This window comes from Eschrichtius robustus, chromosome 13 (assembly GCF_028021215.1).
Source record: "Eschrichtius robustus isolate mEscRob2 chromosome 13, mEscRob2.pri, whole genome shotgun sequence".
Taxonomy (NCBI): domain Eukaryota; kingdom Metazoa; phylum Chordata; class Mammalia; order Artiodactyla; family Eschrichtiidae; genus Eschrichtius; species Eschrichtius robustus.
In genome coordinates this window covers 58,114,307-58,186,395 of record NC_090836.1, presented here as the reverse complement: position 1 = coordinate 58,186,395, position 72,089 = coordinate 58,114,307, and the positions used below count along the sequence as shown (strand labels likewise).

Below are 72,089 nucleotides of genomic sequence, written 5' to 3'. Positions count from 1 at the left end.
ATTTAGGGAGAGCTATGTAACTAATTCTGGCCAATGAGCTATGGGTAGAAATGATGTGAGTCACTTCTAAACTGAAACATTTAAGTGCTAGTGCAAAACACTCCAGTACTTTTCTATCTGCCTTGGCAGCTGGTGAAGTTGTATGTGTCAGAAGGTGTAGCTACCTGTTGGTAAAACCTCTGTCAGCCCGGGTGCCTGAGTGACTGTGTGGAACAGAACCACTTGCTGAACTATGATAGACATTGTGGCATGAACAAGAAATAAACTGTGTGTTTAGCCATGGAAATTCTGGGAGTGTTTTGTTATTTCATCATTTCAGATGGAGGTAAAACAATTTTAAAAACAAAGGAAAGGGAGGGAGCTGCTGTCACCATGTTGTTGGTCGCCGCCCGCTCGGGCCCTTTCGCGCCCGTCCTGTCGGCCACTAGTGCAGGCCTCGGTGCCCGCCACCTCGGAGTCGCCAGTGCTGGATGTGAAGTAGTCCTTCTTGTGCTGGGAGTCCCGAGTGGCCAGGCTGCGCAGGCAGGCCTTTGGTCACCTCCGTGGGCCTCAATGTCCCTGCTTCTGTTCGTTATTCCCATATGAACATCAAAGTGCCTGACTTCTCTATCATTGCGCTCAAGTGTTAGATAGTACAAAGTCTTCAAAAGAGAGCAGCGAGGCTAGAAAAGGTTTCTCCTATTTGTTAACTGCAACAACTACTGTGGGTGTCGCGTATGCTGCCAAGAATGTCGTTTCTCAGTTCGTTTCCAGCATGAGTGCTTCTGCTGATGTGTTGGCCATGTCCAAAACCAGAATCAAGTTATCCGATCTTCCAGAGGGCAAGAACATGGCTTTCAAATGGAGAGGCCAACCCCTGTTTGTGCGCCATAGAACCAAGAAGGAAATTGACCAGAAAGCTGCAGTTGAAGTACTCCAGTTGAGGGACTCACAGCATGATTTAGAACGAGTAAAGAAACCTGAATGGTTTGTCCTGATAGGTGTGTGCACTCATCTTGGTTGTGTACCCGTTGCAAATGCAGGAGATTTTGGTGGTTATTATTGCCCTTGCCGTGGGTCACACTATGATGCATCTGGCAGGATCAGGAAGGGGTCTGCACCTCTCAACCTTGAAGTTCCCTCATATGAGTTCACCAGTGATGATATAGTGATTGTTGGTTAGAGACCTGGACTCAAGTCATAAGTTTCTTTCAGTCTTCGTGTCACCTCAGAAGAGTTACTTGAGAACAAGCCTTCTGTACTTCGAATTAGTTGATTTGAAATATTTAAGAATTGCTAATAATGTGTTTGCAAACATGTGAAGTAAACTGAATTTCATGTTGAATACTTTCAAGCATTCACCTAATAAAGCCACTGTTAAACACTGTTATGCTCAAAGACTTCAAAGGTGCAGTGTCTTTGAGAGTTAATTCTAATTAAAAATTACAGACTGGTGTACGGAGAGAAAAAAAAGAAAATAACAAAGGAAAGGGAGAATAGACAAATCTCCCATGCCAAAGTATTCCAAAAAATTTACGTAGATACTCTGCCCTCAAGGAAGTGGTGTGTAACTAACCACTCCTTAAGTGTGGGCTGTGCATAGTGACTTTCTTCCCAAGAATATAGCATGGAAAGGAGCAAAAAGAGTAATTTTACTGCAGAGAAACCTGACAAATGCTACTTCAGCCAGTGGATCAAGGTTAATATCAACAGTAATAAGTTATGTTGATAGTATGTATCCTAGATACCAAGTGATGAAAATGGTATCTGTGGTCTCCCTCCCCAAGACACATGATCCTTGCCTAGCCATGAGAAAAACATCAAGACAAATCCCAGTTAAGCATTGTTCTACAAAATACCCCATCAGTGCCCCTCAAAACTGTCAAGGTCATCAAAAACAAGCAAAGTCTGAGAAACTATTAGAGCTAAGAGGAGCCAAAAGAACCTAGCAACTAAATGTAACGTGGTACTCTAGATAGGATCCTAGAACAGAAAAAGGACATTTGGTAAAAACTAAGGAAATCTGAATAAAGTATGAACTTTATTTACTAATAACTTTTCGATATTGGTTCATTAATTGTAACAAATGTACTACGCTGAGGTAAGATGTTAAAAATAGGGGAAAGTGGGTTTGGGGAATACAGAAACTATATGTACTATCTTAGCAATTTTTATGTAAATCTCAAACTATTCTAAAATTAAAAGTTTATTTTAAAAAAAGAGGTATAAGAGAGAACATAGTATGTTCTGGAAATTCCTTTTGAAGTGGGGAGTGGAAGTAAAGAGTTTGGCTAGGTAGGCAAAAGATCTTTTATGCTATTCAAAGGAGATTCAATTTGTAAATTGTATAGGCTGGGTGAGGAATTCCTAGAAGATCTGTGGATGGGCTTCAGGGGTGTTGCAAAACCTCTGAAGTTGTATAAGATTTTATTGTGTGTATGTGTATACGTACGTTTTTCTCAGAAGACTGTCAAAAGCTTTAATTATTATTTACTTATTCTTAAAGGGAAAAACACCTAAATGTGTTAATAATCATTGCTGAAGGTAATGTTGAAACTGAAATATTCTGAGCAAGAGATATGAAACAATTATATTTTGGTTTTTTGTTTGCTTGTTTGTTTGTTTTGGCAGTGCCATGTGGCATGCGGGATCTTAGTTCCCTAACCAGGATTCAAACCCATGCCCCCTGCATTGGGAACATGGAGTCTTAACCACTGGACCACCAGGGAAGTCCAAAACAATTATACTTTGTGTGCAAAAGAGATCCCTTCTTGGTAGTACAGACTAAAGTGATAATGTGTGTGTGTTTGGAGGAGGAAGGCAGGAGTTAAAAGCCAAGATAGTAATAAAGACCATGATCTTCAAACTCTTTTGATTGTGGTCTACTTTGCAGGGGGAAGAAATGATCCCATAAGATACCTTACCCTACTGTTGCCGCTTTCCTGAGAAACAAGTACTGAGTCTTTAGGATGAAGTATCATTTTTTTTAAACCAAAGTTTGATGGGATTATATATACATCTACTTTATCATTAGGGTTGTGAATGATTAATATTTGAATCAAAATGAATATATGTCTTTAAGGGTAGCTATAAACCTAAAGCACTATGATATGAATCTACATTTATGGGAAATTATAGTTAAAAAGCCAAAAAGCAGGAACTGAAAACCATGACACTGGTAACAAGGCATCCTTTCTGAAAATTAGGGTAATTCCAACTATTGATGTACAATAACATTGCATTCAGCCAGACTTCTTTATAGGGTATAGTTTAATCGGTAAATCCTATTCGTGTGCTAATTTTAGCTTATTAATACAAAATTTCAGTAATCCTTAGTAACTCATGTAAGTGGTTATTAATAATTAATCCTTTGTTGTATATATAAATGAAAATATATGGAGTTATGCATCATTAGCCCATAAAAATGGGGGAAAAATTTTAATGTGTTTTTTTTTTTTCAATTCATGGTCTCTTAGGAGGACCGTGGACTGCAAATAATTCTTTGAGAAATTGCTGTTACAATCTACAAGAGAAATAATGAAAGACCAAGACAGAAGCAGTCAGGAGGTACAGAGAACAGGAGACAGATAAGACAGATATCAAAGGATCAGAACCAGGGGAATTTTTGGATTGCTTGGATGGGGAGATACAAGGTAGAGGGGGAAAGCTAGCTTGATTTTTTGGTTTCTGGCAGGCCAATTAAGGGGAATACAGGACAGTGAATAAACTTAGAGGAGGACAGGGTGGGTAGGAGATAAGTCCAATTTTTAGTATGTTGTGTTTGAAATCCCAAGTCGATGTGTCTGGTAGGCAGCTGGGTCCTGTGATCTTTCAGCTTTAGAAAAAAGGGTCTGGGCTGGAGCTGTAAATTCTTAACTTAGAAAAGTGAAGCATTCATATCATAGTGTGACTTCTCTAACATTTACAACAATAAATAGGAGTTCCAATTTTTAAAAAGAATTCCATTATATATCTAGAAATAAATATGGGGGGGGGGAGTCAGCAATTAAGAATTCCTGAGATACAGCAAGAGTAACTACTTTTTAATGATTAGAAATTCTTGGTGGGGGAATTCCCTGGAGGACCAGTGGTTAGGACTCTGCACTTCCACTGCTGGGGGGCCGGGTTTGATCCCTGGTCGGGGAACTATGATCCTGCAAGACGCATGGTGCAGCCAAAAAAAAAAAAAAAGAAATTCTTGGTGAATGAAGTTTCTATTGCCTCATTTCTTGAAATTATGTTCCATTCATCTTTGTTTCTCCTTACCAATTTCTCTCCTCTTTAAATCATGGAATTCAGGTGTCCATTTATTTGTTGCTGTTGTTGTTGCTGCTGTTTTTCCTTCTTTTTTAAAAAAATTTTATTATTTTAAATTTTATATTGGAGTATGGTTGATTTATAATGTGTTAGTTTCAGGTGTACAGCAAATTGATTCAGTTATACATATATCTATTTTTTTCCCATTTAGGTTACGACAGAATATTGAGTTTCCTGTGCTATATAGTAGGTCCTTGTTATCTATTTTATATATAGTAGTGTGTACATGTTAATCCCAACCTCCTAATATATTCCTCTCCCCCGCCTTTTCCCTTTGGTAACCATAAGTTTGTTTCCTGTGTCTGTGAGCCCGTTTCTGTTTCCTAGATAAGTTCATTTGTATCATTTTTTAGATTCCACATATAAATGAATCATATATTTGTGTTTTGCTGACTTACTTGGCTTAGTATGATAATCTCTAGGTCCATCCATGTTGCTGCAAATGGCATTATTTCATTCTTTTTAATGGCTAATATTCCATTGTGTGTGTGTGTGTGATATATATATATCACATGTTCTTTATCTATTCATCTGTCAATGGACATTTAGGTTCCTTCCATGTCTTGGCTATTTTAAATAGTGCTATTTACATAGAGGTGCATGTATCTTTTTGAATTATAGTTTTGTCTTGGTATATCCCCAGGAGTAGGATTGCTGGATCATATGGCAACTCTATTTTTAGTTTTTTGAGGAACCTCCATACTGTTTTCCATAGTGGCTGCACCAATTTACATTCCCACCAAGAGTGCAAGAGGGTTCCCTTTTCTCCACGCCCTCTCCAGCATTTATTATTTGTAGACTTTTTAATTATAGCCATTCTGACTGGCGTGAGGTGGTATTTCACTGTAGTTTTGATTTGCATTTCTCTCATAGTTAGTGATGATGAGCATCTTTCCATGTGCCCATCGGCCATCTGTATGTCTTCTTTGGAGAAATGTCTGTTTAGGTCTTCTGTCCATTTTTCGACTGGGTTGTTTGTTTTTTTGTTACTGAATTGTAACTGAGCTGTTTGTATATTTTGGAAATTAAGCCCTTGTTGGTTCCATCATTTGCAAATATTTTCTCCCAGTCCGTAGGTTGTCATTTCGTTTTGTTTATGGTTTCCTTTGCTGTGCTAAAGCTTATTAAGTTTGATTAGGTCCCATTTGTTTATCTTTGCTTTTATTTCTATTGCCTTGGGAGACTGACCTAAGAAAACATTGGTATGATTTATGTCTGAGAATGTTTTGCCTATGTTAGTTTGAATAATTTCAGTGGGCTCTGGGCTATAGGAGTGGTCTCTAGTTGTTTGGTCCCTGGACCTGGGGTGATTTAGGGCAGGAGAAATATTGGCTCAATGTGTGAGAGTTAGATAAAAGAGGTAGTCAGAAGTATGGGCTCTCAACTGGTCGGTTTGCATATGAAAGGTATGTTCAGGCAAATTATTTACTATCTCTAGGAATTAGCTAGTCCTGGGAGGGGCAGTCTCTCCCCAGCCAACAAGGTCCCCAAGATGCTAACTGTCATAAAATACAAAGAATAAAAACATGATTAATATGATAAAACAGAATAATACATATTATTTTTGGCATATTAATACAGGCTTTATGAGTGTTTGTTTCTTTCGTAGTCCCTCTTGTCTTTGTCAACCCCATTCTCACCTCAGCAGCTTCTGAAAGATGCTTCAGTTTTTTTTTCTCTCTGGGTGATCCAGGCCTTGCCTTCTCTCTATCATAGCCAGATTTTAATGCAGCCTGCCTGGATAAGGCTGAGAGCTCCACTAAGAGGAAGACCTTCTAGACTGTTGGAGGTCAGGGGTGGGCAAGACTAGGGAATAAGAGTACTTTGGAAGGAGCTTTCTTCGTTGGAAGACCGACATCCAAGTTCTGGGGCTGGAAGAGAGGGAGTCCCAGTATAAAACCCAATGAGAGGTCAATCATGGGTCACCAAGCAATCAGTATCCTGCAACAGAGAATAAAATCTATTCTCCCTGACAGGGCTTCCCACATGCTTCAGCAACAACTGTCTCCAGGCTGGTGAAAGGTACAGTATATTGGCCTCTCCCTGAGAAGGGCTGAGGCTTAGCAATAGTGGTAACAGCTATGATGAACAGGTCATTTTCTTGAGTTGTCTGGGCTGTCCAGTTTCAGGATGAAGTGAGAGTAAATAGGATAGATACTCTGGACTGAGTAAGTATCCTTGGATTCTTTGAACTTCAAAGGAAGAGGTGTTTAAAGAAGATAGAACACACTTTTCTGTTAATGTGGCCAAGTGGGATCTTAATTGGGAAAACACCTCTGAATGGTGAAGTAGGACACTAAGGCAGGGCACCTTGCAGGATATAGAATTATGCAACTCAGGTACTAGATAAATATCCTTTCTTTCCAACCATCCTACCATGAAGAGGTTATCCATGGCTGAATTAGCACCATCAGAATCTACATTTCCTATAAGTGATATAAACTTGGCTCCAGGTGCCTCATACATATTTGCCCAAGTAACTGCTCTCTCTTCAAAAAAAAAAAAAAAAAAGATTAAAAAGCTGCACTAATCTCTATGATCCTAACCAGGATCATCCTCATGAAGTCATACTCTATGAAGTATATGCTCATACTCATTATTCATACTCTATGAAGCTCAATTTCTTCCTCTATAAAATGAGAGTACTAATGTTTACTCTGTAGCTTAGTTGAAATCATACCATGAAGATTATGGCAAATTTTAAACAATCAAGAAATGACAGCTCCTCTTCTTCCCCTCTCAGTTCTTTCTCTCTAAACAATAAAAACAACTTATTATTTTAATACATCACATGCCATAGCATTTACATATAATACTCTTCTGACTGTCTGAATAAACCACAAATCCAGAGAGACAAGAATAAAATGAGAAGATTTCATCATAGCTGATACAATATAAGAGTATAGTTGATACTAGAATAAGAATGAGAGAAAACAGAGAAAGTATATTACCTTCATGGCATCTATTTATTAGTTAATTTTAGAAATTTTTGAGGAAAAATAAACAATAAAAAGATACCATCTGGAAAGACAGCTATTAAAAATCGATCATAGTAATCAAGAAAGTATGATGTGGAAGAAAAGATAGACACATAGGTCAATGGAACAGAATAGAAAGCCCAGAAATAGACTTATACAAATATGCCCAGTTAATTTTTGACAAAAGAGCAAAAGCAACTTAATGGAGAAGGGATAGTCTTTTCAATAAATGGTGCTGGAATAATTGAATATCCATTGGCAAAAAGAAAAAAAAAGAACCTTGACCTAAACCTCACACTTTATGCAAAATTATGCTCAAAACAAAATTTGAACTTAAATGTAAAACTATAAAACTTAAAACTATAAAACTATAAAACTATAAAACTACAAAACTATAAAACTTAAATGTAAAACTATAAAACTTAAAACTATAAAACTATAAAACTACAAAACTATAAAACTTAAATGTAAAACTATAAAACTTAAAACTATAAAACTACAAAAGAACACAGGAGAAAATCTTGAGACCTAGAACAAGGTAAAGAATTCTTAGACTTGACACCAAAAGCATAATTCATAAGAGGAAAAATAGATAAATTGGACCTCATCAAAATAAACTTTTGCTCTGCAAAAGACCCTATTCAAAGGATGAAAAGACAAATTAGAGACCAGGGGAAAAATTTGCAAATCACTTATCAGACAAAATCCCTTTATCTAGAATACATAAAGGACCTTCAAATTTCAACATTAAAAAAATAATAATCTAATTAGAAAACTGGGCATTGACACGGAAAAGACATTCACAGACATTTCTCCAAAAAGGATAGATACACAGGTGGCAAATAAACAAATGAAAATATTTTTAACGTTATTATCCATTAGAGAAATGCAAATTAAAACTACAATAAGATATCATTATACACATGAGAATGAAAAAATTAAAAATAGCAAGAGCACCAAAAGCTGGCAAGGATGCAGAGAAACTGGATCACTCATACATTGCTCGTGGTAATGTAAAATATTACAGCCCTTCTAGAAAATATCTTGGCAATCCCTGTCAAAATTAAAAATGGACTTATTATACAGCCCAGCAACCCACTCTTGGGTATTTATTCCAGAGAAATGTCTTCTTTCCACATAAGAACTTGTATATGAATGTTCAAAGCAACTTTATTCTTAATAGCCAAAAACTGTAAACTATCCAAATTCCCTTGAATGGGTGAATGGTTAAACAATCTGTTGTGTCCACACCATGGAATACTACTCAGTGATTAAAAAAAAAAAAAAAAGGAACAAACTGTTGATACACACAACATCTTGGAGGAACCTCAAGGAAATTATACTAAATGAAAAAAGCTAATCTCGAAAGGATACATACTGGAAGATTCCACTTATTTAACATTCATGAAATAACATAATAAAAGAGATGGAGAATAGAATAGCAGTTACCAAGGGTTAGGGATGCGAGGAAGGAGATGGGTATGGCTATAAAGTTGTGAAAGAAAGGAGTCTTGTGGTAATGGGTACAGTTGAATATCTTGATTGTGGCAGTAATTATCTAAGGCTGCACATGTGATAAAACAGCATAAGGCCACACATAACATACTCACAAATACGTACATGTATAACTGGTGAAATTTAAATAAGCTCTCTAGATTGTATCAATGTCAGTTTTCTGACTTTGATGCTGTTCTATAGTTGTGCAAAATGTTAACATTGGAGGAGGCTGGAGGGAGAGTGCACAGGATTCTTCTGTACATTTCTTTGCAAACTTCTATGAATTTATAATTATTTCAAAATAAAGAAGTTTTTAAAGCTGCTATGAACATTTGAAAAATATAATTTATGATAAATAATTTTGTCAGATACACTGAAAAGATTTTCATATTTGTTCAACTTTACTGAATCTAAAACCTATTTTCTTCTCTTACCTTTTATTGAAAACCTTTTGACAGAATTATTTTGACACTTAGAAGCTGGTATGGACAAAACAGGCCAGTGAGAAATGTGTAACTGCCAGGTGTCCATAAATGATCTGGGCATTCTGTCATTTTAGGAAAGAGAAAATAAGCTGGGCATGAAAGTGTACCCTTTATCTTTAAATTTTTTCCTGTATCTGTTTCAGGTCGCTTGAACCTCAACATTGTTTTTATTTTTGTTTTATTTATTTTATTTTTATTTTGTTTTATGACTGTAAAAAGGACATAGATGTTGCAAAATTATATACAATATAGAATTGTTTTTAAAAAGAAAGTGAATTCCCCTGCCTACAAATCAAAATAGATCCTAATAAAGAGACCAAGAGGAATAGTTTTATTTTTTGGTGGTATAAATCTGAAGCTTATTTTGATAACTTAAGATAAAGATGGTAAAAACTAGAGCAACTACTAAACAAAACCCCTAAAAATAGTGAAAAATCATTAAACACATTAAAATGCTATATTAGAAAAATTCGTTTAATGCAAAAAAATGCAGTAAAGGACAAACAGTGGGACAAAAAAGACATGAGACATAAAAAACAAAAAGTAAAATGGCAGATGTAAATCCAGCTATATCAACAATAACATTAAATGTGAATGGATAAGAAAATTAATACCCATTCTTCACAAACTCTACCAAAAAATAGAAGAGGAAGAAACAGTACCTGACCCCTTTTATGAGGCAAATATTACCCTGACACCAAAACTAGAGAAAGACATCACAAGAACAGAAAACTACAGACCAATATTTCTTATGAATATCGATGTAAAAATCCTCGACAAAATACTAGCAAATTGAATGCAGCAACACATAAAAAGAATATACACCATGACCTAATGGATTTTATCCCAGGAATACTAGTTGGTTTAACATCTGAAAATCAGTGTAGCACATCACATCAACAGGATAAAAAATAAAAATCACACGATCATCTCAGTAGACAGAAAAAAATCACTGAAAAAATCCCACACCCTTTCATGATGAAACTACTCAACAAACTAGGAATAGAAGGGAACATATTCAATCTGATAAAGGACATCTATAAAAAACCCACAGATAACATTATACTTAATGATGAAAGACTGGATACTTTCCCCCTAAGATCAGGAACAAAACAAAGAAGACCACTCTCACCACTTCTATTCAACACTATACTGAAGGCCCTAGCCAGGCCAATTAGTTATGAGGAAGAAATAAAAGGCATCCAGATTAGAAAGGAAGAAGTAAAACTACCTCTATTCACAGATGACATGATCTTGTATATATTAGGTTGGCCAAAAAGTTTGTTTGGGTTTTTCTGTTATAGCTTACTGAAAAACGTGAACAAACTTTTTGGACAGCCCAATAGAATATCCTAAGGAATCCATTTTTAAAAAAAAACCTATTAGAACTAATAAACAAATTCAACAAGGTTGCAGGATACAAGATCAATATACAAAATCAACTTCATTTCTATACACTTTCAATGAACAATCCAAAGATGAAATTAAGAAAAGAATTCCTTTTACAAAAGCATAAAAAAGAATAAGATACTTAGGAATCACTTCAGCAAAAAAAAAGTGCAAAACGTATACACTGAAAACAACAAACCATTGTTGAAAGAAGTTAAAGATCTAAATAACTGGTAAAATACCACATGTTCGTGGACCAGAAGACTTACCATTGTTAGGACAGCAATATTCTCCAAACTGTACAATAGTCAGGACATGGAAGCAACCTAAGTGTCCATCGACAGATGAATGGATAAAGATGTGGCACATATATACAATGGAATATTACTCAGCCATAAAAACAGATGAAATTGAGTGGTTTGTAGTGAGGTGGACGGACCTAGAGTCTGTCATACAGAGTGAAGTTAGTCAGAAAGAGAAAAACAAATACCGTATGCTAACACATATATATGGAATCTAAAAAAAAAAAAAAAAAAAGTTCTGAAGAGCCTAGGGGCAGGACAGGAATAAAGACCCAGACGTAGAGAATGGACTTGAGGACACGGGGAGGGGGAAGGGTAAACTGGGACGAAGTGAGAGAGTGGCATGGGCTTATATATACTACCAAATGTAAAACAGATAGCTAGTGGGAAGCAGCCACATAGCACAGGGAGATCAGCTCGGTGCTTTGTGACCACCTAGAGGGGTGGGACACGGAGGGTGGGAGGGAGATGCAAGAGGGAGGAGATATGGGGATATATGATATATGTATAGCTGATTCACTTTGTTATAAAGCAGAAACTAACACACCATTGTAAAGCAATTATACTCCAATAAAGATGTTAAAAAAAAAACAAAAAAAAACAGTGGTACATCCCCCCTGCAAAAATCTCCAAACTGATCCACCTATCAGAATTCCAGGAACTTCTTTGTAGAAACTGACAAGCTGATTCTAAAATTCGTATGGAATTCAAGGAACCCAGAATAGACAAAACAATCTTGAAAAAGAAGAACAAAGTAGGAGGACTCACTCTCCCCAATTTCAAAACTTACTACAAAACAATAGTAATCAAGACAGTGTGGTACTGGTTAGGAGGGCTAGATTCAAAAAGACAGATAATAACCGGCATTGGTTAGGATGTGAAGAAACTGGAACCATCATACACTCCTGGCAGGAATGTAAAATGGGGCAATCATTTTGGAAAATAGTCTAGCAGTTTCTTAAAAGGTTAAACACAGAGGTACCTTATGACCCAGAAATTCAACTTCTAGGTTTCATTTCAAAAGAAATGAAAACACACGTTCATGTAAAACTTGCAAACAAATGTTCATAGCAGCATTATTCATAACAGCCAAAAAATGGAAACAACTCAAATGCCCATCAACTGATAAACAGATAAATAAAATGTGGTACATATATTTAACAGAATGCATATAATGGAATATTATTTGGCCATAAAAAGAAATGAAGTACTGATATAAGCTACAACGTGATGAATTTTGATAACATTATGCTAAGTGAAAAATGACAATCATAGAAGACCACACATTATATGCTGCTATTTGTATGTTGTATAGAGTTGTCCGGACAGGCAATCTTATAGAGACAGAAAGTAGATTAGTGACTGCCTAGTGCTAGGAGCATTGGGAAGAAATGAGAGGTGACTATTAATGGGTGATGAAAATAATTTTATCTCAATAAAGCTGTTATTTTTTTTTAAGGAGCCAAAGAACAAAGACTTGTTACATATGGAGAAACAAAGGGTGACATGAGAATTCTTGTCAGAAATAATACAATGAAGTCATTGGAGTAACATCTTTAAAGTACTGAAAGGCAAAAACTGTCAACCTAGTATTCTATACACAGAAAAATATCTTTCAAAAATAAAGTTGAAGCATCACACTTCTAAATAATACTTGGGTCAAAGAAGAAGTCTCAAGAGAAATGAAAAAATTGTTTAAACTAAATGAAAATTAAAATACAGCTTATCAAAGTGTATGGGATGCGGTGAAAACAGTGCTTACAGAGGAATTTATAGCATTAAATACATATATCGGTAGAGAAGAAGATGTAAAATAAAAAACCCTAAGCTTCTACCTTAGGAAACTAGAAAAAGAAGAACAATTCAAACCTAAAGCAGAGGAAAATAATACAAATTAGAGCAGAAATCAATGAAATTGAAAACAGGAAAATAGAGAATATTAACAAAGCCAAAATCTAGTTCTTTGAAAAAATGATTAAATTGATAAACCTCTACTAGGCTAACCAAATAAAAGAGAAAGAAGACACAAATTACTAAATTCTGATACATGTGCTGATTAGTACAAGTACTGATACAGGACGAACTTTGAAAAATTATGCTAAGTGAAAGAAGCCAGCCACAAAGGACCACATATTATGTGATTCCATTCATATAAAATGCCCAGACCAGGAAAATAGAGACAGAAGGTAGATTAGTGGTTGCCTTATGCTGGGGTTAAGGGCCAGGTGGGTGATAGCTGAAGGGGTACCTGGTTTCTTTTTGAGGTGATGAAAATGTTCTGAAATCAACATTGGTGATGATATACATTTCTGTGAATATATTAAAAACCATTGAATTGTACACTTTAAATGCATGAGTTGTATGGTATGTGAACTATATCTCAATAAAGGTGTCTAAGAGAAAAAGCAGGGTACAGAACATTGTATATAACAGGCTAATTGTGTCAGAAAAGAGGGAGGGAGGTTACCAAATATTTCAGCACAAAATGCTTATCTATGCTTAATATTTCAGGCAGGATATAGAAGACAGAATATATTTATTGTCTCCAGGGAAGAGAACTGGTGGCTGAAGGACATGTTTGGAGGAAACTTCACCTTACATTATCTTCTTGTACTTTTTGAATTTATACCTTGTGCTACATTATTAGGCAGATGTACCCTGAAGCTAATGAAGCTTAAGTTTTAGGGCCCCTCACTTGCATGGGCTCTTCATAAGGCCCCAAGAGGGGCCCTAATAACATATTTACGTGGTCATATGTGTTTGTAAAAATTCCAAAAATGAGATGTGTTAACTTCAACAACTAACCTTGCTGTTTCTTTCCACTCCAAATTCCCCTCCTTTACTTCTCCTTTTGTGTGATGTGTGGGGAAGGGAAAAGAGGGAATCTGGCTGTAAACATTTTGGGGAAATGGTTAAGGGAAAGTAGACTAAAGAGACACTTTTAGTTTCGGTTATGTGGATGGCAGTCACTTTCACATACAGCAAAATTATTGCTAGTTGACCTGGTGTAGAAATGACTTCCAGAAATATTATCTTATTATCCACTATGCCAACTCATCTGGCATTGCAGTAAGAAGGTGCAGGGATGGACCTTGAATTTAGACATAGGTAGGCAGAATGATGGGTCCCCAAAGATGTCCCGTGTCTTAATTCCCAGAACATGTAAATACGTTATGATTCATGGTGAGGGAGAATTAAGGTTGCACAGGGAATTAAAGTTGCTAATAAGATGATCTTAAAATAAGGAGATTATTGTGGATGATCTGGATGGGCCTAATGTAAGTTAAAGGGTCCTTAAATATGGAAGAGGGAGGCAAAAGAGTCAGTGTCAGAGTGATGCAACGTCAGAAAGACTCAACTGGCCATTACTGCCTCTGAAGATAAAAAGGGACCATCAGCCAAGGAATAAGGTGGAGCCTGTGGAAGCTGGAAAAGGAAAAACAACAACAACAATAAATCAAAAGCAAACTCTCCCCTGGAACTTCCAGAAGAGATGCAGCCCTACTGACACCTTGATTTTAGCTAAGTGAGACCCATCTTGGACTTCTGACCTCTAGAACTGGAGATAATAAAAGTGTGTTGTTCTAGGCCGGGGTGGGTAAATTTGTGGTGACTTGTTACAGCAGCAATAGGAAACTAATATACCATGTAACTTACTTTAATGAAACATGAGAGTGACATTTAATTGCCAGTGTGAGACACCACCACACTCCCTTTGACTTGCCACCATTGTAAATTTTTGTAGATGATAGAGATTGAGTGTTCATTCAGCTTGAGTTCCTGAAAGAGGATGAGTGATCAAGCATGGACACGTAATATGAATAAGGAAAAAAATCTTTGTTTTTAAGCCACTGAGATTTCAGGACTTTGTTGTTGTTGTTGTTACTGTAGCATAACCTAACCTATCCTAACTGACTGGCCCTCGAAGGAAGGAATCATACGACCAAGTGGTTATTTTCACTATATAAGGGTGGTTGTTTCAGCTTCTGGTAAATACTGCATCCTCATTAAAAGGAAGTTATATAATAAATGAGGCAATGAAAAATGTTGTCCTAGTGAATTATTTCACAATTAAAGTGGGAGAGAAAGCCCCTCAAAATCCTTAAGGCTTATGCAAACATGCTTGATGCATTTCACTTTATTTTTGAATAGGTAATACTTGGGGATAGGTACATGTTGGCTGAAAATTTTCATAATACTTCCTTCCTTAGAATTTCATAGTGTATATTATGTGACTACCTCTTTATATGACAGCGATTTTGTAATATATCCTATGGGAAATGGAAAGAGAATTCAGTCTTTTGTTCTAGAGTGGTTGGTCAAAATTTACTTTTTGCTATTGAAGATATTTTAAAAAGTTCCAGCATCACAAAGTAAAGGTATTTTCAAGTAAATGTTTAGGGTGGCGGTCAAATTTGACACAACTTCTATGAAGTTTTTATTCATAAATGAGCTGTTAGATTTCAGGGCATTTCAAAATTTTCTTGTGCAATGACTAATTTTAAATACTCAACAACCAGTGTTTCACCAATATCCTTGTCATAGTGACATGAATTTTGTGTTATCTTTGTAGATGTCACTATTTTGTGTCAAATCAGCGAGAAATTTTAAAATTTCCTATTGTGTTCTTATAATTCACTCCTCTTCTTTAATTGTATTATCAGACAGTCCATAAGTCTATTACTTTTATTAAAATTTTCTCTTATGAATTACTGCTTTTGTATGATCTGAAAATATTTGTTACAATTTGCTACTCAATGTCAGGATAACTTTTATTCATTTATATGCTCATTTAAAAAATAATTCTTGTTTCATATTCTATTAGTTTTTATCTGAATTTCCCCTTGGTTCCTTTTCTTTAAGAAAAAACCCAACTTTACTGAGGTATAAGTAACATATAATGAACTGCACATTTTAAAAGAATACAATTTGATAAGTTTTTATATATGCATATACCTGTGAGGCCATCACCACAGTCAAGAGAATGATCATATTCTTCACCTCCAAAAGATTCCTCTTGTTCCTTCCTCAAATATGTGCTTTGCAAAGATTCTCTCCCAGTCTTTTCATCATCTTAGCAGTGTCTTTTTAAAAGCACAAGTTTTATAAATTATGTTGAAGTTCAATTTATTTATTTGTTCTTTTCTTGATTGTGCTTTTGGTGTTGTATCTAAGAAATCTTTGCCTAATGTACAGGTCACAAGATTTTCTCTTATTTTTCTTCTAGAAGTTCTATAGGTTTTTCATTTAGGTCTACAATCCACCTTGAGTTATTTTCCATACGTAGTGTAAGGTATGGGTTCAAGTTCATTTTTTTGCATATGGATGTCTAATTGTCCCAGCACCACTTGTTAAAAGGCTATCCTTTCTCCACTACATTGCCTTTGTGCCTTTAAAACATTTTTTATATTTACAGAAAAGTTGCAAAGGTAGTACAGACAATTCCGTCACTGAGTTTCCCCAATGTTAATTTCTTAGATTTGACAAATGAACTAGAGTTACGTTAAGATGTTGACACTAGTAGATTACTATTAACTAAATTCTAGGCTTTATTTAGATCCCTCTAGTTTTTCCACTAATGTCCTTTTTCTGTGCCAGGACCCAACATAGGATACCACATTACATTTGTTTTTGTGTCTTATGTTTTCTTGGTTTACACATAAATCAAATAAAAATGCACTAGACCAAAGTCTTAAACACAGACAAGAAAGAACGTTAAGTGTTATTCTGAAGTGCTAATAGTTGTGGATCTTAAGATTTTAAAGCAAAAGAGAGAATTTCTTTTCAGAGGTCAGAATGAACAGTGGCATTCTCAAATAACAAATATTTCATAGGAATCATCAAAATAATTGCTGCTTTTAATCCATGAGCATTTGGGAAAATACTAAAATGAGAAAAGCTAATTTAACATTTATCCAAAACACTTTATTAAAAATGAATTTTAAAATGGGAAAATATGTATAAAATTAGCTGGTAAATAAATCAAACAGCAAGTAATAGTCCATTATTGGAGATTTTATTTCAGATATGACAGCCCTGACCAATTACTGATTTTTGTGTAATATGGTTATTACAGAAAACCTTATGAATGATTTTTAACTTTCCTGTCAGCTATAAACTAGCTATGACTTTATTCAAGAAAGTGAAGCAAGTTTTGGATGATCTGAATCTGTTTGTGAATGACATTTGTGGTCAGCTGTATGATAACAAAGCTGTAATGAAAGATGTGAACAAAGCATTCTTTTAAACCATGAACAAGTACACAATATGTGCTCTGTCTAGTTTCTTTAAATTCATTGGAGAAAATGTCGCTTCCTCACTACCAGGCTGTGTTGACTTGGATTCAACATTTTGCAACTATTATTTGTGTTCTTTTCAGGTTCATCTGGCAGATGAAGTATTTTTAAACATACATGCCAACTTAGAAGATCTGCCCATAATAAAGCTGTTCAAACTTTGCAACACGGGTTCAAAAACATACTAAGGACTCTAAAACAAATTTTCAAAGATTTGGAGAGAAAACTCACAAGAAGGTGCAACATGTTTTTCCTAAAAGTTGATAAAGCTCAAATAAACCATTAAAATTTTAAAACAATCATAAGATTATAGGAAAGGTGAAAGAGAATATTATAAAGAACTGTTTTCCCTAAATCATTTGAGAATAAATTGCTGAACTAATACCCATTATGTTAGGTGTATTCTTACAACCAAGGACATTCTCCTACATAACCACAATCAAAATCAGAGAATTAACACTGATACTTTACTACCAACTCAGACCCTATTCAAGTGTTGATAATTATCCCAACAATGTGTTTTAGAGCAAAAGAATCCAGTTTACCATCACACATTGACTTTGTCATGTCTCTATGGTCCTTTTAGGCTAGAACAGTTCCTTATAGTCTTTTCTCAACTTTTATGACCTTGACAATTTTGAAATCATAGTAATTTACTTTGTAGAAATGTCCCTCAATTTCGGTTTGTCTGATTTTTCCTCATGACTAGATTCAGATTGTGTACCTTTGGCAGGAATATTGCAGGTACTAGGCTGTGTTCTTTTCAATGCATCCTATTAGGTAGCACATGGTTTCTGTTTGTCTCATTACTGATGATAATCACTTTGATCACTTCAATTAAGGTGTGTCTACAAGGTACCTCCACTGTAAAATTAATGTTTTCCCCTTTATAATTAGTAAGTACTTTGTGTGGAGATATTTGAAACTGTGCAAATATCCCATTCCTTATCAATTCACCCATAACTTCAATTTATTTGTTTATATCTGTATAAGCTCACGCTTATTTTACAATATGGTAAAATCTTTTATTATCACTTTTTTGCAATTTAAAAAATGGTGGGGGCTTCCCTGGTGGCGCAGTGGTTGAGAATCTGCCTGCCAATGCAGGGGACACGGGTTCGAGCCCTGGTCTGGGAAGATCCCACATGCCGCGGAGCAACTAGGCCCGTGAGTCACAATTACTGAGCCTGCGCATCTGGAGCCTGTGCTTCGCAACAAGAGAGGCCGTGATAGTGAGAGGCCCGCGCACCGTGATGAAGAGTGGCCCCCACTTGCCGCAACTGGAGAAAGCCCCCGCACAGAAACAAAGAACCAACACATCCATAAATAAATAAATAAATAAATTAATTTAAAAAAAAATGGTGGTAAAATACATAATATAAAACTTAACCTCTTAACCATTTTTAAGTGTACAGTTCAGTAGAGTTAACTGTATTCACAACATTCATTGTTGTGTAATAGGTCTCTAGAACTTTTTCATGAAAAAGTAAAACTCTATATCTACCAAAAAACAACTCTCCATTTTTCTCTCCCCCAAGCCCCTGGCAGCCACCATTCAAATTTGTTTCCATGATTTTAATAGAAAATTTGGAATCAATAATTTTGACTGGGGACTAAACTAGATGTTTCATGATAGTGGAATAATATAGTATATGTCCTTTTGTGACTGGCTTATTTAACTCTGCATAATGTCCTTAAGGTTCATCCATGTTGTAGCATGTGACAGGATTTCCTTCCTTTTTTAAGACTGAATAATATTCCATTGTATGAATAAAACACACTTCATTCATCTGTTGATGGACATTTGGGCTGCTTCCACTCTTGGATATTGTGAATAATGCCGCAATGAACATGGGTGTGTGAATATTTCTTCAAAATCCTGCCTTTCAATATTTTTGGATATATACTTAGAAGAGGGATTGCCAGATCACATGGTAGTTCTAGTTTCAGTTTTTTAAGGAACTTTCATTCTGATTTCCACAGTGGGTGCACCATTTTACATTCTTACTGAAGGTACACAAGGATTCCAATTTCTCCACATCCTCACCAACACTTATTTTATTTTTTGTTTTGGGGTTTTTTTTTTGATAGTGGCCATCTTAGTGGGTATGAGGTGGTAGCTCATTGTTGGCTTAATTTGAATTTCTCTAGTGATTACTGATGTTGAGCATCTTTTCATATGCTTGTTGGCCATTCTTTGAAGAAATGTCTATTCAGGTCCTTTGCCCATTCTTTAATTGGTTTAATTGTTTTGTTGTTGAGCTGTTAAGAGTTCTTTGTATATCCTAAATATTAACCCTTTATCAGAAATATGATTTACAATTTTCTCCCATTCCATAGTTACCTTTTCACTCTGTTGTTTATTTTCTTTAACGTGTAGAAGTTTTTAGGTTTGATGTGGTCCCACTAATCTATGTTTGCTTTTGTTGCCTGTGCTTTTGGGTGTCATATCCAAGAAATCACTACCAAATCCAATGTCATCAAGTTTTTCTCCTATGTTTTCATCTAGGAGTTTTATAGTTTTAGGAGGAGACAAGGATTGAATACAGTTTTCAGAGGGAACATGGCCCTACTTACATCTAAATTTCCAAATTCTAGGTCTCAGAACTGTGAGTCAATACATTTATTGTTTTTGTGGTGCATTGTTATAGCAGCGCTAGGAAACAAATACAGAGGGTGCCTCCCCTGCCCCCTTGTTGCTCTGGCTGGTTTCTAGAAGGTAGAAGAACTTTGGATCTAAACTGTCATCAAGTTCACTGCCCACTATTATTCTCTACTTTTACAAAAGGATTCTGTTACTAGAATTGCTTACATGATTTCCAAAAAAAAGGACTGGGTCCTAATTCCATATGCTAACTCACAAATTATCCTGAATAAATAAATAAATATATATAATGAGTATATTCGTACATGGAGGCAAATGAACTTCTCCATAGTGTAAGTGTGACTGCAATATGTAAAGCTATTGCGTTACTGTGAGTTTGTGTCCTTGTCAAGTACTTGCATTGTTAGAAAAAATGGGAAGCTCCATTGTTAGGACTGTGGAGGCTTTAATGAGGTCACTGTTCCAGACTTTTATATACTCTCACTTTTCCCTGACCAGTTAGTAGCTTACTGGAGGGTGGGTATTTTGTAAAAATTTGTGCTCCCTGGGAGCTGCAACTTTATATAAGGCAACAAGTGGAAGATTGCCTTTCAAATGTGACTTGGCCATTCCTGAATATCATGACACTCAGTTTGTGTGAGACCCCAGACATCCACTGATTAATAATAACATCCCCTTCCAGCTACTTTCCCATTTCTTTGCTCTTTACAACAATACTTTTAAAAATTATCTCCTTTCTCTCCTCCCATTTCCTCCTGAATTCACTCCAATCATCCTTTTATCCTCACCACTCCATTAAAATCATTCCACTCAAAGTCACCAATGAATTCCAGATATCAAACCAAAAGGTCAATTCAGTCTTCATTTTATCGAAACCCTCAGTAGGCACGTGACACACTTCACTCCCTCTTTTGTGAAACTTGTCTTCTGAGACACCCTCCTTTTCTCTCCCTCTCTCCCTCCCTCCTTTCTTCCTTCCTTTCTCTCTTTCTCCCACCCTCCCTCCCTGTCTCCCCCCCCCCGCCCCCTTCTTTCTCTCCTCTCTCTCTTCCCCTCTTCCTTGGTTCTCTTACTCATGGGCTGCTGCCTCTGTCTTTTTGGTTGCATCATTCTATTTTCCCTATTTCTAGGCATAGGAGTCCTCTATGGTTCAGGCTGCTGACATTTTTTTCTTTATCCATCACATTCTCTCAGTGACCTCACCTGGTCCCACTGCTTTAAATAGTATTTAGACACTGATACCTTGCACAGTCATATCTTTAGCCATGAAATTGTCCCTGAATTCCAGATATGTACATCCAAATGACTACTTGATATCTCCACTTGGTAGTCTAATCGTTCTCTCAAACTCAACATGCCCAACATGAAACTTTTTATTCCTGCTCCCACCAGAAAATGTTTCTACCCCACCCTCCAGTCTTCTTTATCTCAGTGGAAGATAACTCCATTTTTTTATTTCTTAGGTCAAAAACTACAGAGATAGCCTTGATTTCTTTCTCTCACATTCACCTTTTGTCCATCAACAAATGTAGTTGGCTCTACCTTTAAAATATACTCAGTCTCACTGCTTCTCCGCTGCTATTACCTTAATCAAAACCACTTTAGGGACTTCCCTGGTGGTCCAGTGGTTAAGACTTCGCCTTTCATTGCAGGGGGTGCAGGTCTGATCCCTGGTCAGGGAGCTAATATTCCCACATGCCTCGCAGCCAAAAAACCAAAACATAAAACAGAGGCAATATTGTAACAAACTCAATAAAGACTTTAAAAAAATGGTCCACATCAAAAAAAAAGAAAAATCTTAAAAAAAAAACCCACACACTTTAATTTCAAACCTACACTAATGCAAAATTATTCCAATTGGTCTACCTGCTACCACAACTGCTCCCTAACAGCCTCTTCTTCAGATAGCGACCTGTGATAAAACTTAGGATTATATCACTCCTCTACTCATATCTTTCCAAGTTTCCTGTCACACCATGAGTAAAAGCTAAAATCTTTACCATTCCCTATAAAGCCCTACACAATCATGCCCCCAAACACTTCCCTAAACCCATTTCTGACCATTCTCCTCTTCCCTCATCCTACCATCCTTTGCTGCTTCACTTACCCTTTAGGGCATCTCCACTTACCATTCCCTCTGCTAGAATGGTCTTCTCCTTGATATCTACATAGCTGACTCCCTCACTATCTTTGGATCTCTGTTCAAACTGCACCTTATAAAAAAGGGCCTTCCCTGATGAACCTGTAAAAAAATATCCTGCCTTATTTCACTTAGTAACTTTAACACCAATTGGTATATTTGACCGTTGTCTATCTTTCCTCATTAAAAATAAGCTCCAAGTGAAGAGATGTGTTGTCTGTTCCACTCAGTGCTGCATTTCTAGCTCCTAGATCTGTGGTCGGCACATTTGTTAAATGAATGAATCTCTCCTACCTGGAGAGAGATGTGAACTACACAATGTCCTGATTTGGACACCATATATGACTTCACATAAACCCCTCTTCCAAGACATCCTGAATACTGCAGCACCACCTCTTTTGGGGCTAACCCTTAAAAGCATGCACATAAGAGCACTCAAAAAGTGAAGTTCATGAGCTATATCTTCTTCAGCCAAGTTAGCTCCATAATATCCAAAAAGAACTCAGTCATAGAAGACTGGGAGCCCCCCAAATTGATGAAAATATATCCACTGCTTCAGAGAAAAATTACCTTTTCATTTCTTCACTAATCTTGAGATGAAGGGATTTTTTTTTCCAATCTGGCCCTTAGAACAGTGCCTGGCATCTAGTAAGCAACTCAGTAATTCCTGAAAGAATGAATACACAGAACCCATTGGTAATTAAGGCCTTTCAAGTATTGGAAGACACTCTTCACTGCCACCCACATAATATCGATAGCTTCCCTAACCCATCTTGGCCTGCCACCTAGTGGTAGTTGCTTCTAACACTATGCTAGGGCCCATTCTGTCCCAAGAAGACTCGTTCTGGTAATCCCCATCTTAGCTAATTTCTTCAAGAAGCAGACTCCAACTGAGGTCATCATTCCAAGATTTGGCAGCCGTTAGCACGAGTAGCTGTTTTTCAAAACAGTTTTTGAAAAAAAGGAGGCACCACATCACCGTAAGGAGGACGAAGATGGTTTGGCACATGTTTATTACTGTCTAAGAGCAAAGGCTCTCACCCAGAGTGGCTCTAGGAGGCATAGAACTCCAGAACAGTCTGCTTGATGAGGGAGGACGACTGTTCAGTCTACATCCAAGTACACTGATTGTACTGACCACTGCATCCCATCTAAGACAATGAATACACAAAATATACTTGTGTGCAGCCTGACATGCAACTCAAAGTTTCAGAATGTTTATCTTGTTACTGACCATTGTTGGCAATTGCACTTCTCCCAACACCCACTCCAGTACGCTGGGACACTGGTGACCAGGCACGTGGCTTCCTTTAACCAGTATGGTGTTAAGACTAATTTTAAGGCTGTTCTGAGAGCAAGTAGTGTCATAAGCTCACTTCTAATATAAACCTTATGCTTTACATTGATGTTATTTGAAATTTTGAAATAAAACACATCAAAGCAATGGTAGTTTTTCCAAACTACACATCTTTCTTTCATGTTCAGAAGAGAGCAGGAGGCTGGTTATAACATTATCTGCTATCGCCATGCCCTCAATGGATTGTGCTATCTCCCACTTCAAGTCAACTCGTACTCAAATAAATCTTCAGATATAAATAGGAAATCAACTGTTTTAGAGTAGCATTTGTAATGTTTTTGGAAAAATACCTTAAGTATTAAATACTCGTTAGTAGCATTATCTAGGTATGATGATAGCTTGATCTAGAATTCAGTTGCACTTACACAACAAAAGGCTATTTCTATCACTGTAATTTTATTGTGTATTAAATATATCTAAAATATATATATTTACAGTTCAAAGAGTAAAAACACATGAGTGTCAACCATTCCGATTAACAAATACATTATGCCACCTTAGGAGCCTCCTGTGGCATGCTCTCTTGACTGTATTCCTCTACCTCCCTGCCTCCGGAACTACTATGCTAAATGTTGTTCATGACTTCCTTGAACTTTTCTGTTGTTTTCCTTACATAGGAATCTCTAATACACACTCAAAATTTTGCCTGTCTTGGAACTTCATATAAATAGAATAATACTGTGTGAATTCTGTGACTTGCTTCTTCCAGTCAATATAATTTTAAGACTCACTTATGGTGTTGTGTGCAGCTAGAGTTCTTGTCTTTCCAGACTATGTAGTATTTCATTGTTATGGATGCCCTGCTATTTATCTACTCTGTTGTTGGTGGGCATCTGAGCTGTTTCCAGTTTTTTTGCTATTGGAAATAATGTTGCTATATACATTCTTGTAAATGCCTCCAAGTACAAAGATACAAGTTTCCCTGGTGTATACATGCACATTTACTTTACAAAGTAATGCTAAACTGTTTTCCAAAGTGGTTTTAACAATTCACACCCTTTCCAGCAGTATACTTCATTGCACCATCTCCTAGCCAATATTTAGAACTGATTAAACTTTTTTTGGGGGGGCCAATCTAGTAGGTGTGAAATGGTACCTGTGATTTCAATATGCATTTCCTAGATTACTAATGAAGTTGGGTATCATTTCATATACTTATGGAATATTTTTGTGTGAAATATCAGTTCATGTCTGTTGCCCATTTTTCTACTGGGTTTCTGTCATTCTCTTATAGGTCTGTAGTTTATTATATATTCTTTTTTTTTTTTCACTTACGACAAAAGCCCTTTTTTTATTATTATATATTCTTGATATTAATCCTTTGTCAGTTTTATGTGTTCCAAGTGTCTTTCCCCAGTTTGGGGCTTCTCTTTTCACTCTCTGTGGTGTCTTTTAATGAACAGAAGTTCTTAATTTATTCACATTTATCAATCTTTCCCTTTATCATTTGTACTTGTATCTTAAGAAATCCTTCTCTAATCCAAGGTCATAAAGTTATTTCCTATATTTTCTTCTTAATAGACTAGCTTTGCCTCTCCCTCCCACTAAGTCCACATTTAATACACCTAGAATTGATATTTACATTTAACATTAGGTAGATCCCATTTTTCTATTTCAGTATAACCCATAGCAATTTCCATCTTCGCATAAAATCTATCTTTCATATATATGTGGTCTCTGGTCCCTCTATATTGTTCCATGACCTACTTATTTATTCATGTACAAAGTCTGCACTATCTTATTACAGGCCTTGATATGTGACAGAGCAACTCTTCCCTCTCTTTCTTGGTTATCATTTGCTTTTAATTCCGCATAAAGTTTAGAACGAGATTGTCATATCCAGTAAGACCTGACAAACCTCTTGGAATTTTAATTGGATTTGCACTGATGCTAAGTTAATTTGGAGGGAATGGCCATATTTACATTAAATCTTCCTATTCATGAACATGGTATGTCCATTGATTTGGGTCTATATGAACGCCTTCCATTAGAGGTTTAAAACTTTCTCCAAAAGGGCTTGCACATCTTTTATTAGATTTAAAACTAGCTACTTTATATCTAGTTTCAATATTGATGTTGTGCCCACAGAGTTTTCTAACCTTTTGATTCTAATAATTTATCTGTAGAATCTTTCATACCCTCTCCTATCTTCTGTAAGTAATGACCAGTAAATCCCACTGTCACATTCTCTAGATTTGCTCTTCTGACCCTAAAGTGGATTACTACTCTGCTATTGAATCTTCCTAAATTTGTTTCCTCACCTGTAAAATGAGGAACTCCAATGGAATTGATTTGATGCTTACATTAAAAATACCACCTGGGAAAGTGGCCAGCATATATTAGTCTCTTCAATGGCTTTCTTCCAGACAGCACATGGTTTTCTTTCTTTGTGTATTCATGGTATTTTGCACATGGCAGTCATTTTGAGTATTCACTGAGTATAAATTACTTTATTTCCTGACTCTCAAAGGGCAGAAAGAATATTCCTTGACTTATGTCCCCTTCCTGAATGCCACGTATAGCACAGAGTGGGCACTCAAACGCTAAAGAAAGATAGGCTTTTTCACCTAGGGTTAAAAACAAAAAAAGTATTATATAGCTATGTAAAATTAAGCCCACACTCTTATACCTACCACAAGAATTCTATTCAGAATGACATTAGAATACTATACTTTTCAAAGAAATGTTAAATATATTCTCCATATAAATAATCTATATGTAAATACAAAATATGTAGGTACAAAATTCCTTCTTTTCAAATGACCCTTATTATGTGCACTGAGAAAATTTAGAAGTATTTTCAGTATAAAGATGGAAATAAAAAAGGTTTTATTAACTGATTTCATCAGAATATTATCATTATTACTCTGATCTTTTGGTTTGACTATATTGCTGTGACTTAACGGGGACAATGGATTAGAAAAGAATCCTTCAGATCTTTCTTGGATGAAAGCCTGGCTTGGATTTTTCAGTTCTTGAGTTTGTCCTTAATTAGTTATTACTTTGGGTCTGAATGCATACACTTAACTGTTTCCTCAATTATAAAACGAACTTACTAAATTACAACTTACCCTTTTTTTTCTTACATAGTTATCACTAGATGGCAGCACACTAATATTTTAAAATATTAAGCCTCTGTAAAAAAAATCACAAAATATTTTAAAAGATGCCAATTTTCACCTCTAAAATCGATAATTTTTAAAGCACCCATTATTGAAAAGGATGTGGAGAAATACGCATTTTCACATACAGCTGTGGTGAAGGTCAATCAGAGGGCAACTTCATGTGTCAAAAACCTCAACTGTTCATACTTATTGAATCAAGCACCAAAATACACTTTTTGGAAAAGATGTGCATTTAGATTTACTTGTAAGGATTTTCATTATAATATCCTTTATACAAGTCAAAAGTCTAGTGAGATAACCTGAATACCCAATGATAAGAATTAAAATGCCCTCCACATAACCTACCTGTACAGTCCCTCTATAAAACTGACTTATTAACACAACATTCATGTCCAAGAACTTCTGCTTACTAATTACATTACATAAGACTCAGTGCGTGTGTTCCTAAACTATATCGATAGTATTTTTTCCTGTGATTTCATGACTTAACACTATGTAAACCAATAAAATGTGAGTGCAAACACAATTGGTTCAATGAAAACTACGTTAAGTGCTTTGGAAAGACTGGCTAAAGATGAGTCACTTTAAAAATCACAGTTGATAAAGAGGGACATTACACAATGAGAAAGGGGTCCATTCTCCAAGAAGACATAACAATTCTTAATGTGTATGTGCCTAACAACAGAATATCAAACTACATGAGGCAAAAACTGATAGAACTCCAGGAAAAAAATTAATTAAATAAAAATCACAGTTCACAATGTCATACTTCACACCCAACAAGATGGCTATTAGAAGAAAACTGGAAAATAGGTTTAGTAAAAATGTGGAGAAACTGAAATTCTCACGCATGGCTCGTGGAAATATAAAATGGTACAGCTGTTGTGGAAAAGCTTCAGGGTTCCTCAAAAAGTTAAATATAGAATTACCATATGATCCAACAATTCCACTCCTAGGTATATATCTAAAAGAATTTCAAGAAGAGACTCAAACAGATACTTGTACACCAATGTTCACAGCAGCATTATTCACCACAGCCAAAAGGTGGAAACAACCCAAATGTCCACTGACGAATTGATAAACAAAATGTGGTATATACATACAACGTAATATTCAGTCTTAAAAGTAATGAAATTCTAACACATGCTACAATTTGCATTTTGAAAACATTATGCTAAGTGAAATAAGCCAGCACATAGGACCAAATATTGTGTAATTTTACTTATATAATGTACCTAGGACACACAAATTCATAGAAAGTACAGTAGAGGTTGCCAGGGAGGGGCTAGAAGTGGGACAGGAATGGGGAGTTACTGTTTAGTGGGTACGGAATTTGTTTAGGATGTTCTAGAAATGTATAGTGGTAATGGCTGCACATTGTGAATGTACTTAATGCCACTAAAATGTATATTTAAAATGGTTTAAATGGCAATTTTTGTTATATACTTTACAATTTGAAAGATGCTGAATTAGCTCTTACAACTGTACTACCATAAGCATAAGCTAACAGGATAATGTGGTAGACCTAAACCTTAAGGACATTCATTCATTATTTACTGAACATCTATGTGCCATACTCTTATGTAGGCACTTGGGACTTACAAGATCCACGCTTTCATGTGCCTTATAGTCAAAGAGACAACAAAGATAACATATTGTGCTAGGTAACAACATATATTGTGTTAGGTAACACATAGAAAAATAAAGCAGAACTAAGGGAGATATTGGGTTCCATTCTTCAACAGAAAGGTGAAAATAAATCTCATTAAAATGACACTGTCATGCAGATATCCAAAGCATTCCAAGCAAGGAAAACGGCCCATACAAAGGCTAAGAGAGAGGAGTATGCCTGGACTGTTTGAAAAAGGAGGCCAGGGGAATTCCCCGGCAGTTCAGTGGTTAGGACTCTGAGTTCTCACTGCCGAGGGCCCAGGTTCAACCCCTGGTGGGGGAACTAAGATCCCACAAGCCACGTGGCATGGCCAAAAGAGGAGGCGAGAATGGCTGGAATGCAGCGAGCATGGGGAAAGGTACTGGGAGGTCTGGTTAGACAGGTAATAGGAGCCAAGTCACGGAGGAACCTTTTAAGGACTGGAGTTCTACTCTAGTACAAATGGGGAGCCATAGCAGGATTTTGAACAGAAACCACAGAAGCTCTGACAGCTGTGCTAAGAACAGACTGTAGAGAGGCAGGAGCAGAAAGCACGGAGAGCTGTTAGGAATCATTGCAGTAATACAGGCAAAGAATGAACGTAGTGCAAGCAGTAATGGGCTGTCAGATTCTAGGTATTTTCTGATGGTGGACAAAAAGATTTCCTGATGTACTGGATATGGGGTGTGAGAAGAGTCAATAATTTCAAGTTTTGACCCTAAGCATTTGAAATGATGTTGTTAGCTGTTAAGGAAGACTGTGGGCTGAGCAGGTGGTGGGGAATGGGTGAGGATGAAAGAATTCAGCCTTGGCATGTTATGTTTGGGATGCCTGTTTGATATTCAAGTAGAGATGTCGGTAGACACTTACGTCTCCAGTTTGAGAAAAAGGTCTGAATCGGAAATATAAATTTAGAAACTGACAGCATATTAATACTTAGAGCCATGAGACAGGAAAAGAGCACCAAGGAATGCAGGGAGGCTAAACCTCCTGGGAGTACCCCACAATTCAAAAGTTAGGGAAGAGACACAGAAGACTAAGAAGGATGTAAGGAATAATAAAATTTTAAATTAAAAATCTTCATTTATGACCCCATTTTATCTGCCTATTTATGTTCAACTGATCAACTTCTAATAAGAGGGCGTGTTCCATCCTCAACACTCACGTAAGCACGCGAAACAACTGGTAAAAGGTACCTTCAGGTTACCTCACCCAGGGGTGAGGAGTTGTGCCATTTATCTCCCTCCTCCCTTTAGTGTTCATCTACATACTCGGATCATTTAGAAAGCCAAGGACAACATAAAACTGATTACCACAGAAGTTTATAGGTAGGCAGTTTCCCAGTGTGTAGATATACACAGCATGTTGGTTGCCAGCCATCCCGAAACAATTTCTGAGATGCCTAAAAATGATTTCAACAAATGTTTACAATGGATATACTACTATTAACTGTGAAAAGCCAGCCATCACTAAATTCAGCGAATAACCATTAGCTCCAGTCTTCAGTCTGCAAATCACTTTCTAATAAAGTGAGCATGTTCTCAGGTTAAGTTAGATTCCAGCATTTTGTGTTTTCATTTTCTCCCTTACTTGGGAAAAGCTGAAGAAAGAGGAATGTAAAATGACTTACCAGTTTCAGGGGAAAAAGAACTAAAGTGGTACACAGTGATACTCGAGTTTCTCTACTGCACTGGGGTGCGGCCCAATTCCTGAGTCAATGCCAAAATTTCCCACAATGTTAAATTAACATTTCCACAAATGTTACTCACTGATCTTATATCTAATAGGATAGCTATAGTAATTATGTCAGTAGAACCTGTACAACTATTAATATGAAATATTTTTTTAAATAAAAATAACAAGATACAATTGAGTTGCTATGGCCCGTCCTATACAGCACAGTATATTTTACAGAACAGGTATGCTCAGTATTTGTGGAAATGAACATTTTTGTTTTATTTGGCCGCACTGCACGGCATGTGGGATCTTAGCTCCCTGACCAGGGATCTAAACCCTGCACCTCCCCCCCACTCCCCCCCCGCATTGGAACGGCGGAGTCCCAAGCACTGGACAGCCAGGGAAGTCCCAGAAATGAACATTTTAAAGTAATATACTCCTAAATGCTTACAGCTATCAATAAAGCTTTTTAATTTAGCACTTAAAGGCAGTGGGGGCTTAGTTTGATAACCATTCAGCACACAAGCTGTGTGGCTTTGCAGTCGTAAACCTACTCTAACTTCAACTCACCATTCTGCTAGCCATAACCCCTCAGAGCCTGTTGGCTCACTTGTAAAAGGAGAAAACCACCTTGTGTATTCGACAGGGTAAGAAACTCTATCGAGATAATAGGTACAACAGCAATCTTTAAAAAATGCTCATGGATGGACGTTGAGCATATGCTAAGTAAAATAAGCCAGACAAGTACCCTATGATATCATTTATATGCAGAATATAAAAAATCAAACATGTAATAAATCCTGATAGCAGTCCCTCCAACCCCCCCAAAAACAATGAGGACATGGATGATTCTATTCTGCAGCTGGGTTGACAGCCATTAAAGTGAAAAATGATGAAGACTCTCCTCATTAGTTTCTTCTTTTAATTGTTACTACAAAGTTATGGCTTTAATCCACATGTCTTCTAAACTCCAAAACCATATAACTATTAGATACATGACTACTTGCTATTTCTTGGATCTCAAAGGCATTAAATTCAGTGTCTCTCCATCTTTTTCCAACGTTTCCCACCTCAGGCAATGACATACCACTAGGCTCTAAACATCATCCTTCCAAACTTTCACAGTTATTACCAGTTTTGTCTCAAGTCTTTCACTAAATCAACTTTTCTCTACCACTATTATTCCCACTATCTCTCTAGTCAAAGGGCTCTTGTAATAGTTTCACTGGTTTACCTCATCTATTCTTTACCTGATTTAATGTGCAGCCAAGAAGCTTTCAGAAATGCTTTGACACTACAGACACTTCAATGATGCCACATCATTCCTGGGACAATCTTTAGGGTGATTTACAAGCCCTGCAGAGTCTTGGTCCTTGTCTGTTTCTTGAGCCCCACACACAGGCCATGTTCTACACTCCCTACTTCAGTCAAACCAGTATTCTTCCTAATACGCTCCCTCATACCAAAAGGCCTTTTGTGCAAACCTCCCTTTGCCTAGAAGGTACTCCCCTTCCCTTTTCCCCAAGTTAAATCTTATTCCTTCTTCAAGACTCGGTGTAACTTAAGGAAGTAAACTATTTTCTCAAGTTTTCCTATAAGCTATAGGTTTTTTGAAAGGTTTTAAAAATATATATATATATTCCTTATCTAACACTGAAAATAGCAAATGACTGGAATTGATATAACATGAAAATTCAAGAACTCTGTTAGTAAAATATAAAAGAGAAACAAAGATACAAGACAAGACAGCATTGGAAACCATTTCTAATATCATTTATTTTTGGAATTAAAACTAGAAGACTGGTAAAATTCTGTCTACGAATCCTTTATTATTTTTTGGTTGTGCCACACGGTTTGCAGGGATCTTAGTTCCCTGACCAGGGATCGAACCTGTGCCCCTGCAGTGGAAGTGCGGAGTTTTAAGTATTGGACCGCCAGGGAATTCCCTTACAAATCCTTTGTTAAAAAGCTCCCTCTTTCACCAAATCAGGCCTTGACTGACTCCTATTAAGTTTTGTGTAGCACCTGATTAAAAGATGTTCCCAATAATCTTTTCTTTCAAATACTCTTCAAGAGACTCAATTAACTCAATGCAAGTGAGGATCAATGAACACAACAATCCTCTTTAAAATGTAAACATATAACAAAGAGTATTAGCGAAACTAATAAAACCTCAAGCACAATTTTAATGGGGTCGCGGAAAGAGATCCTAGTAATGGTCATTTATTTCTTATATCGTTATTTCAACTGTTCAGAATTGCTACCTTCAACATACACTGAATCATACAGATGAGAAATCTGGGGCCTGATTTAACACCTGGCACACAAATCTTTATTGAAATCATAATTTGTTACTGTTTAAAAAAGTACTCTATATTACTTCAAAGCCAGTATGAAATATTTTTGCTGCAACCTAGAAACATTTTTACTTGATTAAAGTCTAGTAAGGTTAATAATCCTCTAAAATTAGACAAATGTTTTCTGAATCTTAGACTTAAAAATAAAGCAGCCTAGAAATCTTTTAGGTTTCTAAATCCTAATTTTAGTCAGATATCATCTGCTTTAAAGACCACCAAAATGCCAATACAAAAGAAAATGACCGGTATCTAGGAGGCTGGCTTAAAGATAAAATACAAACAGTACTATTTCTGTTATACTGCATATTGCAATTAGATATGAATTATTCACACCATACACAATGGTTAACAAATTATAAATCAAACAAACAAGACAAACTGCAAAGTATTATAAAAACTGTGTTTTATTTTCAATACAAGATAAATACCATGCTCATTACTAGTGCAGTTTAAAGGCCAACAATGGCCATATAGCAAACTGCTGAACAGTCACCTAAATGCTAAAGAAAGAAAAGACAGAAAGTAAACATTAAACACAAAATTGCAATTACAAACATTTTAATAAAATGGGATGAGCTTTTTAATAGAAGCTAATATGGAAGTCTAGTTCTCAGGGACACCAAAAAGATGTTTATTTGATCAAACATCACCTTACCTTTTGCACAGAAATCTTATTGTGAAGTCACCATAGAGTCAATAGCTAAAATTTTAAGACTTTCTTTGGTCTTCTGGTATTAGTCAAATTATTTACAAACCATGGTTCAGTAATGCATGTATACTGGTAATATGATACAGTTTTTTGTTAAGGGCTTTCGATTAAAAATTGTAAAACAACTTTGTAAGGCTGTACAAGGCTGTAAACTACTTTGCTAATATACCATGGAATGAAGAGGAAGAAGGAATAATAGACCTTTCTTTAAGGCTAAAGTCAATGTTATAGATGCATTCCTTAGAATACATTATGATTTACCCCAAAGGATCCTTTCCCATTAAATACCACCTGAGTACTACAATTTTCAAAGTAAAAAAATAAACATGAATTCACCATTTTAAAATAATTTAACTTACAGAATGCTGAGAAGTGTTACGCAGTAACAATGAGACAAAAAGAACACATCTTCAAAATGAAATGTTTTCACTAAATGCAGGGTCTGTCCAATTATGAAATTAATGTAAAACATTTACACCCATGGCGGAGTTTTAGGATACTCCCACAGGAAAAACTCTCCATAGTATTTATTATCTGCAGATACCACTTCAAGATTTGTGTGACTTCAATTAAACTCCACCTAATATTTTAAAAAACTCCCATTACAATATGCTAATTAATATAGCAGGAAGTCTTTAAAACATTAAAATCTGTCTATACCTAACGAAGTGTTTATATGTCCCATACAAAAACCATAGTAGCTGCATACTCAGAGTGAATGCCAACAACCTGAAATTTTAAAGAAATTGGTTAAGACAAACCTAAATCAATCTGAACAAGATACAACTGCCTGAATATTTTGAATATTCATAGAAATTCATATTGCTTCTTTCTAATACCAAGAAAGAAGAGTATAAGAACTTCCTCCCAGAAGCCTAGACATTTTAACACATTTTCTATTTCAACTTACAATAAGATACTTTAATCCTCAATCTTTTGAGTTCTCTAAATCAAAAATCTCATATTACAAACACAGGGAATGCTATATGTAAGGCCACATCTTAATAAATTTATAATTTTTGGTTGAATATTTATTAAAAAATTAGTCTAAGGCTTCTAAGAGTCAAGTTGCTAAAAAATAAAATACACCAGTGTTTAAACTGAAGGTTAACATAAAAAACAACACACACACACTGTAAAAACAGAAAAATGCTTTGCTACAAAAATCCCACTTAATATATTTTAGCACAAAAATGTCTAATGTGTACAATGGGTAAGCGTGCACTTAAAGTACATACAACTACGGGAAATATTACAGATGGCTATGGGATGCAAATGAACTTAATGAATAAAATTTAAAAGGCAGTTATCTGTAAAACAGCTAGGATCTCAATACTGTATTCTCAGTAAAGAAATAGAACATAAACTTCCTCTTAAAATAACAAGCTGAAGCTTAAAACACAAAAGTGAAGCCATTTTACAAGATACAGAAAACGCAATGATTATTCAGGTATGAAAACCAAAATGTCAAGAGCACGCCAACAGAAAGTCTTGTAGTAGCATCTCATCGTATAAAACAGTATGTATTTAGGTTATTGGCACATTTAAATACATAAGGGAAAGAAAGTCTTTACCCTTCCAACAATTTTTCCCCCTCACTATAAAATGTTATACAACATTCATTAAAATCTCCATGTTTATTTTAAGAACTGACCTTAATCTAGTAGAAAACAAAGCAATATTCTCCACAGGAGAATTAACTGAAAGTAATACCTTAAGCTACAATCCATAAGTTTTTTGTGAACTCCAAACTGTAGTTAACTGCTTAAGAATATTCTAGGTAAATGGCTAAACTATGATCACTAGCCACTGTAACTTACTCCAAATCTTGCTTATAAAAATTGACAAAATAAACACTTATAAATTTATACTGGAATATCCTTTCCAAAACCTATGTCCATTAACCAAAAGAAGCACATTCAATTCAAAGTACTGCTTCAAAAGCAATACCATTCAGGTGCTGCATCACTCATTCATAACTTTACCGGCTGAAAGGAATGTGATGGCATAGCACTAACAAGTGCTATGGTTTAAAATTAAATTCAGTTTTGTTTTCATATCCACTATAATTATTATTAAGAAGAAATGAAAAGATCTCTGGGACTCTTTTTTTTTTTTTTTGGTGTCTATGTAGAGATTTATCTCTTTGGATTGTTTTTAAACATTTAAAAAAATTTTTTTCAAATAACATCAGCCCATTAAAAAAAAAAGGGATATGAAGAATAAAACATAGCTTGCATTTTCACCTTCACTGCCATATATTCATGTATCAGATAGAGAAAGACTTTGCAAAAATTGATCAAATCAAAAAGTTATTCCCTTCTGATAACTTATAATAGACTAACAGCAAACAATTCTAGTACACTCACATTGTCTGCAACAAGTCATGTAATGAAATCAGCCAAGTAGGGAGAAGAATGATATAGTATGAGCAATTAAAGGGTTCCACTGATAAAAAAAAAAAAAAAAAAAAATGAAAAGGTAAATGAAGGATTTAATTAGTACAAAATTTCCAGCTTTCATTTCAAGTTCAAGCACGGTTAAGATTTTTATGATTCCATTTTTAAATTGTTCAGAGAAAATTGTATCCTCATGGACATTTACTTACCTTTTAAGCTTACTATTAACTAATTCCCTTGTAATATATTTATGTCCATACTCCTTCGCATTACAGCATTGTAATATAAAAAAATCTAAGAAATAACAAAAACTAACAGTATCTATACACAAAGAAAACGGATTTTGATACAACTCCCAAATGTTAAAAAGGCAACTGCATTTTCAACAAGATAGAACACTTAAAAAATCATTTCTGAGAGCAAACAGTTCTGATAAACACCAATGATTCCATGCACAAATACTCTAACCACAAAATGTTTTAAAATAAAGCTGGCAATAATATGGATAATTTAAAACAGCTAATTCTGCAGGAACTGGTATGATGGTGGACAACATGAAAGTAAAGAACTGCAGTTCTCTGAAGGGCTTCTAAGGTTGCACTTACATAATATTTAGGGTGCCTAAATAAGCAACGTCCTAAAATTTGGCTATACGTTAAAAAAAAAAAAAAAAAGAAAGAAAGTGTATTGTCAGAAGAGCTCTCAAAGATAATCAGATTTTTAAAACATTAAAAACAAATTAACTTGCTTAAGGATTTTAACTCAAATTCCTGAAGTAATGATTCAAATGAACTTTCTATAAAAATGTCTAATCAAATTGACACTCTGCCTATGCTAATTTTACAATTAAGAACACATGCTAGCCAGGTGCTTTTAATGTGGGCTTATATGCAAGGCAGGTTTGAAAAAAATCTTTGATTAGGTAACTTCAGCATGAATTAATAGGTTGCATGAATACACAGAACTCCTTAAACTGTGGAGATAGGTACACCTATAATCTCCTATTACACATATAGGAGAATACAACCCAATGTTAATAAACATCACAACCTTCAGAAATCTATTTCCTGTAACTGGAAAATAAAACTAAGGCTTTCTTTACTCACATTTGTCTGCTGCACGGCTGCCTATATTTACGTTGCCCATGGCTTCAAAAATAAACCATAAGCACTATCAATATAAAATAGCAAATAACTGCCGCATCAAATCAGAACTGTCAAAATATTTCTTCAATGCTAGCAGTTTACAATTAAGTGTTTCAGTACATCTGTGTTGTAATTAAGCTTCATTACTGTAGCAAATCACGTGTGGGTTTTTACTAAAATGTTAAAACCACAAAATCTTTGTTGACCCCTAACACAATGACTGGATTGTTATGTTGTGAAATTTCAGTTTTTACAAGTTTACATACCATTCAGCAAAGTCACAAGCTTAACTAGGTAAAAACAGCTAGAAAAGCAGAATATAGAAATATTAAATACCCATGTAATCACCTATTCTAATATCAAAATCAAGGGCAAGAGACACTTAATTAGTATGTTTAATTCACTGAACGCAAGATTAGATTGATGCATATCCAAAAATGCTATTGCAATGTTTTTTTAAAGGACAGTATAAATGTCATAGTAACATTATCTTTAGATATTGCTGAACACAAGACTTTCCCTGAGGTGTAAACATCAAATAACTTGAACAGCTTTACACATCAGCCCCATTAAACAGTTTATTACAACACTACATCTATTGTAATCAAAGTGGTGCTGTTTACAGACATTATCATATGAACATTTTTAACAAGAACAAACTACTATAAAACAAGCATTTACTTGACGTTTTTCTCCAATTGCTTGCACATTATAATGGCTAAATGTATATAACCAGTAATAAAGTTGCAAAAGCTATAACTTTTTAAATCACACAGGTTTCCTTCAAATAAAACAGGTAAGCAACATAAAAAATAAAAGTAGAGCTACTGGTTACCATTTATGCAGATTTGCTTTATTCAGATCTATTCCTGTTCATTTTATCCATGAATCCTTACAGGTTCAGTTCAATCACAAGAAGCAAACTGCTGGACAAGCGTCATTTTTCCCCCATGAAGACTGTTTTGTCTTGGAAGGTGTTCCTCTTCCTTCAGCTGTAATGTGTCAAAATTTATGATGTAGATTTTGCTATTCCCCATAATACACAGAAAAATGCTGGCTTAACTATACATACACAAGTCGTGCATCTACACTGTTATGTATTCTAACACAAAATAAGAATTAACTGAAACAGTAGCTGCCTTTGCGATGGAGAAACGCTCCCAAATTTATGTGATGATTAAAACTGAGACATTCTGATTTCATTCTTCTTAAATAGTATTGCCTTATAAATTTAATGACTGAAACAGAAATGAAAATGTAGCAGCTACTGTTTCTGTGAAGATGGAAACATTTATAAGTCATTTTCTAAAGTATGCGTACTACAAAAATAAATGGAAAAACGCTTGGATGATTTTAATGTAAATATTTTCATTCATCCACATAAATTCTATGTAACTCATAAACAATTAAATGAGAACTGAATATAAATGCAATAAATTATTTTACAAATTAGTTGTATTTATTTGACATACAGGAACTTCTGCAAATGTTATAAATCAAACGGTCCTCCATGTTACAAAATTTATAAATATAAGCTCAGTATGCACATTTAAATAAATATAATGACATCCACGTACAAATCTTTAGACATATACAACTTTATAACATTACCGTCCCTCTATTCCACCTACACTGAAATATCTAATGTAAGTATATAAACTAAGCCAAAACAAGCTAAATGGGAACCTACGATGATAAATTTCATTGAAAACTCACATAAAGAAAAAAAACCCCAATAAATGAGATAACCTAAAATTTCAGGAATACATAAATATGCAAACTTCAGGTAGAGGTTCACAAAAGAAACATTCAATTAACGTGGATATAAGTGATCACTTGAAACACCAGATATTTAAAATATAAATTCCAAGAGAGTGTTTCAATAATATGATGTAAGAGGCAAAAGGGCACAATGTTTAGTGATAGTCTTCCATAAAAGTAACTGAAAAATACTTTTTGCTCTACAATTAAGAGTAATTAATATTGTCACAACTATAAATTTTCTTCTATGTCCTTTCCTCCTCAATTAGGGTATAAGCATCTTAAGAGCAACAGTACACATATGCATTCACAATGCCTAGCAGAAAAAATTAAATTTTACAACTACAAAAGGAAAAAGCAGATGTTATAATCCTGGACTTTTAAATAGTTTTTAATTTGCCCATATTTTTCAAATAGATACTTAAGCCATTTCTAATGTTACCTTTCATTGTATTCTATCTTATGCTGATAAAACTTTTGGTGGAATTATTTCATGGAAAAAAATCTAGAAAGGTAGTTTTCACACATTTTATCTTTACTACTTTGCAATATACTTTAAAAAACTGGCATTGAAGTATTAAAGAGAGACAAGGCATATGTTCTAATCTGAAAAAATAGATTAATGGGAAATTCATAAATCTTATTGCAAAAGGATGTTATCTCCCTAATTATTTTGTCATGCTGGAAGGGATTTAAATAAGAGGGAAAAGTTAAGTCACAGTGAGCAAAACAAAAATACCCAACCCTTCCAAAAAAACATAGCATACACTGCAATTTTATATCACTCCAATGGAGAATTTTTACTACATTTTAGGTAAAGAATCCTGCTTGTGAAATTACAACACATATCTTTAGGATGAATGCACTTATCTTTTGCCTTATAGATAGATCTTTACTATTAATAAGTCTCTAATTTTCACCATACAGACAAAATCTGGGGGATAATCTGACAGTTTTTATTTCTATTTCTAAACACTTTACATTTATCCATTTGGAAATACAAAATTTTACAATCTTAAAAAAAAAAAAGAAAAAGAAAAAGCAAATTTGAAGGCAATACAACCCATTTCCAATAACCCAATTCCATATTATAGTCTCAAGTTTCTAAGTAGAAATCTACATGAACAAAGATATCAAAAAGAAGCTTAAAGTGACAAATACATTCAACGGTCATGTTTTCAGAATACCATGTGGTCAAATCTATACTGTCAAAGCCACACAATTTCTTGCTTTAGCTATCAGTTATAGAAGGAAGATCTATGTAAGCAGTTGTTAAAAAAACTAAGACAGACAATCTATGGCTCTTTAATGAAGTATATAAAGCGAGCACTAAGTTAAAATTTCAATACAGAGAAGCACCTGCATTTTGAGATAATGCAAGATCCAGTCAATACTAACAACTCAAATTACAAGTGTTTCTGTTAGAAAACTTATCCAAGCAAATTTATTGGTATCAGTTAATTCACCTTTCAAGTAAAAGATTCAAATATATATTAGATATGGATCTTTTACAGGTTTTCACATTAATACACTGAATTAGAAGGATTCTAATATAATTTTAGAGATATACTTTTATTAACGCAGTATAATAAAATTCACTTTTTTCTTAATGAGAGGAAAGGAGATGAAGTGGGCAAAAGAACTAGAAGTATCTAAATACAAGTGAACTCTTCAAAATCAAAATCCCTTCTTGCATTGACTAGAACATACTACACAAAATCCTGTTTGTTGTAGATGTTTACAAAAAAACTCCCTTACTACCAAAACATTTCGTACTTTCATCTTTGCACCTCTGGAGATAGTACTTACCTCATTTTAACTAACGCATTTCATTACACTATAAAACATATACAGGATTGTTGCTCTAGGCAGTTCACTAAATAGTAGAAATAAACTTCACAGTTAAAGAATACCCAGCTTTGCCCCCAAAATTTGACAAAATGGACATTTCAAAATAAGCTGCTGTGTGATTTAGATTTCACTGTGAGAGTTAAAACATGCTACCACCAAGGCAAATTAGTAAATTTGGACAGCATATGTGACACCCTTACTCCTTTTTTGGTTATTAGATTTCCTTTAAACAATGCTAACTATTCATTCATATCATTATTTATTCAAACAATCTAATTTACAAGCTAAAACAATGGTAATAAATTTCACACTGAGATGAAGGTGAGAGATCAAGGTGACTCACATTGGCACTGATTTTTTTTTTTTAAACAGGGAACATTAATCATTTGTAAACAAAACCGTATTCTTAAACCACAGTGAGCAAAACACACACTATACATCCATTCTAGGATCACTTCTTACCCTCTTCTCACTTTAATTAACACAACTGTGTAGTCAGGCAGGTTTTGCAAATAACACTAAAAGCAAGGAAAATTAGAGCGAAAAAAGTGAGAGCTGGCATATCCAGATGAAGCAGTTAGGATATATAGGGAAACCATAAACACAGGGCTGGACAGTATTAGTCAGATCTCAGATGACTTAAGAGTTGCAGAAATAATTTTTAAATCTCATTACCACCAGTATCATTCATCAGATAATTAGAAGAATTTAATTTTCACATAAGACTCAAAGTAACACTAACTCTTGAGGAGATAAAAACATCTTAACACTTATGCAAGAACTTTTGATTCTTTTGGCTTTTTTTCCCCCCAAAATTAATGCAAAGCTATAAACTGAATAAGGAATGCAAAACACCCTAAATTCTGTGCAATGACAACAAAATCTAAGATCATGGTATTTGTGATAGGAGAAAAGTAATCATACAGCAAAGGAAAGTATAGTTACTTAACCTATATACCCCGTACATGATGCTTAAAATCTATCAAAGGAATGGATAATGATTTGAGAATGTGTAAAACATCATATGTCAGAGAGAGAAAAAGCATGAATAAAGAGTATTTAAAAAAATAATTTCATTTCATTACTCTTCAGTATACAAAGAAAAGTGGAACTGTTAACAGAAATCTGCTGAGTAGGGTTGTTCCCAGCAAATAATAAGAGGAACACAAAAGAAAACAACTATGAAAACAAAATTATTTCTGTAAAAAGCATATAATCTTAAAACACTGAACTACTTTTGTTTTGCTCAGAGTGGTCTGAGAATAGAGGCAGAAATTACAGAATATGAAGCACAATATATTTACATGCTGAAATTTACAATACCGATATTCCCATTAAAATATTATATATTTGAACTTAGATATTAAATGCTTTTAGAAAAACTAATACATTTTTTAAATGAGAGAATGTAATTAACATTACCAACAGTTCAAACACACAAAAAAATTAAGATGGGACAGACATTAACAGCTTGCCAACATCATTTAAGTTTCCAGTTAAATTAAGAACTCGCCCTTTTAGCCATTCATCATCACTTTAATAATAGATTACATTATTGTTTTATTTGTATACAGACTTACTACTGACATTCACTTTAGCTTCCAAGTTACTCTTATTCCATTCAGTCCATTTAAGATTTACATGAAAGTTCAAAAGGACTCATATTTTAAAACTTCTAAAAAAGGTCAATAGACCTCATTATGATGGTGATTAAATGTGCAGATATTTTTTATTTGCTCAAAAAAGTTTTTCACTCAGATATATTTAATCCCAGTCCCTACCCATTTATTCACGTCTATGTTCACAATAAATACTGTTTGGTATAGCAAAGGTACAATATTCCAGGATAACAGAATTTTTTGCACTGGAAATGCTTAAGTAAAATTTTGCTTGGATGAAGGCACATAACAATATTACAACTCAATTCTGATTAATGCACAAACAAAACATGGGAATTTTGGTATGGTACACATCAGTGATTAAGAAAAAATGTCAACAATAGTTTGCAAGTTAGGAATTCATAGTTAATGTCTGAATGTAATGAAACTCAAACCATGATATAGTTAGGTGTACCCATTACCGGAATGTAATGTTAATTCAAAGTATTTAAAATTAACAATGGACCTTTCAGAAGTTTACTTAACTAAGCTAAAACCGTTAAGAAGACTTGTTAATTAACTTTGGGTATAAACTGGTTCAGAATGCCCTTGATGGGCATATCCAATCTTGGAGATGACTGAAAATGTATGCAAGTTCCATTATCATGACTTCAGTAACTAGAAGCTTGCTGATAACTGACAAAGTCTAAATAAAAATATAACTTGAAGGACCTGTATCTTACTTTAAATGAAATGGCTGATATACGTTAAGCATTTCCCTAAGTTGGCCACAATTCACCTTAAGCACTGATGGACACAGACTTTTTTCATAAGATGGGATCAGATCTATTCAACTGGGGGGTGGGGTGGGCGGGAGTGGGAGAGGCGGAGGGCTACATCTTTAAAATTTAGTATTTAGTCTTACATGATACAACATTCAGTTCTTACATCCAAAAACAGTATCAATTTCAATAAGCTTAGTTTTAAAAATAAAAAGTTTTGCCTCATATTAAAATAATGTTTGAGAATTATTTATATTAAGTTCTATAATACAGTACATGGAGAACTATTTTAAAATTAAGGTTTTGATATATATTCAAGATGCATATTCAAAATGCAAGGAAAAGTATTAAAACTTGCCTTTTTACTTCAAAAAGCCCTTAAAACTGTAAATAATGTAATAGGTTATTTGTGTACCATAAAAACAAGACTTACATGCTTATTTTCTAAGTAATATTACTTAAAAAGGATCTTGTTTGCTAAAATATATCTACTTTAAAGAAACTGTTATTTTGTCACAGAATTACATACAAGCCTTTGATTTTGCCCATAACAATTTAAATACTAACAATTACCATAACTGAATTTTCAATATTTCCCAATTTTATTTATGGAAAATAATCATGTAAAGAGTAATTACCAATAAGGGGTTTGTTTTAGCCTAATTTATTTTGGATATGCCACCAACATATGAAGAAAAAAAAAATCTGTTTACAGAATAACCTTTGTGTCACATGCACAAGCCTTATAGTGCCCTCTCCCCACTTTTCACATGAATAAACGCTGTTCACAAATATAAAAATAAAATTACACGTGAAAATGAAGTATAAACAGACAACTCTTCCCGCTTTATGAAAAATGTACACAATAGTTTTAAAATACAGAAATAAAAGACAATGATTATGGTTTATGAATGAAACATCAAAGAAAATTATTTCAAGGTTATTCTAACCTGGGATGTATGATTTGATACAATTTAAAATTCTCTATATGGAATACCCTGAATCCATTTTAATTGAGTAACTTTCTTATCTTCTTTGCAAATTAAAGAATACTGTTTCTTTTCTTTTAAAAACAAAACCCAGATGGCAGGAAAAGTGTCTTTTCTAAAAAAAAAAAAAAAAAGTTTTTCTCAATGCTGAGAAACCACCCTCCTATATTCTTCCTGTATTATAAACTATTTCACTGTCAGATTTTCTTTAAAATTTTTAGGGATAAATAAAGTTAGTTCAGGAGAGAAACTTTATTTTTTAAAGTCCAAGCATATTATATATAGTATGAATTAACTCCCTATATTTTATATTTTAAATCACATGCAAACTATGTATGTGATTAAGAGAATTCCAATTTTTAGATTTTTAGAAGTAGACAATGAGTCCTCTTGATTATTTCTTAGGACCATTAACCTGAAACCTAAAAGCTGTAACTCAAGCAAGCAACACAATATTCAAGGATAAGAGGTCAAAATGTTTACCTGTTATTACTCACCTGTCATTTATCTCAGATGTTTCCAGAAGATTAAATTCAGAACAAGTAGTTGAACCATGTAAAATGTGGGTATATACTGTATAAACAACAGCCTCGGAGTTATAATTACTATTAATAATACACATGTTAAATACAACAGGAACAAGGAATACCCACCTTCTAACGATGACGATACTCGCGCTCTCGGTCGCGCTCTCGATCACGGTCCCGGTCCCGGTCCCGGTGTCTCTCTCGTTCTCTGCTTCTCTCTCTGTAATAATCATCATGACGATCTCTACTGCGGGATTTATGACGCCGACTCTTTTCTCGTGATCTACTATGATCCCTTTCTCTTGATCGTTCACGTCTTCTAAAAGAAATTACTGGATTAATGCTCTCCATAATTAGATAGCTTAAAAAGATATTCAATATTTTGGTGTTTAAAAATACCTAAGGCAAAAAATAACTTATAAGTCTAATTTAAACTAAAATATCCTGAACTGCCAATAATGATTTACTCACATACAACCATGAACTAGAAATCCCATTTTTAAAAACATTCACCCGGGACTTCCCTGGTGGTCCAGCGGTTAAGACTCCTCGCTCCCAATACAGGGGGGTCCTGGGTTCGATCCCTGGTCAGGGAACTAGATCCCGAATGCCACAACTAAAAATTGCATGTGCCGCAACTAAGACCCGGCGCAGCCAAATAAATAAATAAAAATTGGGAACCAGACACACCATGGCAATAACACCATATCGTCTATTACATCTATTATAACTAGCAGCCTAAAACAGACATGCAGTATTTACTGAATGAAAAGCAGAAAGGTAAAGGAGAGAAAATTTCAAAGGACTTGTGTTTCAAGCTAAAGAACATATAGAAGGTAGTTTTTTAGACATAAAATTCATGAAATCACTCCATATATAATGAGACTTAAATACATAAAACTACCACCCATTAATACAGGTTACCTAAACCTATGTATAAATATCAATTTTACATTTAAAACTAGCCAAAATATGGTTCATCATGAGTGTTACCCCACTAAGAAACTTTCTAATGAAATATATACATAGGTATGCTTGGGGGGTGGTGGTGCTGAGGGGCATGGTGGGAAGCAGAGAAGAAACTTAGTAAACATGACCACTAGAAAAGACTGAGATACTCTTCTCATTTTTATTTAATAAAGAGAAATGTTTCATGAACTGCCTTTAAAAACAACAACAAAAAACAGGTACTTTAACCAAAGTATGTATCTTAGAAATCCTACTATTCTAAATTCTGAAATTCACAACAAGGAAATAACAACTGGCTATTAGTTTAATCTCTATTTTGTATTTCTGCACCAGACAGCTCAACTTAGCAAACATTATTAAGTGCTAAGCCTGTGATCAAAGTAGAAGTTATTATTCTGGACTTAAATAGTTAAAAGAAGACTATATAAGATACGGTCTTTAGGTATGACAAATGTGTTCAGATCCAAACATCTTTATACTGGGTCAAAAAGGTAATAATTATAAAGCTGGGGACTATGACAAAGACAAACTCTCTTTTCCTAACTTAATGAAGACAACTCTACCACTAGATAAAGTACACTAAAGACCTAAAAGTATCATGTCAAGGTTAAAGATCTACCTTTTGAAAATATGTAAAATTTCAAGGTCAGCAGTAATGCCAAAAAAAAGGAACTGCCTAATTAAAATAAAAATACTAAGAAACAGATTATTCATTAACTCCTTTGTTCAAGAAATATTTATTTAGCACCCATTCTGTACCAAGCACTGTTTGATCATTACAAATATTGTAGTGAACAAGACAGGTAAGGTCCTTTCCATCTTTCGATGTGTTCTAGTGAAAAAAAACGTGCATTAGTAATAAATAAGAATAGACTATAGTAAGTATTATGAAAGAAATAAACAGAATGAACATGACAGAATAACCTGGGAGAAGACCCCTCTTAGCAAGTTAGATTGAGTTGAGGCATGAAGGATAAGGAGCCAGCTATTAGAGCCAGGGAAAAGGACTCCCAGCAGAAGAAATACCAAGTACAAAAACAGCAAGGTGGGCAGAAATACCAAGTACAAAAACAGAGAGGTGGGCAAATGCTTGATGTGTCAAGAAGAAGAGAAGGGAGACCAATGTGGCTAGAGAACAGTGAGCCAGAGGAGAGGTCCACAGTGAGGCTGAAAAGATACGCAGAACTATATCACACAGCACTTCAATATTTACAGTCTTATTCTAAGAATAACTGAAAGCCATTGAAGGGTTTTAAGCAAGCAAACACCTAACATTTGATTTAGGGATTAAACAAAAACAACAACAAAATCACACTAGCTGCTAAGTAAACAGTAATAAGTAAAATCAAAGTCCTATAAAGTCCCAAACACAGTATTTTTTCTATTTGCAAAGCAGCAGTTTTAAATAGACATGAGACAGGAAAGTTTTACCTTGATCCAGAACCGTAAGACTTGGATTCAATTCCATGAAGGCAATCTTGCAAAGAGCTAATAAGAACTTTGCAACGATCATCAGCAGATACTTTGGATTGTTTAATTAAAGAAATTGCAGTTACCAATGTCTCAATAGCACTCCCATAATCACCTGTGAGTGGAAGGAGATGGGCCAAAGTCAAATAAATTTTGTTTTCAAAATACCACCAAACCATTTGGGGCAACCATTTTACAAAAGGAATGCACTTTAAAATCACTACAGAAGATGTCTTAATTTTTTTCAGAGTTTCACCATTCTGAAAGGCTTTAATGTACATGAAGTTAACACCATTTGTTACTATTACAGCTGTGTGAAACACAATCATTTAGTAAATATGAGAATAAATGAGCTGCCTTAAGGTCCCTGAGCCATTAAATGTCAGGGCTAATATTTAAATTTACACCTAAAATTTTTAAATTAGGGGTTTTTCCACTACACTGTGACATGCAGTTCCCTTCAATGCCTTTTAAATAAAGTATAGGTAATGATTTGGAAATATAAAAATAACCACTACATGTAGATGACCCATCTTCAAGACTGTACTTTTTAGGTCATTCCTAATAACATAAGTAAGAAATGTTAATACAGAAAGAAATATACAAACCAGCACTGGCATCAGACACAGCTCTTGAAATAGCACTGCTTGAGATTGCCCTGTTTCTATTCATGATTTCTTCAAACTCAGCTTCACTCAAGGGTGTTCTTGCAGTATCCATTTCCCTGTAAAATCGAAATAAACCTTAAATCATATTCAAAAGATTTTCTAAATTAGTCACAATAGTGTAAAGCAATTCAAATAATTGCTTTTGACAAGTGCCTTAGAGCTAATAGTTACTTTTTCAGATTGAAATGTGATCTTTTTCCTACAAAGAGAGAAGGTCTAAGCAAAATACCCTTATCTTTCAGCTGAAATAAAGTAGCAACTTAGAAACCTCATCTTTCTGGAGGCCAGAAATTACGTATTTATGTAACTATAATATACTATTTTTCAGAGTCATACAAAAACAGATATAATAAATTGTTCTGATGTCCCCCCGACACGTATGTATATCTAAACAAAAAATCCTGACTGCAAAAAATACAACCCTACACAATCAAGGGATGGAATTTGGTTTCATTTATATTTGGATCCTCTAGGCGCAAGGCCCAATTCACAAGAGGAGGATAATAAATGTCTGTTGGACTAATAAAATTTCAGGAGGGAGAAGATTTTAGACTTATCTTGTTTGCCACTGAATCCCTAGAAGGCTATCTGGCAAATAAAAGGCACTCAGTACCTGTAAATATTTGTTGGAAAAAACCAGTAAAATCCCAAGATTTTCTAAAGCTGCTGGACAACTTTAAAAATTGTGACTACATGTGTAGTATAGGAAAAGGTAAACTTTTTGCCATCTTAGTTATTAGTTACTAGGTAGGATGTTGAATTGAGGCAAGCAGTAGCAGTTCATTCCAATGAAATGAGGAAACAGCTAATATAACCTTCTTCATGTTCATAAGGTATTACCGTTATTCCCAAAACTTTATAAACAGCCCAACCAAATCACAAGTTGTTCAAAATCCATGTATGATTTCAATTAATTTCTGTGACTCATACCCATCTGATCCCCTAAAAAAAAAAAAAAAAAAACCCACGCAAGATAATCAGTTTTCTCCAATTTTCAATTAAAAATTACTCAATAATAACCAAAAACATATACACAAATGTATTTTTAGAAAAACTGGCACTATAGAAATTCTATTATGTTAGAAAAAGGACATGATTCAAATTTTAAACTGTCAAACCAAGCCACCTAACCCGCCCCTATACACGAGTGGACACTTAATAGGTAGTTGCTCACTGGAATTAAGCTGAACAGGAGAAAAGTTGTGCTAGCTTCCTAGTTATAACGTTTTTCAAAAGAAAACGAAGCAATTTTGGCAGTCACATAAAGACACAACCTCTATGGATAAATAACTGTCAGGAGACTTTGTTTACAACATCAAATTTATTTCCCTGGCCCTGTGCAACTGTATGGAATTAGGCAGATGCTCAAATCCATCCCTGCAGAACACTGTCAGACAAACCGAAATACAAAGTCATTCAACAGTGATAGTTAAAGAATATAAAATCAAATGATAAACTCAAAAGAAACTAAACGGGGCAAATTCAAGTAGTTCTTAGAGATTAATCTCCAGATTATGATTTGAGTATGGATAGCTTTAAAAGTACTTTGAAAGGGGGCTTAGGGATCACTTAGTTCCACCGTGATTTCCATGCAGCTTTTTTCTAAGGATTGACATTAACCATTTTAATTTCCATAAAGTCTGTGTTTTATAAGTCTTTGTCTACCCAAATATGCGTGTAAATTATTTAATGTTCCCATTTTAATTAAAAGTTAGTAATTCTGCTACTCAGGACTCCTGATAAGCATGAAATAATCAATAGTACCTATCTAATAAACTGACCTAATTCCTAAACCAATGAAGAAACTTTAACATTCTATGTAGTGTCATCAATGGTAAATGAGATTGACTTTAAAACCTTAAAAATAGCTTAAGGATCCCACTTGCTAGCTTCAATTATCTTTATTAACCTCTTTTAACTTAAAAATGATGAAAACAAAGTGACTTGCCCTAAAATCACATGGCTGTATAAGTGGCAGAGCTGGATTATTCCCAACCCCGTTCAGTATGTTTTTCACCATATCACACTGCTTCTTCTAAGAGAAAACAATACAAAAAATTATGTACCTGGGGAAAAGTCATGATTTTTTAAAAACTTCACTGACAGAGAAAAATACCTTTTGCAGATCAAATACACCAAGTCTACTTTTATAGATACATACTAACTTACCTTCCAGGAGGCCCATAGTCACCCCTATCATATGGTGGAGGCCGGCCATATGGGTCCGTTGGTGGTGGACCCCGGCTATCTGATGTAGGCATGCCGCTGTTAGTTGGTGGAGGAAAGAAAGCGGGGTTCACATGTGGAGCTGGTGGTGGGGCACCTGGAGGTGGTCCAGGAAGATGCGGCGGAGGAGCGAGTGTAAGGGGTGGCCCAAGAGGGCCAGGTGGGCGAGGTGGAAAGGGGCCTGGAGGTGGAGGTGGTCCTTGTTGTGGAGGTGGTGGACCAGGAGGGGGGCCGTAGCCTGGAACTGGAGGTGGAGGACCAGGAGGAAGCGGACCCAATGGAGGCTGCCCAAAAGGTTGTCCAGGAAAAAGAACTGGTGGTGGAGGGCGATCTCCTCGATTAGGAGGCCCAGCTAAAGGAGGAGGCAGAACCTGACCAGGAGGTGGAGGACCTGGTGGACCGGGTGGTCCTGGAGGACCTAAGGGTGGACGTGGTGGAGTCTGTCCAGCTACAGAATAAAGGGGAGAGAGAGAGAGAGAGGAAAAAAAAAAAAAAAAAAAAAAAACCACTTCAATAAGGTAGTTTAATCTTCACGCCAAAATTATACTTTAAAGCGTAACTCATAGACCAAGACTCTTTCTCTTTAAATGAAACCCATATGGTAAATGCTACACTAACAGTTACAAAGGTGAAGTTTATCCTTACACATTTAACTAGCTCAATTTATGCTTAAGAAAAATTACTGAAACAAAAACTTTAATAGATTACATTGCTTAGAGATAGTTTCCATCTTTCAGCGTACACACACTTCTTACAGTGAAATCACCCACCTTATAGTCTACTCTGATGCCAAGCTAGAAAGTGAAACAAGGAAAAATGGTCTTGAAAGGATTTTTTAAGAGGTAAGAAAATAAGACGGATGTAAATATTCTATATATAAGTCAAGCAAGTTTGGAGAAAAATAAAGACCTTTTAGGCCAAAAATGGGTATTTCCTCTATGCTGTGCCCCATATGCCATGGAATCCTAGTTTCCAGGAACAAAGGCCGAGTTCCTTTAACAAGATGCTTGATCAAATTTCCTGGATTCCAAAAATAGTATAACAAGGAGAGTAAGTCACATTAATAATGCATTACTTGAAAAAGAGAGAAAAGGAAAAGAGGTATTAGGTAGACACATTTTATCCATGGTAATTTAAGAAAAATTTTACCTGGAAAAGGTGGAGGTGGCCCTCCTGGTCCTGCTGGCCCAGGAAATCTGTCCCCACCAGGAACAGCCCCTGGAAAACGGGCCCGTCCTCTACCACCTTGTGGAAAGGCTGCACGTGAACTGCCTCCCGGAGGACCAGCTTTACCTTCCCCAGACATTTGTCCTGACTGTGTAGCTGCAAATATCCAAATACTCATAAATAGCATTTATTAAAATAGCTGATCCATAACCACTGTTAGATATTGAAACAACTCTATTTCAAAGTTCATTTACACTATATACTAACTTGCAGATGCCTTGGGCCTGTCCAAACTACATGAGAAGTACCGGTTTAGGAAAACATTCATATCTATTTAAGTTCTTTTGAAGCCTCAAAAGATCCAGGCTTAAATGTATTTCCAATAAGCAAACATGAGTTACTTTCAAAAAACCAGTACTCTGCAGCTGCCAAGACCAAAATTCTCCAACAGAAATCTAAATGTCAGTAAGTATAAATCATTTAAATTTTGTAACATTTGTCAGTTGAGTTTTAAGTGCTAGAACATTAAAACAACCACTTGAATTTCTGTTAATTGCCTGATCATCCATTTACCTCTTTAAGTGATAACATTTGTAAGTGTATATGGCAAATCTTCTCTATAGCCACTTTACCAAGTGGTGAAAGGTCTTGGTGCTAAGCGGAAAATCAACAAATACTTTCTGATTATCAATGGTTCCTCCCCCACCATAATAGACATCCACATAACTTTCCTTCAATCTAAGGATTAGAATGTAGTTTCTTCCTTTCTTTACGATGGGAATGACAGGACAAGAATGGCAGGGCTATAGAACTTGCACACTGTTGTATAATGCTGGGTCTGTGACATCTAGAGAAAAACGGGAGTAGGTTCCCAGTACATGGGACCAGTCATAATCGGTAATTTAAATCAAATTCAAAGCATGGACTTTCTAAAATGGATTCTACAATGAACTAAATACTAAATATAAATATTAAGATGACTTCTCCAATATAACATCTAACAAATGCTAGCAAGATTAGTTAAAATGTACAACTTTTAATAAAAGCCTTTGAGGGGTTGCTTACTTTTCCTGGACTGCATTTCAAATTGACTCAGGAACTGTTTATTGCATGGAGTTACAACAGGATTCTGACCATGAAGTTCTCTTTTAGGCAACAGATCCATTAACTTTTTTGAGGATGCTTCAGATCCAACACCAACAAGGGCAAACCTAAAAGATGTTTAAAGGGGTGTGGGTAGAAAGTGAGGAGGGATTAACTGTTACTACTCTTATTAAAAAGGAAATGGTCTGAATTTAATTTTACCTAAGAAAATGGAAAATATTTCTTAGAAATATACAAAGCTCACACTTTGATCTTTAACTTTTTTTTTATAACAACACATCATACTACCTACTCACTTAAAGTGTATAGAATTCAGTGGTTTCTTTTTTTTTTTTTTTAATAAAGGCTTTTTTTTTTTTTTAAAGATTGACTGATTGATTGATTGCTATGTTGGGTCTTCGTTTCTGTGCTAGGGCTTTCTCTAGTTGCGGCAAGCGGGGGCCACTCTTCATCGCGGTGCGCGGGCCCCTCACCATCGCGGCCTCTCTTGTTGCGGAGCACAGGCTCCAGACGCGCAGGCTCAGTAGTTGTGGCTCATGGGCCTAGTTGCTCCGCGGCATGTGGGATCTTCCCAGACCAGGGCTTGAACCCGTGTCCCCTGCATTAGCAGGCACTCTCAACCACTGCGTCACCAGGGAAGCCCCAGTGGTTTCTTTTTTTTTAGCATATTCAGAATTTTACAAACATCACCACAATCAATTTTAAGAACAATTTTCATCACTCAAAAAACCCCCCATAACTGTTAGCTGTCACTCCATTTCTTCCCATCCTCCAACCCTAATGAATCACTAATCCACATTCTGTCCCTACAGATTTGCCTATTCTGGACACTTCATATAAATGGAATTATACAGTATGTGGTCCTTTGTGATTGGCCTCTTCCACTTAGCATAATGTTTTCAAGGTTTATGCATGTTGTAGCATGTGTCAGTGCTTAATTCCTTTTCATGGCTGAATATTTCATTATATGGATATACCACATTTTCCAAAAATCGATAAGACATTTGGGTTGTTTCCACTTTTTTCATTATTATGAATAATGTCACTATGAAAAGATGCTCAATATCATTAGCCAACAGGGAAATGTAAATTAAAACCACAATGATACCATTTCACATTCACTAACCAAAAAGACAATTAACAAGTGCTGGTGAGGATGTGGAGAAAACTAGAACCCACATACACTGTTTGAAGGGAAATGTAAAGTGGTGCAGCCACTTTGACAAATATCCCGGCAGCTCCTTAAAAGGTTAAATACAGAGTTAAAAATACAATCCAATAAATCTTCTCTCCTGGGAGTTCCCTGGTGGTCTGTCTAGTGGTTAGGACTTGGCGCTTTCATTACCATGGCCCAGGTTCGATCCCTGGTTGGAGAACTGAGATCCTGCAAGCCTCATGGCAGAAAAATAAATCTAGTGTATACGTGTACCTAACAGAATTAAAAATATATGTTCACACAAATTGGTACATGAATATTCACAGGGGCATTATTCATAAGAACAAAAATGGAAATTTTTATAAATATTTATAAATTTAACTTCTTTCACTAAATATTTGTCTGTCTATATGAAAGGATGGTTCTGGAACAGTGCCAAATCATATGGGGACTACAGTGTAACCTATCTTTTTTTTCACATGCTATGCTGATGCTGTTTATTTTTTATCAGTATTATTACAGAGTTCCCTGTTTACACAATTAACATACATAAATCAGGTATAATGTGTTGGACCAATAATAAACTTCCCCCCAAACAAGACAAAAAAAGTTAATAGTGCAATTTAACCTATTGTTGGCTCTCAGAGAATTTGCACCTTAGAATGAAGAAGAAATGGGATGCTTAGTACACAGTTTCCAGTCAGATCTCATCTCCATGTGCTTCTCACAGTATGAGTAGCTCACTTTGCTTATGAGAATCTATCTAGTGTTTAAAAATACAAAATTATTTTTCAAAATTAACATTTTATAAAACTGCCCCAAATTCAAGCTATTTAATCGAGTAGTAGCAGTGGTAGAAGATACAATAACAGTGTAACCTATTTAGATGAAAGAAACAATTTCCTTAAAAAAAAAAAGAAAATATATGCTCATGCAAAAACTGGTATATGAATATTCATAGGGGTCTTATTCATAATAGCAAAAATGGAAACAACCCAAATGTCCACCAAATGATGGATGGGATTTTTAAAATGTGGTGTATCCACATGGTGGAATATTATTTAGCTATAAAAAGAAATTAAGTACTGACACATGCTACAACATGATGACCCCTGAAAATATTATGCTAAGTGTAAGATGCTAGTCACATGGGACCACATTCTTTATGATACCATTTCAGAATAGGCAAATCCACAGAGACAGATTGCTAATGCATATGGGATTTCTTTTGGGGGTGATTAAATATTCTGGAATTACACAGTGGTAATGGTTGTATAACTTTATAAATAAACTAAAAACCACTGATTTGAAGACTTTAAAATGATGAATTTTATAGTATGTGAATTATATCTCACTAGGAAAAATAAATTTAAAATAGAAAAAAAAATGAACGAGTGTCAATTCACAGTTATATGATATTCTAAACTATTCTCAGAAGGACTCTTAGGAGCCTTTTCTCTCTGGTATTCAAAATGGTCCTTTGGGACTTCCCCGGTGGCCCACTAAGACTCCGTGCTCCCAATGCAGGGGGCTCGGGTTCAATCCCTAGTGGGGGAACTAGATCCCACACGCACGCCGCAACTAAGAAGCCTGCCTACCGCAACTGAGTCCGCATGCTACAACGAAGATCCCGCATGCCACAACTAAGACCCAGCACAGCCAAAATAAATAAATATTTTTTAAAAAACTAGATCCTTGGTCAACAAAGTCTGCTGTTTGATTCAAGATTATCTTGGCTCACAACATTTAGAAATAATTTAATTAATTCACTAATTTAACAAACATTTATTGAGCACCACCTCCTATATCCCAGGCACCATTCTAGGGTTAGGGATACAACAGTGAGCAAAGTTCTTATGGAGCTTACAATCTAAACCTAGTAGGAGACAAGACAATAAATGAGTAAAATACACCATAAGAAAAACTAAAAAAAGGAAACAGTGATGGGAGCAGAAGGTCTTGCACAGGGTGGCCAGGGAAGGGAACTCAAGCAAAACCCTGAATGAAGTGAAAGATCCCAAATGTGGACATTTTGGAAAAAAATAAACCAAAAAGAAGAAATAGTGTAAAGGTCTTAAGTAGCAATGTGTTTGAGGAACATCAGAGACTAATGTGGCTGAAGCAGCATAGAGAAGGTAAAGAGTAGTAAGAGATGAGGTCAGAGAGGTAGTGGGGAAACCGGTCTTAGTGCCTTGTAGGCCACAGTGAAGATTCTGGGTTTTACTCTGAATAAAATAGATAACCATTTAGAAGATTCTGAGCAGGCAAATATTGATGTCACTTTTTTTCAACTTCTGCTAGTGTCATGTATATAGACTGTAGAGAATCAGAGTGAAGGCAGGAACACCACGTAGGAGGCTACTGCAGAAGTTCAAGTAAGAGATAACAGTGGCTCGGATGAGGTAGTAGAAGTGAAGTTCATGAAAAGCAGCCAGACTCTGTACGTATTTTGAAAATATTCCTAGTTATTGAAAACTGGCACATTAAACAATATAAAATAAGTACATTAAGCATATTTTTTACTTTATCATTCTGCATCCAGCAAATTACCTTTTAAAAAGTCCAAAATCTGCACCTAAAGATTTATATAAAATGAAGCCTGCCACAACATTATTTATAATAGGCAAAAACTGGAAACCCAAATAACCAAAAATAAGAATGGTAAAATAAATTACAGTAGCATACAAGGTATGATGGAAAGAACTAATACATTAGGGAAGATACATGTTTATTGTTAAATATTCGTTTTACTCCGTGTATCAAATACATTAAAAAACGTGAGCTGTAATCCTATTGTTTTTGCAGTAAAAATTTAAAAACCTGAAAGTATACTCACTAAAATGTCAAGAGCGATTATCTATGGATGGTGGGATTGTGGCTTTTTATTTTCTTACGTTTGGACATCTGTATTTTATAATGATCCCGTAATGATCCTACCTCATTTGTGTAGTTTAATAGTTTAAAAAAATAAAGCAAAACATCCATGTTACATTATTCTTCAGTTGCCCATCTTCCACTATACCTTAATTACAGGGATAGCAATGCTTCTTCAAACTGTCATTTCAAAAATCATTTCAACCATAGATGGAGAAAATTCAGGAAAATTGGAAAAGAGACCTTATCTATCTACACTCCCAGCTCCACTAGTTTTAGTGAGGTAGATCACAGGATACATGAAATGAGTATGAATCTTTGTCCAAGAACCTCCTGACAATGTAGAAATAAAACATCCTACACATGTGTAGTTAGCATTAACTTCAAGGAAAGTTACCCCCAAAATTGTAACCACTAGCTACTAACTTCCATTAGGGAAAAAAAAGAATTAAAACAAAATTCTTACCCCTTTGACTGGCCATTTGCCCGATTTTCAAAAAATTTTATCTCCAAAATATCATTTACTCCCAAAGAATGAACTGCTTCAGTTAAGTCTTCATCTGTTGTCCACTGCAAGATATTTCCCCCTCATTAACCATCAAAACATATCCAAGATTTTTACTGTTTCCATTTATTTTTTAAGGGTAAACTCAGGATAAACAAGAGAAAATGCTCAGTGCAAATTAAGTACAATTACTGCCAGTCAACCTTCTATTTTTAAATAGCACAAAAGCACCTGAGGACATAATTTTATCCCTTGATAAGCGTTTTGGAAATTAGAAGGTACATACCCTTAGAGAGAACATAGATTTTTTTTTTTTTAAACTCTTAATGAGTTTTTGGTCTCTTACAGCTTTCAACTGCTACAACTTTAAATTTTCAATAAAACCAACCTCACTTGTCACTTCCTTTCCTTAAAGGAAGTTATTTGGGGAAATAAACTCCATCTTCTGTTTCAATGTAAGATGGAAAAAAACAAAACAAAACAAAACACCTAACATGTACTTTATATCAAGTATTTAATTCTTAAAACATAAAAGTCCTATATCATTCCCATTTTACACATCGGATAGAGATAATTATAACCTTTTCCAAGGTTATAAAATTAACATATGTAAAAGCTAAGATTCAGAGGCTTACTTAGCAACCATACTCTTCATAACTACATTGTTACTGTCTCCAATATTATAAAAATTGCTCAGGGACTTCCCTGGTGGTCCAGTGGTTAAGACTTTGCCTTCCAATGCAGGGGGGTGTGGGTTCGATCCCTGGTCGGGGAACTGAGATCCCACATGCCTCGTAGCCAAAAAACCAAAACATAAAGCAGAAGCAATATTGTAACAAATTCAATAAAGACTTTAAAAATGGTCCACATCAAAAAAACCCAAAAAAACTTAAAAAAAAAAAAAAATTTCCTCAGACTGGGTAGTGGGAGATAGATCAATTAGTTTTTAAAAAATGTAAACATTTAAAAATGAAATGCTATTAAGGAAATGGAACAGTAACAAGTTTTGATTTCTAGACAATTTAAAAATTTTCAAGTATGTGTAACAAATGTTTCTAAGTAGAGATGCAAAAATTCTATAGGACTATTTTAGTAAATATTTAAGATTTAATACTAATAAAATAGATAACACTGAACATCCAGCTAATGAAACTCCCAACCAATAATAATCCTACAGTCTCATAAGTAACCCAAATTAAAATACAATGTATATGGCAGCATTTCCATAAATCAGATTTCAAATTATGAGTGCAAATGAAACTCAACATGTCTGCAGTATGATTTAGATAATGAAAACTCTTAAAACCAGGAGTTGTACTGTGTTTCTCTCCTGCACTTCTGAATCCCGGTTTGAGACTTTATGTGAACATTTTTCTTTATAAAACTGGGATAGCTGAAGTGTTGGGAGTAGTAAAATAAAAAGAATTGATTTGAAGATAAAATCGAACTATAATTAACTGGAATCTCTACCAAAACAAGGTGAATGTCTACAAAATTCAGAACTAGAAGATTTGGAATTTACGATATTTTAAAGGTACTTGTATTTCATTTCCCTCCTCGTTGCATAAGCAAGCATGTAGAACCAGTCTAGTAACTTCAAATTCTTACTTTATAAAACTGGAGAAAAACAACTACTGAACAGTTTGAAATCAACCACCTATGATTTAATTCATATGTTAAGTCACTTACCCATGTTAGATTTCCAATATATAATGCAATTCTCTTTCCAGTATACGTATAGACAACATTTGGTGCTGCTCCTTTACCCACATCATCACCAACAGTTGGTGGGAGAGTATCCATGTAATCCCGATCTTCTGGGGCATCTCCATTATTTGCAGATGGAGAGATGACATCATCATACAAATCTATCTGATCATGCCCACCATATTCAGCTTCCTGAGATACAGAAATAATGCTCTAGATTATACAATAGTCAGACTACTACTAAACAGATTTGAATGCAAATTCATTCAACTATTTTGTTTTAAACATGTGGTAGAAGATAGAAACAGCCAAAGATCTCAGTACAAATCTTTTCACTTTATGCCACAGACGTATTCTTCTGGAACAGTGCCTATAAAGCGAATTTCTATACAATCAATCCTATTTTCCCACCGATATTTATTATAATACAGGAAATAACATTCCTCTAGGAATAGAATAACATGTAGACAAAATAAAGTAATAATAAAAAACTTTCCATGGAAATAAAATACTCTAAAAGTAACAACACATGAATACAAATAGATGGGCTTAAAATTTTTTTTGACACAAAAATATCACAAAAATCAGAGCCATTACAAATCTTTAATATTTAACAGAAAAATACAACTACTGTTTTCTTTGGTATTCAGTATCTTGCTTCCCAACTCTGTGAAAGCTATTAGTTTTAGAAAAGCATAGTGAGCTAAGCCATAGGAAAGGGATAAAGAAATGTGGGTATGTAAACGATTCCATATGTCACAACAAATGAACAGGAGAAAGAGAAACAATAAATAAAACACAGGTTAAACTATCCAAATTAGTATCTATTAATAGTTTCATTATTCTCAGTCAACAAAGAGTTAATGCTTACCTGACTTCTTAGATATTAGTCAATTGGCAAAAGATATCTACATACCCAAGAGAAAAGGGATACGAACAAGGATCTAGTAAAGCTTTGCCATTGTCACCAGCAGAATTAAAGCCATGCTAGTAGATGCCACTTACATGCCCAAGTGATACGCAAGTAAGAGGTAAACGAAAAAGAAGCAAATATGTGAACAGGAGAAAAATGGAAAAATAGGGTTCAATCTGTAAATAAGCACAAGAAAAATGAAATGCAGGTACTGGCAGAACACTGAACACCATTTAAATTGCCTTTGGTAACAGTTACTGGGCCATAGGCTTGACTAGCCAGTATCAGAGGAAAAGTTCTATTTTTATCTTCTTCCCTTTCCACCGCTAAGTACCTAGATGGATGTGAACTATTTTATTCTTATGAGATAGAATATTTGAGATAATAAGAGAAGAGAGGCAATTACACTTAGAAAACAATAAACTTAAAGAGTTCAGACATAACTCATATCCTCTCCATTAATACAATTCACTAAGGATGAATACAAATGGCACATAAGGAAAAGCTAATAGTTTTAGGGACTAACTATTATATGGATAAAGAATGACACAGAGAAGGTATTTGTGATGACTGTGAACAGATCAACAAAATATTTTTATTATAGGCCCCAAGGGAACATGGCTGTTGTTTTGTTATTCAGAAGGGAGCCAGAAAAAGATTTTTTTAAAAAGAAACAGAAAAAGAAGAGAAAAATCTAGAAGGGGAAATACCACTTATAACACATAGCCAAAGGGACCTGAAATTTGTAAAGTCATTTCAGGTAACCTGCATAACGAAGTTATCCAATTTACTGATTATGTAACAGAATCTCTACATAACAACATTGTTAACCAGGTTGAATGTCTGTAACATTTAATAAGGAACAAAAATCTCAAGGTAAGTCAGAGAACAAAACTATCATTAGCAATGGGCAGAAACTAAGACCACAAGTCACTGAATAATGCCATAATTTTGTTTGTACAACAATACCAAAATAACCTTTGAGAACTGAGTTTTTAAAAACCAAGCAACATGATCAAATCGCAGTGATAGCAAAAATTAGAAAAAAGAAGGGTGAGTTCTGTTATGAAGTTTCAGTGTAGCTGAAGCCTTGGGTGGCATGGCTGCAGCAGTGATTCCACACACTTAAGATACTAAAAACCTTCCCGCAAGGGGTAGTGGGCACTTTAGACTCTTTGGCAATCCAGTTCTGTACATCAAGTAGAATTATTATTACTATTATTCAAAAACAGTTGTGTTTCCATCCTCCTCAGCAGAGACTATAATCACACTATATGGTCTGAGGGAGAGTAAAAGAGAATGCAAGGGTTATTAATAGCAGCACTAAAATAAAAGTATTTAGATTTACACTTTCATGAAACAGGTTAACACATTATGATTTTTCATTAGTTGTAAATCTAGGAAAATGTTCACATAAGTAGACAATCATTTACAAGCATAATTGCAGCTACACTAACCTGGTGAATCACCATGACTTACTATTTTTGTCCATCCACGAATTCCTATGTTGACACCAACCAATTTTCCATACTGATATGAGTCTACCAATATTTAGGATCAGCCATTTTGTCTGGTAGCTGGACTGCTTCCAATTGGTTGAAGTATGATGCTAATTGAGACCATGGTCCTGGGGTTTGATCTCCATGTGGACTAGTTAGCTTCGCTCAGTTCCAAGGCCACAGCCTGTACTTCTAGCCCCAATGGTATGCATTTGGACTTGGTGAAAAAATATTAATGAATCTGAATACATTTGCCACCATTACTAAAATGCAACTCAAAACACATACTCTTCTGTAGTATCAGTAATCTTCCTTTTCAGCTTTAGCATATCACACCTATCCTCCAGATTAAGGAAAAAAAAATATATATATATGCACACACAGAACACATCCTACTTTCTGTTCCCACTCTAAAAAGGGGGAAAACATGCACATTCTGAAATTATGGAAAATGTATATCACAGGTCACATATAAAGAAGGTGAGCTCTGAAAGTCTATTGGACAAACTTTGTCAAAGAGAGACAGTCCACAGTGTCAAGTTCTACTATGTAGTCTTTTCGATTATTACCATTAGGAAATTTTAATGGCATTCAAAAACAACAACAACAAAAAATAATCAACATTACCCCTCTAATTATTTTAGATACCAAATACTGCCCAATTGTAACTATCTACTTTTCATAGCAGCTAATCACCAATAGAGCTGTACATTATATATAAATTCCAGTAGGCAACAGCTCTTAGGGTTTGTTAAAAAATCCACTAAGTTATTTCATTCCCTACATTCTAATTACTATAATCATTTTAAAGGCAAGGTATCCTTTCAAGATTGTACACTTCAAGATTATGTTCCTCATGATATATGAGTAGCTGTTGCCGAGTCAGAGAAAACACTTAAGATGGATAGTAAAATAACCAAAATTCAATTAGCTCCTTTTAAAAGCAGTGTTTCTCAACCTTTTTTTCATTATCATTAACCCCTGCCTCCAAAGAGTTATTTTTTAGACATACTTTCCCTAATCACCTCCCATAAAATTTTAATGTCACAGATATACTGTATACCATTATAGGGATGACTGCGGTATAGTTGTACTATATCTTCACTCTCCCTGATAGGCCCAAGACTGCTTTTGGTGGTCCTAAAATTGTATTAATACCACTCCTGCATTATATGATACTAACACTAATGGCACAGCAAAGGCCACTTGTTCAAAGTCCCCGTAGTAAGAAAAAAAAGAAATTTAATAGTCATTTCCATTTAGAGAAATATAGCAGGGGGAAAGGTTTTATTTTGCATTTACAAAATGTACTCTATACCATGGAAGAGAATATAATATACCAGCACATAAAATCCAACAGCAGATAATCTAATACATATTTATCTTTTTAGAAAATACTTCACTTTCTGATTTTGTCTATGTTTCAAGTAGATATTAAAATTAGTTTGTAATCCCTGTAAAAAGCTCAACTAATGGTAAGGAAGCCAACTTTGTACTAAAAATATGCCACATAAACCACAAAGTGGGCAACTGAATGAACTACTCATAAATAACAAAACTGAGTAAGAAGAGTTCCAGCTCCCCTAAACATTTCTATCCAAGTGTCTGAATCAATCTCTACCTACCTCAGTTTCCACCTTACAAGCCTTATCTTAGAGGGTTCTCTATTCAACATAAATTTATTAGAAATAAGATTTCACTATCATTGCCTAATAAACTTATTTTCCAAAATTAGCTAGACATTGGCTATAGTAGATACACAATAACTAAATATAAACTATAACGACTCATAAAGGCAAGTAGAGTTATAAGCATGTCTAGGTCTCTAGCTTCCAAATGAATTTTTTCCCACTACCTATATACATTTTCATTTTAAAGTTGGATAGTCAAGATTACTAAGTGAGCACTGCTATCAGTGACCTACCACCAGGTACATCAGTAACTAAATTCCACATTAAGAGCTTTTGCTCCCCAAACAAGCAAAATACACACTATTTCGACGCACCCAGTATAAGCTTTCCTGAAGTTCACAGAATCTGACTTTCCTCTCCTCTGCCAACAAAAATTCTACAGATAAAGATACACATAAAGGAGTAGTTTCTATAACACATGACCTGTCAGAGTGTTATATTTATGTATGTGTCTCTCAATCCCACTACAGTGCACTCTAAGGACAGACTATCTAAACTTTGTATCCTTCCTTGTTGGCATATAACAAATACTCAAGAAATGTATATTAAACAATTGAGTTAAAAATTTTTTTAATTTAGTTTTGGTCAAAATAAAAATCTATAATTATTAAATATTAGGCTAGTAACTACTACCTTCAAGTACAAATCCCAGTTCAAACTGAATTGATACACACTATAGAGGCTGAAACCAACCACTTTCTTCTCAACTCCAAATCCAAGGTATAGGTTTGGAAGTTCAAATTCTTCCACTGGAGCAACTGTTCTCAATTTGGTTGGTTACATGCAAAGACCTTCAACTTAAGAACTAGAAGAACAGCTATAAAGAATAGCTGAGTCCCTTGTGCCTTCTCCCCTTCTCCAATTTCATTCTCCATTCTTAATTCATCTGGTGAAGAAAGGAACTATTCTATAGTTTCACTAACTTTTTCTCACACCATCTCCAAATTAAAGTTTCTTCTAAGACAGCTGAATATCTAACATTTTGAAATAGGTTTATACTGTTCTTTACCAAAACACACATGAAAAAAAAGCATCATAAAAGTATGACCATTTAAAATTTAAAAAAATTAAAAATACATGAATTACAAAGAATTTCAAAGCATACTGTGCAATTAAAACTACAGCTCACACTGAAGAACAAAGATTTTTTTCAAATGTTTACAGCAGTTTAGAAGCCAAAGTCAAGACCCGTTATACTTAGCAAAACATTTTACTCAACTACAACAAAATAAAGAGTCATAGTTGGGACTTCCCTGCTGGCGCAGTGGTTAAGAATCCTCCTGCCAGTGCAGGGGACATGGGATCGAGCCCTGGTCCAGGAAGATCCCACATGCCGTGGAGCAACTAAGCCCGTGCGCCACAACTACTGAGCCTGCGCTCTAGAGCCTGTGCTCCGCAACAAGAGAAGTCACCGCTCGCTGCAACTAGAGGAAGCCTGTGTGCAGCAACGAAGACCCTACACAGCCAAAAAAAAAGTCATAGTTTACTGTAGCAACCAGCAGAAGTAATGTCACCAGCTAATAAGAGTGCAAAATAAAACAATCAACAATAATTTTGTAGTTGCCTCTAATTCTGATAAAATTTCAGATAAATATTTCAATGATAGTAACATTATTAAAAATGAAGGATGAACCTTAAAAACCACCAACTATCTTTATGTGGCCATATTTTGAACAGGAATTACCACAGCAAGCAGAAGATTACAAAGGCCAGTGATATGCAAAATAATAACAAAAACAAAGTCTCTATTTAATCCCATTAACCGATTGAAAAGTATAAATATCTTTCTAGTAAAAATCATCCAACTATGTGTGAAACATAATACTATATGTACAAATCAACAAAAAGTTACATTTTTAAAAGAACCCTATAAAGCAGTTCCTCATCAGGGCCACAGAATTTTAATCTCTTCTTACCTCCTGCTCAGTCAGCACTAGTTACTGCACAGGGATAAGCAAGTATCACTACATCCAGCTATACAGGTTAGAGAAATGCCCATCCCAAATTAAATAGGCAAAAGCCTAAAAAATATTTCATTAAAAGGTTCTGAAGAAAGCTCAACTTCTAAAATTGTAGCTCAATTCTTCCCTTATTGTGGGTAGAAAGACAAAGCAAATATATTTTCTTGTAAGAAAGCTAATGAAGACTGTCTTGAACATTTAACTCTTCCTTTACTTCCAGATACGGACCTCTTTTCGATGGAATGTTACACTCATTTGATAAATAAAAGGAAAAGAAATTTCTGAGAAGTCTTTGTCTACTGACCTTAAAAAAGGATTAGAATCTGACTGTGTTTAGCACTCAAGGTAATTTTCTAAACTGTCACTGACACAACTCAGGCATCACATATCCAAAATATAAGCACAACAAAAAGAAGAAAAATTTTTAAAACTTAATGTTTGATTACAGTGGGTTACGTTTAAATACATTCAGTCTTTAACGGAGTAGGAAATATTTAAAGCTAATTGGATTTTTTTTTTCTAATATTTAAACCAGGGGCACAATCATCCCTCAAAAAAACCAGAAAGGATTTCTAGCTTTCCCTATTTAAAAAAAATCTTTAGCCCCTAGTCACAAATAAGATCCTTAATGGAGGGGGGAAAAACCCACAAAAACACATTAACCAGAATTTTACTAAGCTTCTCATATGGACCTGGAAAATATAAGAGATAAAGCGATTAGGTGCACTGCAATTAGGCACAATCTGATTTTTTAAATGTGTTACTACATAAAAGCGAGTAGAGATGTAAGCAGTAGACTTACAGCTTAAACTTCACTACTCCAGTAACAATCTTTCGCAAGGATGCCCAACATCAGACATCACAGCTCCGCAGCTAATCCTTCTAGGCTACAGTGGCCAGTCAGACACCGGAAAAACCTTGCATTCTCACTTTCTCCAGCCTTTCAAAACCCCTCGGAGGGCAGTAAACATTTTGCTTTCGGAAATCGGGTCATAGCTACAATCCTTTATTTTAAAACTAACACCATGTGAATTTCGGGTGAGATTGTTTCATCACACCTCTTATCTCTTGGTGAGCTACCGCCTTTTTTGTTCCATCCAACCCTCGGGCGTCCAAGTCTTCCTTTTCGCCCGGGCCACCTATCTTCACAGGTATTTTCATCACAAAGGCCAAGCACGAACGACTGGGCCTCAAAGGCACTACAAGCCCTGGGACACCGAGGCAGGGAGGCAGCTCACCGACTTTTTAAACACGATCCATGGGTCCGAAAGTCAAAGGACTTGTTGCAAACGTGCCCGGCACGAAGCCGCCTTCCCAGAGTCTGAGGGGAGGAGGGAGAAGGCGCCACGCCGAAACCTGTCGCAAACACGAGCAGGGGAGCGCAGGAAGCAGAGCGCGCGGGATACAAAGGGCCGTGAATGCAGCCTTCCATGAGGCGACCGTGCGCCGACAGAGACAAAATGGAGCGACCGGAAGAATCGAAGCCCGAGAGGCAGGGCCGGGGGCGAGACGGCGGCCGGCGCGCGCCCCGCCAGGTTTTCTCCTCGCCCCGGTGGCCGGGGAGGGGGCGCAGGGGCGGCCCATTCTTCCCCCCCGCGCACAAGCCGCCCCTGCGCCCAGGCCTAACACGGCGGGAAGCGCCCGCCGGCCGCCGCCAACAATGGGGAGCGAGGCAGCGGCGAGGGAGGGGTCGGCGGCGGCTGCACGGCGGCCCGCGTCCGCGCTCGGGGACCCGCGGCGGGTGGCGGCGCCCGCCGCCCGCAAAACGACGCGGTAGAACGAGGGGTGAGGGGGGCGCCGCGCCTGGGTCGGGCGGCGCGGCCCACAGGCGCCAAGGGCGCACGGGCTGCAGCCGCGGCGGCTCGCGGCCCACGGTGGGCCCCGGGTCCGCATCCCGGCCGCAGCACCGCCTACTTCGGCGGCGTGGGCCCAGGGCCCTCACGTACCTGGTTGAACTCTTCGCCCACATCCGCGTAAATGTCTATGTGGTCCACACCGTCCGCCATCTTCCCTCAGCCTCGGCCGCCGCCGCCGATACCTCCTGCAAGTCCGCCCGCCGCGGCAGCAGCAGCGGATCTAGCGGCGGGGGCGGGGCGCGCTGCGTCACTTCCGAGGGCCGAGGCGGGGGCGGCCGGGGGCGTGCGTACGCTCAGCTGCCGCCCGTTCCGCAGGCGGAGAAGAAACACTGCACCTCGGAGGGCACAAGCGGTTTCTTTTGTGTGTCTGGATTAGGCTTGGGGGGCGGGGCGGGGCGGGGCGGGGCGGGGGTGGTCCCAGTCATTTCCAGAGACTGTGGTTTCACGTTGTCCCTGGCAGACTCAAGCGTTTTGTGATATTTTCATTTCTCAGTTTTACTTACATTTCTCACAGCCAGGGCTTTTAGAGAGGTGGAAGTTTTATGTCACGATGAAATACAAAGTGTAGCTCCGCTTTCTATGAGCGCCCAGAGAGGATGTCTCACCCCTGCCACCTCAGAGACCAGCAGAATTTCGTTTGCCTTGTAAAGGCTAGTTACCTGTTGATGATTATCTTGAGTTATTTGCATGCTACTTGTGTCATTTGCATGCTGTTTATCTTTCCATCTGTATCATCAGCATCGTCTTCTTTCATCTCCTCCGCGTCCCACCTCCCACCCCCAACCTTTCATCTCTCTTCATTTGTTTCCTCCTTTGAGCTGCAGTTGGTTTTCTCTGGGATAGTTTAAATGCCTCTAACTTGAATGCGGTCCCCCTCGGACCCACCCTATAAGGTGGAGGTATCTTGAGGCAAGGGCTTCACTCTTAGACTAATAGAATGTCAGAGAACTGGAAAAGGTGTCATTGGATCCAAACATCTTTTACAGATGAGAAAGGGAACTGAGGCCTAAAGAATCAGATTTCCCTGGTGGCACGGTGGTTGGGAATCCGCCTGCCAATGCAGGGGAGCTGGGTTGGAGCCCTGGTCCGGGAAGATTCCACATGCTGCGGAGCAACTACGCCCGTGCGCCACAATTACTGAGCCTGCGCTCTAGAGCCTGTGAGCTGCAACTACTGAGCCCGTGTGCCACAACTACTGAGGCCCGTGTGCCTAGAGTCTGTGCTCCGCCACCACAAGAAGCCCGGGTACCGCGACAAAGAGTAGTCCCTGCTCTCCGCAACTAGAGAAAGCTCGTGCACAGCAACGAAGACCCAACGCAGCCAAAAATAAATAATTCAAATAAATAAATTTGTTTTTTTTAAAAAGAACCAAAGTGGTTTAACCAGAGTTACATGGTTAATAAAGAAAGTTTTTGCCACCAATATAATCAAAGTGGTTTAACCGGAGTCATGTAGTTAATAAAGAAAGCTTTTGCCACCAATATAGCAGTCCTCCCTTAAAGAGGTTTTCAGTTACCTGGGGTCTTGGAACATATCCCCTCAGGTAAGTGGGGACTACCACACTTTATTCAAAGGTGTCTCTCCAGTTTGAAACCTTCTCCCATTCTTTATTTCTTTTTCACCATTTTTTTAAAAATTATTTATTTATTTATTTACGGCTGTGTTGGGTCTTCGTTTCTGTGCGAGGGCTTTCTCTAGTTGCAGCAAGTGGGGGCTACTCTTCATCATGGTGCGCAGGCCTCTCACTATCGCGGCCTCTCGTTGCAGAGCACAAGCTCCAGACGCGCAGGCTCAGTTATTGTGGCTCACGGGCATAGTTGCTCCGCGGCATGTGGGATCTTCCCAGACCAGGGCTCGAACCCGTGTCCCCTGCATTGGCAGGCAGACTCTCAACCACTGCGCCACCAGGGAAGCCCCTTTTTCACCATTTTTAAAACCCACCAAGTTAGAGTGTGTTTCATAAGATACATACTGCCCAGAAATTATTCATACAATGATAAGTCAAGTGATAACTGTACTTGATATGGTAGAAAAGCTTGGTTGGAGTCTTAAAGACCAGTCTGGTGATCTGGATACAAATTTCTAGTCAGACACTTTACCAGCTAGATGACCTCCTTCAAGTTACCTATCCTCTCTCATGTTCAATTTCAGAATCTTTAAAATTGGGGTCATAATATTTACCTCACCAAGGTTGAAGGTTGATAGTGGTTTAAATGACATAGCATGAAAAATGCCTATCTGCTTCTGCTTCTTGGAAACACTGATTTCCTTTTTTCTATGGGGCTTCGTAGAAAAAAAGAGCCACTCATGATAAAGGGCAAGAGCATTTTTTAGATTGGTAATGTGGTAGGTACAATAATGGCCCATCAGAGTTCCACATCCCAATCCCTGGAATCTGTGAATATGTTACCTTACATTCTAAAACAGACTTTGCAGATGTGATTAAGTTAGGGATCTTGAGATAGGGAGATTATCCTGGATTTCCTGGTGGGTCCAAAGGAATCACAAGAGTCCTATATGTGAAAGAGCAAGGCAAGAGTCAGAGGAGAAGTGGGGTAAAAGCAGTTTTTGTTCTTTCAGTACGCTTAAAAATCACTCCAAGATTCTGACTTCTATTGCTACCTATGAAAAGTCAGCTGTTAGCATGACTGTTTTTTTGAAGGTCATTGGAGATTTCCCCCTCTGGCTACTTTTAAGATTTTTTTCTCTTAGACTTTGGTTTTCTGCTCTTTTACTGTGTATGTCTGGAAGTGTATTTCTTTCTTTCTTTTTTTTTTTAATGAATGAATAAGTGGGATTTATAACAAATGCTTTAAATGTGAGATTTAAAGTTATTGGACGTGTATTTCTTTCTATTTATGATGCTTGGAATTCATTGGGCCTTTTGAATATATTGATTGGTGCCTTTCATGAGTTCTGGTAAATTCTCAGACACTATCTCTTCAAATATTGCTTCTGCCCAACTCTTTCTTCTCTCCTATAATTCCAATGAAATGTTTGTTAGATCTTTTCTATCCACTATTTCTCTTACCTTCTCTTTTTAATTTTCCATGCCTTTATCTCCCCCATGCTTCATTTTGAATCGCTTTTTTTCTGGTTTATTTTCTGGATTACTAATTCTCTCTCCTATAGTGTTAGATTCATCTGTTGGGCTGTTAATTTTGTTTTTCATTTTTTTTTTTTTTAATTTTAGGTTCTAAAATTTCTATTTGATTCTTTTTAAAATCTGTTAGGTTCATTTTAATGACATCATTTTTTTTTTTTTTTTTTGCCAAAACTGTCGATCTTAGCTTTTATCTCTCTGGATATCATAATTGAATCACTTGAAGAAATAATGTGGGACATATGATGATTTTTTTCCATAGAGGATTTTCATTTTCTTCTGGCAGGCACCTGGTGATACCAACAAACCCAGATGATTGGGAATCTTGGGGAGACTGCTTTAGTTTGGTTGGCCCTTACTTCCCAGGGTACTGTCCTTGTGAAGACCAGTGCAAAATATGGTTTACCAAAATCACCACTTTTGACAGGTTCAGAATTATACTTTTGACAGGTCCTAGACTCCATATTTTGTTCCCCTAGATGTCAAAAGTGGAGTTAAACCTCTCAGCCATCTCTTTTGAATCTAAAAATGCCCCCCAGGACAAAAGCACTCTGAATGTATAGACACTATCCCCTTCTGCTTCTTGGCCAGGTAATTCCTCACTTACTTCCTGGTTAGCTTTTTGATTATTTTATTTTTAAAAGTAATTTTTATAGCTTTTCATTTTAATTTTAATTTTTATGACCACGCCACACGACTTGTGGGATCTTAGTTCCCAGACCAGGGATTGAACCCATGCCCTTGGCAGTGAAAGCATGAGGCCTACACACTGGACCACCAGGGAATTCCCATATACAGTTTTTAAAGGTTACTTTCCATTTACAGTTATTACAAAATATTGGCTATATTCCCTGTGCTCAAGGATGAGCCTATCTTACACCCAATAGTTTGTATCTCGCACTTCCCCAACTTTCTGATGATTTTAAAATGTTGTTGCAGGGTACTTCCTTATTTGGCCACAAAATGAAACACTGTAGTGGGTTACAAAGGAAAATGCATAATAATTATGACAACAATGACAAACTTTTTCGCTTATTGAGTACCTTCTGCATAACAGTCTCTTTGTTAGACATCTTACAGTTGTTAATGTACATAGATGAAAGACAGGAGACTTGGGTTCTTGTCCTGGCTTTACAACTGACTAGTCAAGTAACCTTAGACAAGTCCTTTCCCTCAAGTCCTCCATGAAGGTCCCTCTCAGTCCTGAAATTCTCTTGTTCAGATCTACATAGAATTGAAAGTTCAAGGTGCCTTGGGAGAAATTTGACAATAGTATATGAAATATTGCAGAGGAGTTTCCTTCTAGCCCACCTGCATTAGTTTCCTATTGCTGCTGTAACAAACTACCATAAATTGAGTGACTTGAAGCAATACAAATTTATTATCTTACAGTTTTGGAGATCAGAAGTCTAAAATGTATCTCACTGGGCTAAAGTCAAGGTGTTGGCAGGGCTGGATTCTAGGAGGCTCTAGAGGAGAATCCATTTTCTTGTTTTATCCATCTCCTATAGGCTGCCTACATGCTTTGGCTATGGCCCCCTTTCCACAATCACATCACTCCAATAGTATAAATAATATAAATTAAAATATTTCAGAAGAGTAGCAAAGAGATTGGAAGGGAGATAAGTAACGTTCTAAGGTTCCCTATTGTACATTTGCTTTTTCTCTGTATAGAGGAACTTGCTCTCCTTTTCCATGCATATGGCCTTGCAACAATGGCAACCTCAGCTCCAGAGTTCAAATATCCACTATTCAAGAACATGGCCACCTGTCTTAGTTTCGATTACAAAAATCTAAGGAGAAAGCAACTGATTAGCTCAGTTTTAATAGAAGTCTACTCCTAGTCCAATCAAGTTTGTCTACGGCAGTAGGGTCACAGAGTAACAACTTGGCTTACAAATTCTACTCGTGTGAGTTAGGAAAGCATGGAGAATTGTCAGTGAAAGATGGTTGCTTTGAACTAAGCAGACACCCCAAAGGTTGTCTAACCCATTCCACCTATTGAATGACAACACATAGACAAAAGCCTGATGGTTGGGGAAGGCAAATCCAAATCCATAAATATTTAACACATGCTATCATTCTGACTTACTCCAAGTAAGTCAATGCCATAACCTCTGCAGGAACATGATTTTCGTTCTAACATACTACAGGCCATAGTTTAGCCCTATGGTCCCCAAACTTTTTAAAATACTTACCCCTATCAGTATAACATTTAAAAACATACAGCCATAGTATATGAAAATGTAAATATTATTTCATTGAGACATTTTATATTAACATTTTTATACCATGAACCAATATACAAATATACAATTTTAGAGGATGAAATAAATAAGATTTTAAAATGTCTTGCTAATCATAATGGCCTAGTATTATCATCAGAGGATGTTAATCCGTATTTCAAATCTTCTTGAAATTTTGGGGTTTACTCTTGTCAAATCTGATTGCATCATCATTGTTTTTATCTATTATGTACCTGACAAGGGTTCATATTAGAAGTAGATAATGTTGGTTCTGCCATTTTCCTGCTTTCACTTGTACTTTCATTATTAGTATTAACTGTGAACCATGGTTTCTTAGGATTGTTTTTAAGACGATTGGGCATTTCATTATGGTTAGTTTAGTTAAAGCTAGAGAATATAATCTGTAAGTCTGTATAACTGGGCTCTCATAAACTGCCACGTATCGAAATACACTGCAAGTGAAGTGTATTAAGTGCCTGTGTGAGGGAATCTTTTTAGAATCCTCTGTGTTGAGGAGGAAATTCTCCTCCTTCCTCAGAATTGCCCCCAGTAGGAGGGATTATGTAGGAAGCAAAAGAAGTTAATGATTCAAAGCTCCTCACTTTCATGGGCCCTTTCCACAATTTGAGACCACTATTCCTTTCCACTCCACTTTCCTCTGTCATACAATGCCCCCTCATGCTGGATGGGGGTTGGAATGGCAGCGGGCATCTTTTTGAATCCAAGTGGAAATTGAATGATGGGGTACATTTAGTTTGGGGTTAAAAGAAAATATTTATGTGTAAGTTATTGCTAGCCATCCTGATATAGGAATGCTTTCTAGAAATATTTTTATTGCTACTGTGCCGACTCACCCAACTTCTGTGGTACGAAGACACAAGGCCAGATGTCATACTGTGATCTGGGAGTGTCCAACCGTGCTAGGCTCTGGAGGTATGTGGGTAGTGGAGGAGAAACAAAGTTTGAAAGGTATGGAATTATATACTATTCTTTAGAAAATTAATCTAAAGAGACATGCAAAATTATAAGTGGAAGATTTGGTTCTCATTAATGCCTAG

General features: G+C 36.0%; 1 protein-coding gene and 1 pseudogene across 4 annotated transcripts; one reads left to right on the top strand and one right to left on the bottom strand.

The window, feature by feature from the left end:
- The first annotated feature begins 372 nt into the window (after positions 1-372).
- LOC137775647 (cytochrome b-c1 complex subunit Rieske, mitochondrial pseudogene) lies at positions 373-1,162 on the top strand (annotated as a pseudogene).
- Positions 1,163-36,786: 35,624 nt separating this feature from the next.
- CPSF6 (cleavage and polyadenylation specific factor 6) lies at positions 36,787-65,922 on the bottom strand. Of its 4 annotated transcripts, none has more exons than XM_068561146.1 (11): positions 65,773-65,922; positions 57,745-57,954; positions 56,017-56,120; positions 51,482-51,627; positions 50,399-50,572; positions 50,159-50,269; positions 49,193-49,697; positions 46,964-47,079; positions 46,317-46,470; positions 44,043-44,235; positions 36,787-37,400 (listed from the first exon to the last, which is right to left on the bottom strand). In XM_068561146.1, exons 1-10 carry the CDS (start codon positions 65,830-65,832, stop codon positions 44,046-44,048), a joined length of 1,770 nt encoding a protein of 589 aa, XP_068417247.1. In that variant the 5' UTR covers positions 65,833-65,922; the 3' UTR covers positions 36,787-37,400; positions 44,043-44,045. The 4 variants fall into 4 exon arrangements, with proteins under 4 accessions (XP_068417247.1, XP_068417248.1, XP_068417249.1 ...); XM_068561147.1 differs by having other exon boundaries at positions 44,043-44,232; positions 65,773-65,921; XM_068561148.1 differs by lacking the exon at positions 50,159-50,269 and having other exon boundaries at positions 65,773-65,919.
- Positions 65,923-72,089: the final 6,167 nt, after the last annotated feature.

Bases quoted from the DNA above. Each gene is read 5' to 3' on its own strand.
- CPSF6 (XM_068561146.1), bottom strand. From the start codon at position 65,832: ATGGCGGACGGTGTGGACCACATAGACATTTACGCGGATGTGGGCGAA. The intron at 56,121-57,744 runs GTAAGTGACTTA...AATATCTTGCAG, and splicing joins ATATTGGAAATCTAACATGG to TGGACAACAGATGAAGACTT. The intron at 51,628-56,016 runs GTAAGAATTTTG...AACATCTTTTAG, and splicing joins GCAAATGGCCAGTCAAAGGG to GTTTGCCCTTGTTGGTGTTG.